A 72089-nucleotide genomic window follows, 5' to 3' on the forward strand; every position below is an offset into this window, starting at 1 on the left:
TGGGACGAACTCGATCAGGCTGTTCGCGTCATGGGTCCACAGCCGAGAAACCGAGCACCACTGGACACGCCTCTGGAGTTGGCATGGCTCCACATCCCTATCAGTACCCCGCACAATGACTCTCAATAACTCTTTTCCTGTGCAACTCACAGGGATCTGTGCTGCCAAAGACGGTCATTCAGGCGTGCAGATACATTAATGTGACTGCGCAGCGTACTACTACACCAACCACTTGTACTTTACCAATTGCACCACGCTGACCATCTGTATGAACTGTTATACCACGCTTTCTTCCACACACACCTTTATAACTGAGTGTAGAATAAGGCTCAAATCGTTTAACAGTCGTTTGAGGAGCACTCATGTTGATGTCTCAGCCATCTAATTCGTTTTATCTGAATGCATGTGGAATGTTATTGGAGTCAGCTCTGTAACGGAAGTTTTGCAGAATTGTGTAAATACGTGATGTCAGTTACCGGTGGGAAACTGGAAGGATCCGTTGTAGCATTGTTTTGCTAACATGTTTGATGTGCCAACAATCGCAAGACACAGTGTGATATCAAGAATCAAGAATCTTTATTCACCATAAATCATTTCACAATGATATGGGCTTCGTCAATCTGATACAACATAAAGTACACTCCTGGAAATGGAAAAAAGAACACATTGACACCGGTGTGTCAGACCCACCATACTTGCTCCGGACACTGCGAGACGGCTGTACAAGCAATGATCACACGCACGGCACAGCGGACACACCAGGAACCGCGGTGTTGGCCGTCGAATGGCGCTAGCTGCGCAGCATTTGTGCACCGCCGCCGTCAGTGTCAGCCAGTTTGCCGTGGCATAAGGAGCTCCATCGCAGTCTTTAACACTGGTAGCATGCCGCGACAGCGTGGACGTGAACCGTATGTGCAGTTGACGGACTTTGAGCGAGGGCGTATAGTGGGCATGCGGGAGGCCGGATGGACGTACCGTCGAATTGCTCAACACGTGGGGCGTGAGGTCTCCACAGTACATCGATGTTGTCGCCAGTGGTCGGCGGAAGGTGCACGTGCCCGTCGACCTGGGACCGGACCGCAGCGACGCACGGATGCACGCCAACACCGTAGGATCCTACGCAGTGCCGTAGGGGACCGCACCGCCACTTCCCAGCAAATTAGGGACACTGTTGCTCCTGGGGTATCGGCGAGGACCATTCGCAACCGTCTCCATGAAGCTGGGCTACGGTCCCGCACACCATTAGGCCGTCTTCCGCTCACGCTCTAACATCGTGCAGCCCGCCTCCAGTGGTGTCGCGACAGGCGTGAATGGAGGGACGAATGGAGACGTGTCGTCTTCAGCGATGAGAGTCGCTTCTGCCTTGGTGTCAATGATGGTCGTATGCGTGTTTGGCGCCGTGCAGGTGAGCGCCACAATCAGGATTGCATACGACCGAGGCACACAGGGCCAACACCCGGCATCATGGTGTGGGGAGCGATCTCCTACACTGGCCGTACACCTCTGGTGATCGTCGAGGGGACACTGAATAGTGCACGGTACATCCAAACCGTCATCGAACCCATCGTTCTACCATTCCTAGACCGGCAAGGGAACTTGCTGTTACAACAGGACAATGCACGTATGCATGTATCCCGTGCCACCCAACGTGCTCTAGAAGGTGTAAGTCAACTATCCTGGCCAGCAAGATCTCCGGATCTGTCCCCCATTGAGCATGTTTGGGGCTGGATGAAACGTCGTCTCACGCGGTCTGCACGTCCAGCACGAACGCTGGTCCAACTGAGGTGCCAGGTGGAAATGGCATGGCAAGCCGTTCCACAGGACTACATCCAGCATCTCTACGATCGTCTCCATGGGAGAATAGCAGCCTGCATTGCTGCGAAAGGTGGATATACACTGTACTAGTGCCGACATTGTGCATGCTCTGTTGCCTGTGTCTATGTGCCTGTGGTTCTGTCAGTGTGATCATGTGATCTATCTGACCCCAGAAATGTGTCAATAAATTTTCCCCTTCCTGGGACAATGAATTCACGGTGTTCTTATTTCAATTTCCAGGAGTGTATATACAACGCACAGTAGTACACTGTGTAGCATTAAGTATTAGTTCTACAATGTTTGTGGAGCACATAATAATACAATTTGAAGTAACAGTTTTTATAAGTTAATATAATGATGGTAAATCAAAGTACTCTTTAAAATTATAAAAAGGGTGGTCTGTTAACGAGTTGTACCACTTATGTTTAACACAAATTACTTCCATGGTCTGAGCAAAGACTGGTAACTTACTGAAAATTTTGAGTGGGTTTACTTTGTGAGAGATCTGCAGTGTAAGCCATAATAGCAGACTCTCACTGTAATGAGCATTCACAAGCTTGGTCAGACTTGCTGCTCTCATCGCAATCTCTACACTAGTGGGACTAAGTTTCCTACATTTTCAGAACACTTCGATCACGTTGCTCACTCACGTCTTTGGGTTCCTCACCTGCCTCCAAAGTCACTTGAATATTGTTCAAATCGTTCAAATCGCTCTAAGCTCTATGGAAATTAACATCTGAGGTCATCAGTCCCCTAAAACTTAGAACTACTTAAACCTAACTAACACCACACACACATCCAAACACGAGGCAGGATTCGAACCTGCGACCGTAGTGGTCGCGCGGTTCCAGACTGAAGCGCCTAGAACCGCTCGGTCACAACGACCGACTTGAAAATCGTAAAAAGTTAGTTTTTATACTGGCTGTTTATAGGAAATATTTCGTTAAAAGATGTAGAAACCATTCTACATTTATTGAGTGTCTGTTGAGGCAGCAAATATCGCATCGTATTAGATGAAGGACACTGCAGTTTGGACTGTCACAATACTTATTTCTTGTTTTTATTTCCGAGAAGCTTACACAGCAGAAACATTAAAACGCCATTGTTCCTTAGAATGTGGTTTGGAGTATATATGTAGATATTGTATCCAACCATCAAGTAAGCAAATTTCATTCGCTGCCAAGGCCTGCACTGAATAATATTTCACGAAAGGATTTCCGTGGCATATCATGGTGTATACATTCACAAAAGTAATAACACTATCGTACTTCTAGTGATCGCCTGCCATAAAGTCCTGATGTCGCCTTGCGATGTTGCTTGGGAAGGTAAACGTACCTCACCTGGTCTGGGCATTGACGCTGTGTGCTTGGCACTGCTCAAATTTGTAAACCGGACAACATGATGTGTTACTTCGCTCTGTGGGCAATGCTACATCGCACTATCCCTGTTAGCCGCCTGTAGATCATCTATTTGGGTGTAATCTCTGCATTCATCCACTAAATGAGGTTTCACTAAGTCGCTGATGATAGCAATGTCTTTTGTGTCGGAATGCTGCAAACAGCTAGATTACTGAAACTTCATGGCAGATTAAAACTGTGTGCCGAACCGAGACTCGAACTCGGAACCTTTGACATTCACGGGCAAGTGCTCTATCTTCCATCTGAGCTACCCAAGCCCGACTCACGTCCCGTCCTCACAGCCTTACCTGTGCCAGTACCTCGTGTCCTACCTTCCAAACTCAGATGGTAGAGCACTTGCCCGCATAAGGCAAAGGTCCCAAGTTCGAGTCTAGGTCTGGTTCACGGTTTTAATCTGCCAGGAAGTTTCATATCAGCGCACACTCCACTGCAGGGTGAAAATCTCATTCAGCTAGGTTACTGACTACTACTACCATAACATCATGTACTTTTTTTCATCATCTATATTTACAATGATTTAGAGAAGAATGATTCTACTTACAAATAAGTATAAACGTGTTTAGTTCTCAAATACTGTCGATGCACGGTGGATTCATATAAGTTTGTGTATTTTGGCTGATCTGAGGAAACTGGCCGTTGAGGAGACCTACTAGCTTTAATAGCTGCCACCCATCCCTAGAAATAATATTTTGCGGTGAGTTTTGTAAACATAGAAACCTAAAATTCTTCAAGGATGATGGGTGTGCATCCCCCTGCAGATCGTAGGTGTGGGCTATTGGCCATTTTAATTTCAGCTCAATTCTGAATATGCTGCCATTTTATTGACAGATTGGTAGATTGACAATCATGGTCTACACGTCACGTCATGTAACTGAGTTCCGCACATTCAATCTGACAGGAAAAGGTCATGTCTCCTCCCTTATTTTTTGTTTGACTGAACATGTATGATAGGAGTAAGATACAAATGGTTATAACATATAGAACGTTAACTCATGACTTTCAAAGTTAGGATGCCAATCATTCAACCTGTGGTATAAGATGGACTGGGGGAATTGTCTAAATTTAAGACATCTAGGCTACCACCACTTTCAACTTCACACTTGTAGTATGTAACATCGGGAGAAAACTCAAAGTTGGGTAAAATTTCTTGCCATTTTATAGTTGGCACAGGAGAACAGAAGAAATGTAGCCTGAGCCTCTATCCATCAGGTCCAACATATTGGATTTGACATCACAGGGCTGGGAAAACCCATTAAATCGGATAATTATGCAGGCTGTTCCTTTGTCCTAAAGTCTGCCACCTTGGATCGCCATCTTGTATTCTCAATTCAAACGTATATGCCCCTGTTACCAGGTCCGCAGTCTTGACACCTTGGATACAGGGCTGGCAGCACTGAAGTGACCCTCTTGGTATGTTTTTTGTTAAATAAAGGCACAAGTATTCCAATCCCATCCCATCAGCGGTAAAAACTGTTTAAACATGCAGGCTGTACGGTTTTAAACTGAGGGCAAGTGGACTCTGAACTGTAACACCATGTGAGTGGGGGAAATCAATGATTTTTTTTTAAATTCCTGACATGTTATAAACTTAACAAAAGAGATCTGTGACGTCAAAGGAAAACTCAGTGGTCACCTTAAATTTTGTACTTAGATCACATGAAATATGAAAACCGTACAGGCTGCACCAATATCCCTGGCTTCACCATATTGAGTTATGATGTCATAGGGCTGGGGAAAACCCAGAAAATTTGACAATGTCTAGTCTGTATCGATATTCTCAGGTCACCATCTTGGGTTCTGACAACACAGAATCTGTCTTCGGCTTTACCATCTTGGGTTTTACACTTAGTAGAATTGGGGTAGGTCCATCATATTGGATTTTTTTTTATTTCCCTCCAGTTTACACTTGGCAAAATTGGGCTATTTTGAATTTCCGACCTTTTTTTAATTTCACGTTATTTTATACATAGAATAATTGGCCTGTGTTGTCAAAGAGCTCGAGGTAAACCTGAAAAGCGTTGCTTGGCATTATCGATAACGTTATAGAGGACGTGAGCAATCTGGCAACAGTGCACACTGCACCCGGAAACTCACAGCTATACTGCTACCGTTTCTTCCGTTTGTTTATTTACTTTTAGCTTCGTACAGAGCAAAGTACTTCAGTGGTTAAGGTAGAGAGAACTCTGATTCCATAGCCAGGAATTTGATCTGTACTATTTTAGGCGTTTCATCAACGCTGAGGTACATCTATTAAACAAAGGATGTCAGATATAGGGATTACATCCTTTGTTTAATAGATGAACATCAGGCAAAAATTGACCAGTTGCATACATATATAAACACAATACACAGAAAGGTAAGATTCAGAATGTAAAAGGAACAGAACAACCAAAAAAACTTTTTAGATGCAGCCATTAAAGAAAAAACAGTCAACACAGCTTTGAAATCTACCGTGAACCTATAACAACAGACACAATCCTACATCAGACTTCTAACCACCCACAATCACAGAAACAATCAGCACTCATATACATGCTTCGTAGACTCAACACAGTACCACTCAGCACAGAAAATTACCAGAAAGAGCTTGAAATCATCACACAAATTACAACAAATATTGGGTACAATAGGGGTCCAGTCACCACATTAAACAAAAAACTTAGAAAAGAAATACAGTCAGTGAACAGAGTACATAAACACCCACAAACAACAGTACATCAAAACGCTACACAAACAGGCACAAACAGTGACAAAACAATAATGACACAAAGAATACAGGAACACAAGAAAGAACATGCAAGACGGTATCCAATGACAACCAAGCACAAACTCACACATAAAATAACAAACATTTTCAAAAGACAAGGGATAAACAAAGCAATCAAAACAGACAATTCAGTCCAAAGGAGCATTCCAAAAGTAACAAAAACAGGGATATCTATCAAAAAGCACTACAGTGCAACACATGTGATGGAAGGTATATAGGACAAACAAGCAGAACATTTGACACCTGGTACAAAGAACATATCAGAGCATGGAAATATGGAACGAGCCACTCAACTTTTCCAGAACATTTGAGAGAAAGTAAACCTACTACAATAGAAAATGATATGGAAATAATTAGAATAAATAATAAAAGACATCTCCTAACATTACAGGAAAATTATCATATATACAAAACGAAGGCTGAAAAGAGGCAGCTACTAAATAACCAAGTAAATACGACTGCCAACTCGCTGTTTACACTGATTGATCATATAATCCCAACAAATGATTACACATTTGATTACTCTCACAAGTATATACAGGAAAATATATTTAAAAAATCTCTCTCCCTCTCTAATACACACACACACACACACACACACACACACACACACACACACACACACACACACACATTCAAAAAAAATTGAAAGCAGAACAAATGAGAATGTTGGTAACACTCAGAAAAACAAATGAATCTCTGTATTAAAAAGATAGCAGTTACAGTGATTTGTAACGTAAATAGTGAACTGAAAGTGAGCTGTACGATGTCTACCTGTTTGCCAGATGAGAAGAAGCAGTTTGCTTAGATGCAGTAAATCTGAAGTTACCTGTAAGTACCTTTCCATTTCATAACAAACCGGTAAGAAACTGTTTTAGATCTATAACCTAGATGTGAAACCATAACCTATATGTAAAAATGAAAAAATCATACAATATTTCAGGACACCCGTTGAAAATGCCTTGTAAAAAGGCGAAACGCGCCTGGATGCATAAAAGATATAAAAATTTCGGTGTGCAGCATGCAAAAAAAGGCATTTTCTTTGAAACAGACGCAATTTATATACAGCTGCTGCGAAAATGGCTAGTATAAGAAACTTGTTTATACAGCACACATATTTCAATAAGGAAAGTACCTGTATGCATTTGTAGAAAAAAAAGTGAAATCTATGAATGAAAAGTTATGACTGTAGTGTTTATGACGTGATAGCAACAATTATCACATTACTTTATTAAAACATGACTCCGTACACTCTTCGTTATTAGATGACTTATTCAGCAACTTAATTAATTTTGACGTTATCAGTGTGTATTTTATATTAATTTGCGCATTGAATATGGTTGTTTGGTAGAGAATAGAGAACTAGTAATAGCAATAATAATAAAAAAGTAGATAATCTTAGTGTGTCTGTTTTGTTGTACCATGTTTGTGCGCCGTTTAATGATGGAAATGTTTGTTGATATCGACCTTCGGGGCCATTTTGATGCAAATCTTGTAAGTAATTTTATTGTCGATTAAAATTCATAATTTCAGTGCCATATTACGATAACAGGTGACAAATTACATTTTATTTGTAGCTAAATTAGGTTCAAAACGAACATCTACCTGCATTCCCTGATCGAAATTGTAATATAATCCAGTGATCCATCGAAAGATGAGGGGTATAAGACCTCGAAATGCATCCTGAAATAAAATGAAAGAGAATGATAGAGGTAACTTTTTAAATTGATATTTTATTTCACTGATGATGTTAAACTATAGAAGGCCTGTGATCAGTTATACGATTCTAAAGACATCTCCGTGTTTTCCTGCAAAGTAGCTTGTGCAGACACAGTGCGGCGGCGCGGTTCTTTCCGTCCCTTTACGACCTATCTGTGAACATTGTCTCAGCAGATCATCAGTAGGGAAGCCGAGTGAAACCTACTGTACATCGACATGAACCAGGCTGCAATTAAAGTTACTAATCTACGTTTCGGGAGAAACACGAAATGACAGGTTGGAAATTTTGTCCTCAATTAATATTTTCTGAAACTTAGGTGAACAAGTATCACTGCCAAGCCGGTGCTAGTCTTAACACAGTCACTCACAATCCCTTTCACTCACGTTAGGTAGTTTATGGTGTTTCATTTCCAGAAATCGTAAGAGCTACAAAAATACTGATTGTTTTTGATTGATAATGCTCGCCAAATATTAAGTCTGTCGGTACCAAATGCCGTCACAGTTTTTAGCCACCGACCTGCTCAATACGCCACGCGGGATGTATGTCTTTTCTCGTCACAAAATTCACTAAAAAATTCCGAAATATCTACACACACATCGGAATAATTATGCCGTCACCTTCCAACACTTTTGATGAACGGAGCACTACTAGATCCGGGAATTTATCATTACCATCGGAACTACTACTACACACGTCCGAGCTCCTTCACGGCTAGACTTCGACCCTTCTTTAGAATACTCTAAGACAGGGCTTCCCGACGTGTGGTTCGCGGACCCCTTAGGGGTCCGCCGGCTCTTTCTAGGGGATCCGCGGCCACCTTTTACCAAATCGTGTAAAATAACGAGTAAAATTATTGAACAAAAAAAGTGAAAAACAAATTCATCACTCCAGAATGAGATTTGCACTCTGCAGCGGAGTGTGCGCTGATATGAAACTTCCTGGCAGATTAAAACTGTGTGCCCGACCGTGACTCGAACTCGGGACCTTTGCCTTTCGCGTGCAAGGGCTCTACCAACTGAGCTACCGAAGCACGACTCACGCCCGGTACCCACAGCTTTACTTCCGCCAGTATCCGTCTCCTACCTTCCAAACTTTACAGAAGCTCTCCTGCGAAACTTGCAGAACTAGCACTTCTGAAAGAAAGGATATTGCGGAGACATGGCTTAGCCACAGCCTGGGGGAGGTTTCCAGAATGAGATTTTCACTCTGCAGCGGAGTGTGCGCTATATAAAACTTCCTGGAAGATTAAAACTGTGTGCCCGACCGAGACTCAAACTGGGGACCTTTGCCTTTCGCGGGCCCGAGTTCGAGTCTCGGTCGGGCACACAGTTTTAATCTGCCAGAAAGTTTCAAATTCATCACTATTTTTTTTTTTCGTGTGAAAAACATGTGTACTTTTACTTCAGGTCGTACTCCCAAGCAGCCTTTGTGGTTCCTAAGGGAGAACGCATACACAGTTTATTGCCGGAGAATGCGGCTTCTCCGATCGACTGTTTCGCCGGTTCATGGCGGTAGATGCACTGAAATCTTTTACGCATGTGCGGAGCGAGCTTTGTCGACCAATCACAGCCCTCGCTGGAACGTATGCGGCCCCAGGCATCATTAAATATTAAACTTGCTTTGTCAGTGCACTACCTATTTCATAAGTCAAGTTTTGACCTTCAAGTTCTTTTCATTCATCTGTAAACAAAAGGCTATTGATACTTCGGGGGGGAGGGGGGGGGGGGCATTGGGAACATGGAACTTGCCTTAACAAACTTTCAGTTCCCATGGGTTTCCCTCTGAAATTTAAAGTTGCTGTGCTCGTGACTGACTAGGGGTCCGCCATGGATTTCCGACTGAAGAAGGGGTCCACCTGCTGAAAAGGTTGGGAAGCCCTGCTCTAAGTCTTCTCTATCAGCAGAGAAAGGCGCGCGAAGAATATTGCTTTACCACTGGTCAGTTTACTCAACAGCCAATAGCAAAACAACAATCTCCCGCGTCAGTCCGCGCTTTTCATAAATAACCAATCGCAAAATAGTAAACCTAACGACTGCACTTTTTACCGACGTAGTTATCTAATATGCTGAAGTTTTGTTTATGCTTAAAGTTATTTACTATGGTTACGTATCCCTGAATTAACTTTCCTTTACCATAAACTTACTTTATAAATCTATTCTACAAAAATCCCCTTTGTTCATATCCATACTTCTTCGACATGTTCCCACACTAAATCCTACTACATAACTCGTTAAACAATTATCTTCATATTAACCTTAAACCACACTCACTCATCATTCATACTGCTGAAACACATTTATAACATTTAACATACACAAAAAGACATAATAACACTTAATGGAAATACCAGAACAGTTTATGAAAAACATTCTATTACTTTAGTGCTTTGTAGTGGGCACAATCCAAACTAAAATCGCAGTCACCCTATCCAATATTGTCCTCTGTCGGCTGATTCATAAACTACGTGCGCGGCCAGTCTCGCGTAACCATCTGTCACTATCCAGCTCTGAGACACATCTCCCACTTAACAGTCTGCAAGACAGGATCGTTACACGGCGCTACGCCTCAACAAGGTCTTTTAGAAACGAGCGAGAGAGTTGTTTGTTTCCATAGATAAATATATAATCGTTGACAGTAAAGTTCGAAAGAAGACGCGGCCTAATAGTGACAGAGGAACCAACCTAGGCGACCACGACGGTGACGTAGCGGGTGGCTGGGAAACGAAGCGTCCAGCGCTATCGGATGCCAGTGAGTGTGAAAAATAATACAGGCAGAGGAGAGGGCTGGGCCGTGGCTGTCAGTGGATTGTCTCCGGCCGCCTCGGGTTTCCACACAACACAGTAGCCAGCCAGCCGGCGCCACCTGAGCGCTGCCCGCTATCGGCCGCAGTCGGCTGCCCGCTCGACGTCCCGGCCTCCTTACCTTAACGCGGCGCCCTCCGTCCCCTCCCGGCGTACTGCGGAAGCCGCCGCGAGGGACAGGAATAAAGCCGTCCCTCTGCAGCGACGCGACACCTGGTCTCTCTCTTGCTACTGGACAGGGACCGCCGATAGGCGGCTCGATAAAACGATGGGAAAATCCTATTCCCATGTACGCCACTGACCTCTGATACTGCAACACCGGGAAAACCACCAGATGAAGCTGAAAATTAGCGGCCTAAAGCACTTTTCAGCTGGTGCTACAAACTTCTGGAACGGCTACTCCGCAACAGTCTCGGCCCACGAACCCTAGAAGTCATCCTACCACAGTAGGCAGGTTTCAGACCCAATAGGAGCAGGTTCTAACTCTAACGACATATATTGAAGCACGTTTTCAAAATCAAAAAAAGACTGCAGTAGCTTTCATAGACCTAACAGCTGCCTATGACACTGTATGGAAGGAAGGGCTTCTACACAAACTGATAAAATGTAGTCCCCTGCCGTATGACACTGAGACTCATCAACAACATGCTTTCGGATAGATACTTCCAGGTGATACAAGGTAATGACATAAGCAAACAGAGGAAACTGAACAATGGACTGCCTCAAGGGTCAGTTTTAGCACCAATGCTCTTTAATCTTTACATCTCTGACCTGCCTGAAACCATCTCAAGGAAGTTCAACTACGTTGATGATATGGTCCTAACTATCCAAAGCAAGCAGTTTGGAGACACTGAAAACATCCTGTTGTCTACATAGTTCCGCGTAGACAGCGCGTACACAACTTTCCCAATAGAGCGCGCCCCACTAAGCACAACAGCGCAGGCGCAGCGCTCGTCCGTCTCCGCAGTACGAGATGGCGCTGCCTTAGAGACGGACCAAATTCTGCTTCCGCCGATCCGCGTATTAACATGTAACGCAGTCAATGAGATCGCTGCTAACGTAGAACCTTTAGTCCTCGCAGATCACACCTGAACGCTCGAGGTATTATAACGAGTGTACAGACCTCCGATTACTCAGTCTGCATTAGTATGTACCAGTCTATAGTCAAGTTTTAGTCTGCGCCTAATAAGGTTATCATATTCCTGTACATAACCATGAAGAGAAATGTATAGACACTTTGTCAAGTATCAGAGATATGTGAGAATAAGATTAACATACCAAGAGCAAAGGAACTTCAGATTGTCAGTTGTAAACAGCATCCAGGATACCAAGTTACGTAATGTCCATATTTTTTTATTATTTTAATAAATGTTTGTGAAAATTAATCAAGTTCTGTTTACAGTTGTTCACTGTCAATCTGCTACTCTAAGCGTGCAAGTGGCATTTCTATCGTCTGACCTAACGGCAGAAGATAAACACGCCACGATAAGACCACGAGACATATTGCTCACACTCGCCTACTTCGTTAGAGCGACAAGTCAAATAATCTGATGGTGTGTGTACCGAAGGTCTTACAGCACGCACTCCACACATCCTCACAACTGACCTAAACAAAATGCATGAGTATTTCACCAAATGGAGGCTAATACCAAATCCCACCAAGACTGAAGTCAGCTGTTTTCATTTGAACAACAGAATGGCGTTATATGAGCTGCAGGTTCATATGAATAACAGTCAACTACGATATCAGCCACATCCAAAGTACCTGGGGGTCACTCTAGATAGGACATTATCCTTCAAAAGACACATGGAAGATGTATAAAATAAAATAAGCTCACGGAACAGCCTTATTCAGAGGCTCTGCAGCACTGGGGAGCAGCAGAAGACACACTGCGAACCTCTGCACTCGCCTTAGTATTCTCTGCAACCGAGTACTGTGCACCAGCGTGGTTAACAAGCAAGCATGTAAACAAGGTGGACACACAGCTCAACGCTGCTATGAGAACCATAACTGGATGCATAAGTCTACCGCACTATATTGGCTTCCAACACTTAGTCATATAGCTCCACCCTCCCTGCGAAGACAGGAAGCTCTGATGAATGAATACACAAAAATAATGCATAATCCCCTACTTCATATCCATGAAGATGTCCGAACTTTGGAAAGAATACGACTCCGCTCCAGAAACCCCCTTTAAGACTGGCCCAACAACTGTCAGCTGCCAACTTCAGCATGAATATTAAATGGCACGAGAGCTGGAGTGATAGTGCCTCCCCTGACAACTGTGGAGTTATTGGTCCATCAGAGAAACCTAAGGGCTTTGAACTTCCACGGCGGCTATGGAAAAGCCTAAACAGAATCCGAACAGGACACGGATTATGTGCACAAAATTTACACAAGTGGGGAAAGCTTCCCAGCCCTAGCTGTGACTCTGGGGCACCTAATAAAACAATACAGCACATCGCCCAGGACTGCGAATTAAGAGCCTACCAGAGTAGTCGGGCTGGCTTCTTCAACGCCACACCGCCCTGCCTCGAATGGACCGCCAATTTGGACGTCACAATTTGAAGACTTGTCTAACGCAAAAATATCTGATGTTCCATTTTATTGTTTTTATGTATTATATTTTATCTGAATATGTATCCATCACTTATGTATTTTATAGTGTATTTTACCATATAATTCCGTAATGTAGTAAGTGTAAACCACATGTGTAGCGCGATACGCTAAATAAATAAATACCGGGAAGGATAGTAAATATCGAAACTTTACTTGCTGTGACTATACGCTATTGCAAGAGCCAAACATAACCGAATCTACGGTCATTCGTGGTATACAGGGTGCGAAAATATGCACAGCTGCCACTATTAGCAAACGCGATATTGAGTACAGCTGCGTGACAGATACGACTGTGTTTATCCATGCTGGTTAAACTCTACGTCACTGCTATCAGTCGTAGCGACTGGTGGGTGGTGGGGTACCAGTCTCCAGCCGCTTTTATGGGCAAGAGATTTGTAGAATGTGCTCGCCAGAGCAACTGTCGAACAGCAAACGTCGAAGCCATCGTGGCTCCTTACGCCAACTCTTTCCCCCTTCCGATAGCATTTGTGGGGCGAGGCCTACCAGAAAGAAAGGTCGCGTCGCGTACGTCACGAAGGTTGTCCTGCGTTCGCTAGCTCGCTCAACTCAATAAGCAAACTGCGTTTCTGCACCTGCCAACTCGTGTCTAGGTATGTACGTACAAACGAGAATTGCATCTTCTACTGGAATCCGCTATTATAGAGTCTTACTATTATTACTCCTACAATGTTCGAAAATCCATAGGCCTATTTGTAATTATTTACGACTGCACTGGGGTACAATAAAATTAAAATCATGCCGAAATGATTACCAGTTCCATAAGGCACAACTTCTTGTATGAAATGAGGACTATTAAGCAGGAGAGACCAAATGCTATAAACAAGCCTTTCTAACATTTAAATATAAATGATCTTAAATCAAATTTTGTTGTAGTACTGTTAATCTGTACAGGTACTCCCTCCGTCTTCAGGCCGCTAGTGGCCTACCGGGACTATCCTACCGCCGTGTCATCCTCGGAGGAGGATGCGGATAGGAGGGGCGTGGGGTCAGCACACCACTCTTCCGGTCGTCATGATGGTATTCTTGGGCGAAGCCGCTACTATTCGGTCGAGTAGCTCCTCAATTGGCATCACGAGGCTGAGTGCACCACGAAAAATGGCAACAGCTAATGACGGCTGGATGGTCACCCATCCAAGTGCCGGCCACGCCCAAACGCGCTTAACATCGGTGATCTCACGGGTACCGGTGTATACACTACGCCAAGGCCATTGCCTACTGTCAGTCAGTAAGACTTCAAAATAACAGATTCCAGTCTAAGATGCAATTCTCGTTAGTATATACACGCCCATCTGCGAGTTAACAGGTTTAGAAACGCATTTTGCCTGCGGAGCTGAGCGAGCGAGCGCCTTCAGGGCTACTTTTGTGGCGTACGCGCCGCGGCCGGTCTTTCTCGTGGGCCTCGATCTGCGGGAAGTGAATTCAAGCCGATGTGTCCCTTGATACGAAAGACGTCATATTGGTTTCGACGTGTTTCTGATTTTCTGTCATAGCTCGCAGTACCCCATTTCGAGGGAATGGAGCACTGAAGATTAATCACACACTCGTCACCCTTCGCGCTGTTCCTTATGATTAAATGTCAGTTAATGACACATCAGCGGTAAAAGCCTTTTGGAGAATATAAGACGAACAATAATGTTGTTGATTGCACTTACTAAACGTAGCTAAATAGTTAGAGATATCAAGCCAGGAACTTGCTGTACGCGAAAATTTTGATTTCATCTTCGCCTTTTGCAACAGATTCACGGACGAACAATAACATTTGTATTCCTCGTTGTACTAAGCTAACATACAATATTTGGTGGATTCCATATTTTTATTTGCGAATTTAGAAAATACGCGTTATATTAAAAATATCTCCAAGACGTATTCATTTTCAGTACGGTTAGTACTCCTAAAATGTCGGGAAATCAGTGGAGATGGTGCTGTTAGGGACCCCCACTTTTTATTACATATTGGTGTAGTACGTAAAGAAATATGAATGTTCTTGTCGGACTACTTTTTCCGCTTTGAGATAGATGGTGCTGTAATAGTCACAAACATCTTGCTCACAATTTTAGACGAACAGTTGGAAACAGGTAGGTTTTTTAAATTAAAATACAGAACGTAGGTACGTTCGAACATTTTATTCCAGTTGTTCCAATGTGATACATGTACCTTTGTGAGCTTATCATTTCTGAGAAAGCATACTCTTACAGCGTGATTACCTGTAAATACCACACTAATACAATATATGCTCAAAATGCCCAACCTCAACGCATTTGGCAATATGTGTACCAACATTCCTCTCAACAGCGTGGTGGTGGTGGTGATTAGTGTTTAACGTCCCGTCGACAACGAGGTCATTAGAGACGGAGCGCAGCTCGGGTTATGGAAAGATTGGGAAGGAAATCGGCTGTGCCCTTTCAAAGGAACCATCCCGGCATTTGCCTGAAGCGATTTAGGGAAATCACGGAAAACCTAAATCAGGATGGCTGAAAACGGGAATGAACCGTCGTCCTCCAGAATGCGAGTCCAGTGTGCTAACCACTGCGTCACCTCTCTCGGTTCCCAACAGCAAGTAACTCGCCTTCCGTAATGTTCGAACATGCATTGACAATGCGCTGACGCATGTTGTCAAGCGTTGTCGGTAGCAAATATCCTTCAACTTTCCCCACAGAAAGAAATCAGGGGACGTCAGATCCGGTGAACGTGCGGGCCATGGTATGGTGTTTTGACGACCAATCCACCTGCCGTGAAATATGCTATTCAATAGCACTTCAACCGCACGCGAGCTATGTACCGGACAGCCATCATGTTGGAAGTACATCGCCATTCTGTCATTCAGTGAAATATCTTGTAGTAACATCGGTAGAACATTACGTAGGAAATCAGCATACATTGCACCAATTAGATTGCCATCGATAAAATTGGGGCCAATTATCCTTCCTCCCATAATGCCGCACCATACAATAACCCACCAAGGTCGCTGATGTTCCACTTGTCGCAGCCATCGTGGATTTTCCGTTGCCCTATAGTGCATATTATGCCGGTTTACGTTACCGCTGTTGGTGAATGACGCTTCGTCGCTAAATAGAACGCGTGGAAAAAAAATCTGTCATCGTCCCGTAATTTCTCTTGTGCCCAGTGGCAGAACTGTACACGACGTTCAAAGTCGTCGCCATGCAATTCCTTGCAATTCCTTGTGCATAGAGGTATCGATGTTGATGTAGCATTCTCAACACCGACGTTTTCGAGATTCCCGATTCTCGAGCAATTTGTCGACTACTGATGTGGGGATTAGCCCCGACAGCAGCTAAAACACCTACTTGGGCATCATTATTTGTTGCAGGTCGTGGTTGACGCTTCACACGTGGCTGAACACTTCTTGTTTCCTTAAATAACGTAAGTATCCGGCGAACGGTCCGGACACTTGGATGATGTCGTCCAGTATGCCGAGCAACATACATAGCACACGCCCTTTGGGCATTTTGATCACAATAGCCGTACATCAACACGATACCGACCTTTTACGGAATTGGTAAACGGTCCATTTTAACACGGTTAATGTATCACGAAGCAAATACCGTCCGCACTGGCGGAATGTTGCGTAACACCACGTACTTAGACGTTTGTGACTATTACAGCGCCATGTATCACAAAGCCAGAAAAGTGGTCCAACTAAAACATTCATATTTCTTTACGCACTACACGAATATGTAATAAATATGTAATATTTTAAAAAACGCAGCTGATATCCGTTTGGCCTATGGCAGCGCCATGTAGCGGGGCAACCATAGCGCCATTTGGTTTCCCCCTTCAAGCTACACGAGTTTCGTTCTTTGTAGTTTTCTCATTTGATGCTTAATTCGTGAAAGATTTGGCCCGGTCACTATCAGTGGACCACCCTGTAATAAAACTATTATTTGTCCCCAGATATCTGAATATTTGTCTAAGATTATTTCTCGGACTTAATTGTTATAAACTTATTTAATTTCTTGTCATTTTCTTTTTAAAAAAGGGAACGAATATACAGAAAGTTCAAGTGCTCAATTTTTCTTGTGTTTTACTGATATCAGGTTGCTAGTTCGCCATATTGTATGCTAACTCAGGTCCTGGTTGTCCGATCGGCCAACAAATTGTTCGGGTGTGCCTCACCAGCCAGCCGACCTGACGACTGGAGTGGATGTGGGCGCTGCTTTCAATGGAGGTCGGTGGTAGGGTCTCATTGGGACTTCTGTTCCTTGCCGAGTTGCGGTTGACGGTCGTCGGCCACTTAAGGTAAATTCTTACGCTCATCACGACGCTCTGACCCGGGGACCTTTTTAATTTTCAGTTCCTCGTTAAATTTACCTTTGCTTGCCTTCCCCTCCCGGAATCAGGACTTAGAATTGTGAAAATAGGAAGGTTTCAAGCGATCAGACAATTACTAAATGTCACCAAGTTAAACTCTATTGCAAGTTTAGTTCACCACATACATGTATACATGCATTTCAAACTGTTGCCGATTTGCCAAACGAATAAGCCCCTACAGGCCTGCTGGCTGTTGTTGTTTTCACATTTGTTGTGCCCTGATAGCCACCACCGTAGCCCCGATGTTTTGAAGCGGGAAAATTACTCTTTTAAATTGCTTTGTAAGAATTGTAAAATATCTTTATCTATTTCTGTTAAAGTGTTTTTTTTTTAATTTCTTTAAAGGGGACTATTTATAAGCCTTCTGGGGCTCTGTATTGATTTTGACCTTGCCGTAATACTTCAATGTTTGAAGGCAATTTCTAAGCCTTCTGGAGCTTGGTGATTACTAATTTTGGTCCCGTTGTGAATTTTTGGTAAGAGAGAACTTTAAAGTAAACTCTAAGCCTTCTTGTGCTCTGTGATTATTGATGATGACCTGTTGTAATTTTTTTTTTTAGAAAAAGGATAAATCTCAGTGGAAACTTTTATGCTCTTATAGCGCTATGTTATTTTTGGTTGTTGTTAATTGGCTCTTAGCTTCATTTCATTGTAAAGGAAAATTTTATATGTGATCACGAAATAAATCTTGATGTTGTCAACCGCAAGTGATGTTGAACGTAGGGCTTCGCCCTTCCATGAATTCCTACTACCACCAATGAAAACATTTCGCGGAACTTGCAATGTGCCGTCTTGCACTGTTAACGTCACGGTGACCTCGAAGATAAAGCACAGCCATGGGACTTAACACGCCAGAAATGTAGCACCTGTAGCCCAGATGTCAAGCTGGGTGAGCCAGAGGTGATTCTGTTGTACATCGCACTTCATCGCACCAGGTCCGAGACCCGTATGAATTTGACGAATGCAATCTCGCAAATTTTGCCTCCTCGAGACTCCACTCTTTGATTCGTCCACCGAGATACTACACGCAGGATTCGGACGTGCCTAAAAAAAAAAAAGAAAGAAAGAAAGAGCTTTGTACCATCCTTTGTTATCGTAGGTCGCACCACGATCTGTGCTACTCTCTCTGTTGCTGCATCAAAGGAAATCCAAAAATGGCCTCAGGACTGTCTGACCGTGGTGTTCCAGACGCTGTCTCACGGTCCGTATGGATATTTAAAATGCTGTAGGCCACATCATTTCCTGACTCAAGGTATGCTGCGAAGTGATTTTACTACCGTACACGGCCGAGCGAACAATATATCCTAGTCCCTCGACCCAGCTGAGATCTTGCATGGCATTGAGTGATACCCCTCTGAAGAGGACGATCCCTTATTCAGATAACAGTTGTGGGATCTAGACCAACTCGAGCTGCAGTATCACGGAACGGACACCTGCAGCCTCTTATAGGCCACGACGCTGCCGTTGTCGAATCCCGACAAGTGCTGGTAGACATCCCTCCTCCTTACAGGAGGCATGACACGACCTTCTCACAAACCACCATCATCTGAAAGTGATTTCTGAAGAAGAGACCCGCTGCGTAACATTTATACTTTCAGAATGTAGAAGGCATTACGCTTGACTACTTTCTGGGTTTCCGTTAAAATGCTGATCATTTGCGTATCCAAGCATGTAGGATGCATCGTGCCAGTTTGAGTTTTTTTTAAATTTTTTATGCCGCCTTCGTAGTGTTGCAATTTTAACTGCCAGTTGTGGAATTATATGTCACTTGACAGAACGGCGATTCTCTTATACGAGGGCAGTTGGGAAGATATAGTCCGATCGGTTGCGAAATGGAAACCACCGTGTAACTCAAAATGTTTTTTTTGAACAGGCTGCCTGCCCCCTTGCAGCTACTTCTCTACGAAGTCGCCGTTCCGACGCAGACATTTGTTGCAGCGCTATACCAGCTTTCCAATACCGTCGAATAGAGAAGGTACCGCCTGTGCTTTCCGCCACTTCTCTACGCTGAACAGCAATTCGTTGTCTGTGCTTGAAAGTGATCTTCATAGCCAGCAGTTCATGTGAGCAGAGATGCACAGGGAGGCATGACCGGGCTGTATGGTGGATGATCAAACACTTGCCTTCGAAAACGGTGCAGGGGTGCTCTCATTGCCCCTATAGAGTGCAGCCATGGACTGTCATGAAAAAGGAAATGCATAACAGGTTCGTTATGTGGGGTTGCATGAAATTAGGCGAAACGTCGCAGTGGACACCCATACTTGGCGGGAGACACTATTGTTCTATGTATCTTTACATGTTCACTGTGTGCTCAAAATTGAAAACAGCGACATGACACGATAGTCAAACATACTAGAAACCCTGTGCAACACATCTCTGCAAAACTTCATCGTATATTCACTGTCGTTTCCGTTTTGCTATCTGTCAGGTCTTACTTTCCGAACAGCCCTCGTATTTCATCGTTTTGACACTGTATCTACCTAGCAGACAGTGGCGTAAGAAGAGTATGGCATCCGAGAAGAGGAAGCATCCCCTGGGCGCCGTCTCGATTGCGCGCAGGAGGGGAGGGGGGGAAGGGGGGCGTAGTTTTGTGACAGGCGAAAAATATGAGGAAGGGCGAAAGCGAAGTGGGAAAGAAAGGGCGAAGGAGGAAGAAGAAGCAGGAAAATGAAGGAATTGGAGAACACTCAGCTTGATGGGTGGGAGCTGGAGGGAGGGGGTCGCGGAAATGGTGGGGAGATTCGGAATCCACTGTATTGAGGAACAGTTTCATAAGACCTAACTCTCTCCCTTTTGTGTTTGTTGCTTTGTTGACCAAAGTATTGCATGGTTAGGCAATTGATTGTTGGAAAAAAATCGTGGTACTGTTGCAGGCAGTGGCCTTATCGACTGTGGTTGTTTGCTGTGTTTGTTCCATATTTTAAGTTTATCATAACAGAAAAGATTTATCGAAAAGTCCGTGACTTAGTTATACCTAATTATTCAAGCAAGGTCTCGTTACATTATCGGAGCAACTTATAAGATTAGACGGTTCCGTTGTTTCGGAGTTTAAAACTGGAAGCTTTGCATTTTCTTGTTGAAAAGTTTATCCAAAAAGTTCCTGGCCTAAAATTTTTGATGATTGAAAAAGTTAACTTTTATTGAAAATCGCACGTACTGCGATTTTGCGTCACTGATGTCCGAGAATGTATCAAAACAATAACATGCAGCAATTTCGAGTGAATTTGGCGTATGTATTTAACTTGAGATAAATAAAATAGAGAAGGAAAGAAGCGAAAAGAAATAAAGGGAATCTTAAAAGTGGATTCCCTAGGCGGGATCTACATTACAGAGGTTTATATTAAGTCCCGCTGCTATTAAATATTTCCGGCAACAGTTGAAAAATGTTCTAAACAGTTAACATTTACCATTCGCAATAGTTACTAGTTCCAATTTCTAAATGAACAAGAATCCAGTATTTTAAAACCATTACTTATTCTTATTAGACATAGCTTGTTGAGTTAGACACACAGCAATAATTTCTGGAAACGTTTATTCACCACTGTTGCAGTTTTCCACATCCATAATGAATAACAGTTTTACAATATAGTTCTATAAAACTGTCTTCTAATTTTTGGTATACATAATTTCTTTGTATCTGACTTTTGGATTCCCTGATAAATCGGCGAAAATTCCCTGATAATTCGGCGAAAATGTCACCAAATCTTCAAAGCCAGAACTTTAATCTGCCAACATTAATCTCCTTCCTATGATATTCTGACAGGTTGGCGATACCCTCGATCAACGAAATGCAGACGCTACTGGCTTAAACCACATTGTGGAAGATAATAATGCAACTGCACTTTTTACCTCTATAGTGTAACGAAATGTGAAACAATTAATAAATTACATTCCGAGTAGTTGCTCTCTGACCTATGAACGAAGCTAAGACCAGCAGACGTCAGTCTTTATGAAACAGGCACATACTCAGAAACAGAGACAGTATATTGAAAATATCTGTAAAGATTTTCAGCACCTGAAAAAGCAAAGTGAGAGAAAAATGGAGACAAGATGCAAAAACTGACTGTCAGTTACTGTCAACTTTTTGCAAACATACTTCATGCGCGTTCGGTGGTGCTAAACATGAACGCCGTACCTTCGTAGTCTAACAATGAAGCGCTTGAATGCGATGTCGCAAGTTCAGTCTTTAGTAAGGCTCGTTTGAAAGCGCTGTGTTCACAGTAACGGTAGCGAAATGTTAGCTGCTGACGACTCACCATGTGTAACAGGAGGACGACAAAAAATGAGTGTCCGAGAGGTGGGGACATCAGCCTTATACGGGACGTATGTCTTACACTTCGCAAAATGGACACCGGCGACACTCAAAAAATTTTCAAAACAAACCATTAACTTGCACGATGAACACCTAATGAAAAATGGATTTCCACAGTGACCACAAGGTTCGCACCATCAAGATCTAAGACGAAGTCCTTGGTAGTTACAAGCCGTGCAGGACATTCAGCTGGGTATACCCTCTTAAAGAAAGCATGTAGAATCATATTGATGCATCGGGATGATGAGAACTGATGGGATGTGATGCTATGCAGCCGAATGCGAAACAGTTTGCCGTACAGCTTATCGTGAAACTGGCTATCCTGTAAGGCGTTGCTGCAGACAAAGCGAGCGTATTTTTCATAGGCACGAAGAAAACAAACACTCAGAGGCTGATCAAGCACAAACAAGTTATCTTAACCAGCTATTTGCCAAAAGCAATCCTAATACCATAGTTTATTGCGCTCATTTTCCTAGTCTTGTTTTCTATGACACAAATAGTCTCTGCTGCCGGTGCGAGACCACGCGCAAGAGACGAATTGACACTCCAGATTAACAGTCGGAATAATTGTATACGAGAGTGTCAAGACACTGACTTTAGTTGATCTTGATACAACTCTCTTGGTATGATACCTCTTATTTCCAGGGCTCCTTATATATGCGTTTTCTCTTCATATCCCGATTGGTCGGAGTTGAAAACAAATTACAACAAAACGATAGGATAAGTTTGTTATCTCAACCAGAAATTTTCGAGCCGATTGCGCAGTTCGCTGTGCATCGTCAAGTTGACGCTTTGTTTGAAATTTTGTTATCTTCCGTCTTCCAATTCTGTAGCACTGTTTGAAGTTATGTAAACATCTACTGCTTCCCTCGAGACCACTGTAATCAATGTCGCTTAACGTAGTAGGTCACTGTCCTGGACAACCTGTAAATTGTATCGAGCATCCTTGAAACGAGCAAGTTTCTATAACAAGTGCATCTTTTACTCCATTGAATATCCGCAGTATTTCTTATGCACAACACGGTTAACTTGCTGCGGACTTATTCTAAATCTGTACACAATTTTTTTCATTTTTTTTGCTATGTTGCGGATGATTTTCCATGTACGTAATTACGTATGGCAGAGACGCCTTTGACAACGACTGTCCTTCAGAACGCTTTCCTGTCCGACAAGGATGGTGGACTATATGGCCCGACACCTGTTTCACTACCAGTTTCACTTATTAAGCACGTATCGTTATCACTTTACTACTCATGTACAATGTCCGCAAAGTGGAGCGCATCTGACATCATATATTACATTGACTCATCTTACAGAAAAGCTAGTATTCCACCTGCCACTTCTTTCTCACTCTGCGAACTTCTTTGGGTTCCTTTCTGATGACATGTCAACTTCGGAAACTGTTGTAGTAAAAATAATGCAGTGTTTGTTTTGTCTATCGTTGCCATTTCCCTGAATTGTAACAACACCACTAGTACCGTAACACTGTTATGAGTAACTTGTCGACCAAGCAGTTGAACTAAGCTCTGTAGCCTCATGCTTTGCTCACCACCGGATACCTCCAATCCCGCCCCCTGTTGCCATCAGCAGTCAACTTTTTAGTTGCTTGGTTGACAATATGTGAGGCTTCGGACGCCGTAAACGTCGTAGGCCTTTTGCAGCCACGCACTCGAGGAGTTCCATGTAAGATTACAGCCCCTCAGCGGGTCCAGGCACACATTCACTTGATCCTAACCAAAATTTACGAGCGATCTAAACTGCTTTCCTCCACTAGGAAACATGTTACGTTGTATCCCCTTGCCCTATTGTTATCAATTGGGTATTAAATGAGCTATCTCAACTGTCTAAATACAGTCCTGGAAATGGAAAAAAGAACACATTGACACCGGTGTGTCAGACCCACCATACTTGCTCCGGACACTGCGAGAGGGCTGTACAAGCGATGAACACACGCACAGCACAGCGGACACACCAGGAACCGCGGTGTTGGCCGTCGAATGGCGCTAGCTGTGCAGCATTTGTGCACCGCCGCCGTCAGTGTCAGCCAGTTTGCCGTGGCATACGGAGCTCCATCGCAGTCTTTAACACTGGTAGCATGCCGCGACAGTGTGGACGTGAACCGTATGTACAGTTGACGGACTTTGAGCGAGGGCGTATAGTGGGCATGAGGGAGGCCGGGTGGACGTACCGCCGAATTGCTCAACACGTGGGGCGTGTGGTCTCCACAATACATCGATGTTGTCGCCAATGGTCGGCGGAAGGTGCACGTGCCCGTCGACCTGGGACCGGACCGCAGCGACGCACGGATGCACGCCAAGACCGTAGGATCCTACGCAGTGCCGTAGGGGACCGCACCGCCACTTCCCAGCAAATTAGGGACACTGTTGCTCCTGGGGTATCGGCGAGGACCATTCGCAACCGTCTCCATGAAGCTGGGCTACGGTCCCGCACACCGTTAGGCCGTCTTCCGCTCGCGCCCCAACATCGTGCAGCCCGCCTCCAGTGGTGTCGCGACAGGCGTGAATGGAGGGACGAATGGAGACGTGTCGTCTTCAGCGATGAGAGTCGCTTCTGCCTTGGTGCCAATGATGGTCGTATGCATGTTTGGCGCCGTGCAGGTGAGCGCCACAATCAGGACTGCATACGACCGAGGCACACAGGGCCAACACCCGGCATCATGGTGTGGGGAGCGATCTCCTACACTGGCCGTACGCCTCTGGTGATCGTCGAGGGGACACTGAATAGTGCACGGTACATCCAAACCGTCATCGAACCCATCGTTCTACAATTCCTAGACCGGCAAGGGAACTTGCTGTTCCAACAGGACAATGCACGTCCGCATGTATCCCGTGCCACCCAACGTGCTCTAGAAGGTGTAAGTCAACTACCCTGGCTAGCAAGATCTCCGGATCTGTCCTCCACTGAGCATGTTTGGGACTGGATGAAGCGTCGTTTCACGCGGTCTGCATGTCCAGCACGAACGCTGGTCCAACTGAGGCGCCAGATGGAAATGGCATGGCAAGCCGTTCCACAGGACTACATCCAGCATCTCTACGATCGTCTCCATGGGAGAATAGCAGCCTGCATTGCTGCGAAAGGTGGATATACACTGTACTAGTGCCGACATTGTGCATACTCTGTTGCCTGTGTCTATGTGCCTGTGGTTCTGTCAGTGTGATCATGTGATGTATCTGACCCCATGAATGTGTCAATAAAGTTTCCCCTTCCTGGGACAATGATTTCACAATGTTCTTATTTCAATTTCCAGGAGTGTACTACACGGCTTCTTAAAAAAGCAGGCTTTTCGCTCTGAAGCGCTGTTCCTCTGGTCATGTGGCCCTCCGCCGTTGATATAAATCATGGCAGTCAGCTGATGTCTACAAGAAAATCCATTGTGAGGAATCAGCGCAGTAAGACGGTCAACGTCAACACGTGACAGACTGTCAGAAAGGAACTGAAGTAGAAAAAATGTCCCGGGCCACACCTTGGCTCAAGCTGCCAGATTTGTTTATGTATCAAACATGGACTGTGCTACGTGTCTACAAGGAATGGTGTGCCTCTCGTGGTCAGCTAACTCGGGTTAAGGACAGTGGTCGCAGGAAGATCCTACTCGAAAAGGACCGTGATGAGTGTGACTCCTGCGGCGGGAACTACTGTTAGTGAATGAAAGGCCATGCCAACACATCTGCGAATGGACATTGAGAAGCAAGCTGTTGGCAATGGACACCTGAATTCGGTCATTTCTCAAAGGTCAACTCACAAAATTGTAAGTTTTGAATAGGAGCAAACGACACAGACACTGTACAGTACCTAACTAGAAGCATGTAGTGTGATCCACTGAGTCTCGAATTTGCGTCTTTTAAATGATGCATGGCGCCTAATGCACCAACGGCCCAATGAAGGTTTCAGTCTGCAGGGTATGGAGAGATTATTCCATGCTCCAGGTGGTTCTGTCCCATCTAATGGGGTATTTTTATTACCTAACTTGGTACCACTCATTCAGATTACCATAACGCGACAAACAGTCGTCGTTTCTTCTACAGCTACATAATGAGAGTGCTGTGGGCCCTGTCACCGTGAAAACGGACAACAGCAGTGTTTGACGAACGCTCTCGCACCCCAGCCCTCCGCGACTGATCTGCTAAACGGCCAGATATTAATTTCACTGAACATGTCTAGGACTTTTTGAAACAGCCGTTGAAACGTAGCAGACAAAATCGCCGAAGTATGGCAGCTCCTCGGGACCTAATCCTAAGTGAGTAGCTTCATCTAAATATGCCGTGCTTGAAGAATCTACTTCACCAAATTGAGACCACTACCTAGGCTACAGAGCTGCTTAAACGAAATGCATAGTGTTTTGAATAAAAAAAGGGTTATTAGATGAACAACAAAAAAATTAATAAAAGGGTAATGGAATGTAGCCGAATTAGATTGGGCGATGCTAAGAGAATTAGGGTAATAGGTCAGGTGTAATATTTGGGAGCACAAGTAAGTTACGACGGCTGAGGCAGAGAAAGTGCAAGATTCACACTAGCTACAGCGAGAAAAGCATTACCTCAAAACAGGAATTTGTTAACGTCTTATATAAATATAAGTCTTAGGAAGTCTTTCTCAAGGCATTCTCTGGAGGATAGCCTTGTCCGGACGTGAAACATGTAAGATAATCAGTTCACACAAGAATAGGATAACACTTTTCAAATTGTGGTGCTGCAGCAGAATACTGATCGACTGTCTAATGATGAAGAGGTATTGAAACGAATTTGGAAAAGAGAAATGTGTGCACAACTTGAGTAAACGGAGTAACACATGTTAAGGCATAAACGAATCGTCAATTTAGTGATGGGGGGAAGAGTAGGGGGGGTTAAAAATTGTAGAGGGTGACCAAAATATGAATTCATTAAGCAGGTTCAAATGAATATAAGTTGAAGTAGCTATTCGGAGATGAAGGGTCTTTCTCAGGGCAGATTGGAATGGAGAGCTACATCAGACCAATCTTCGGACTGAAGACCACAGCAGCAACAACAGTAGCCACCATGCACCAGGACCAGAAGAGACACCTATAAGATTCCACAAATATTGTGCCAAAGAACATATTCCGCCTCTAGCAGCAAGTTATCGAAGAGTGCTGGAGCAACGTAGGGTGCCTAGCGACTGGAAAAAAGTGCAGAATATTTTCATTCTCAAGATTGGTTGTAGGGCAGAAGCACATAATTATAAGCCTGACGTCAATATGTTGTAGAACTCTGGAACATGTTTTATGCTCAAGAGTTATGACGTTTTTCCAAAACGAAACTCTCCGTTACAAAAATTAACATGGACTCCGCAAACACATATCTCGCGATATTCGTCACTCTGTTCCTCAATGAAATCCGTAGCGCTGTAGACCAAGGCGCTCAGGTTGGTTCCGTTTTACTGGACTTCAAGAAACGTATTTGACACCGTCTGGACCTGCCATTTTGTGAAAAAACTAGCAGCTTACAGTGTATCTGACCGGATTTTCGACTAGATTAAAGACTTAATTTCATATAGAACTCAACACGTTGCTCTTAACGGAACTAGTTCGATGTAAGTAAATCTAATTTCCGGAGCAGCCCAAAGAAATGTGATAGGACCGTTGCTGTTTACAATGTATATTCACTGATGAGTACTATGGTTCAAAATGGTTCAAATGGCTCTGAGCACTATGGGACTTAACATCTGAGGTCGTCAGTCCCCTAGAACTTAGAACTACTTAAACCTAACTAACCTAAGGACATCACACACATCCATGCCCGAGGCAGGATTCGAACCTGCGACCGTAGTGGTCTCGCGGTTCCACACTGGAGCGCCTAGAACCCCTCGGCCACCCCGGCCGGCCTGACCACCCACTTAATATCTTGTCTGTTCATCTCTGGATTCTGCGTATCAGGGATCCGACAGTTTGTTGGTAGATTTGTGGAAGTATGTGACATTAGATGTGATGGCGCCCGATTGCTAACTACATAGGATTTCCACCAGGCGAATTGGGTCACAGAGATATCAACGTGACTTCAGTATAATGCTCCTAAGACCACTCAAGCGCGGTTCTGCTCCAGACACGAACAATTATTCTCTCGAAAGATGACACCGCCGTCAGGGAAATATCAATCATGAAGGGATGCAGGTGGTCCGCAGCTGTCAGCGTGTCTTCGATTACTACCACAGCTCCCATGAGAAACCAGGAGAATGTCTCCAACAGCATAATACTGCTTCCAGCAGCCTGCGTCCGTGTCACCCTGCACATTTGAAGCCTTCGTTAACTCGATGGCAGCGTTTGACGAGACAACCATTCACCTGGTGTAGCAAACACGTGATTCACCCACAGCGCTGACACGTTTCCTTTTATCGAAGGTCGAATCCTAATGGTCTCGTGTCCACGGCAGTCGTAACTGACGATGTTGTTCGGTCAAAATGTGAACACGTACGGGTGGTCTGCTGCGGAGCTCCATGTTCAACAACGTACGATGCACGGTGTGCTCCGAAACACCAGCATTGTCCCCTTTCGGCGCAGATCACCATCTATCCTACTTTACACAGCAGACAAGCCTCTGACACCCACCTTGTGTGAAGATTCGTCGACATCCACCCATTTAGACCCTAGTTGTAGTTCCACTATCCTTCTACCTCTTTTCGTAGATGCTTGCAACAGTAGCACGTGAACATTCGGCCACCTTCGCCGTTTTAGAGAAACTGAAAGGTTTCTGTTGGATTCCTTTCATTTTAATTCCTTAAAACTGTTGTCATTTACAGCATACATTCCACTTCTAAATTTACTGTGGTGTTTCTGACAGCAGTGGAACGTATTACTTTTACACATAAACAAGAACGATCTGTCACACTACTACACTTTAAAACACAGTTTATATGTAATTCATGTCACACAGTCTCATACGGAACCTACATCCGCTTTCTTTTATATACTGTATACGATAAGATACTGTCATCCCCCTTCCCTTCTGTGTGAGAGGATGGATGAGCAAATGTATTTCTAGTTGCATGCTTGATGGTAGCAGACAAGCCTGTCTGATAGGGAACAGTACGACTAACGTCGGAACAGGTAGCTACGCTTTCTAAAAGCAGAGAGGTTTCTATTCTTACTATGGTCCTGTACGTCCCTTTTCATGTTGGTATAGGTAACTGCCTCTTTGGTCACTTCCGTTTGTATGTGTCAAGCACCCTCTGTCCGCGGCGAGGACCTGAAGTGGTAAGATCTCCGGCTAAGCGCGTCTCTGATAAGTCCGTAGGACAATGGATTTCTTAAGTTCAGCCTAACTGAAAATTTAATCACTTTTATTTCAGGTTTAGATCTAAAATATCTAATGTTATCTTAAATTGCAATGCAGTGTAATTCGAGTGTGAAGTTCAGAATATCTTCCAGTATTTGCTTTGTCACTACTTTGTGTGTAAAGTAGAACCACGTGTGGATGATCCGTAACTCTAAGATCATCAATCTTAAATGCGAATGTGCGTGAGATTGTAACGTCTCGTCTTGACAATATTTTTCAATATAGAAACTTTTCTTAATGTTCAACCCACGAGGGGTGTACTTTGTGAGACCAGTACCACGTGCTTATATAATTGTTTGACCCATCAGGTTAACAGTAAGACTATAGTAACCAGTTCGAGGTTTTTCTTTTGTAATTTGTGTTTCGATGTAATTTATTTTAATTATCAAAATTATTGTGGAGTTACACTCTTTGTGTAAACCAAGTTACCACGTGAAGCATGTAGTGAAATCATCAAAGTAGCCCTCAGCTATTCTTTTCGGGAAGATTTCACAGAGAGTTAGTATGAATTTAGTATACCAGTGTTTGGTAATTTCATGACGGACAGGATTGCGCTACGAGCGTAGCTTTTTTGGGTGAAAATTAAATCGGTTGTTTGTGGTTAATTTCCTCTTGCATATGTTTCAACGTCTTTCCCGTGTTATTTTATGAATGCATTGTTGTATGCAGTCTCCCAATCTTGGCTCCATATTTGATGTGTTCCATAAGTTTACCAACTCACATTTTCTCAATCCTAAATAAGGCACCAATTTACTTATGAATCAAGTTTAATGTGCTGAAATTTTAACGGAACAGTGATGAAAGTTAAAATAAATGTCCAGATATAAACTGATTTATTTCTTGAAACAGTTGCTCAGTAATGCAAGGATAACTTCCCCATACAGCTCACGGCTTTTAACCCGCTTTTATTGTATGGAATATCAGCACCGCTTTCAGAACAAATTAAAGCATCAACATTACAATACTCTTTGACAGGCTCTCCGTAATGATAATTTTTACTTTGTCAGCGTCACTTGTCTCAATGGATTTCCCCATTTCCATATACTCGCAAAGGTGATCTCCGCCCGTGCCTGTCCTCTTACATAGTATTGTTACCACGTCAAATGTCTGCAAAGCCACTAGGAGGCTTCCAACGCCGCGCCGGACAGTGGTCGTAATGTTTTGGCTTATCAGTGTAAGTGATGTAGAAGGAAGCGTCGCAAGCTCTTAAAAAGTGTTCGCGTGAAACGCGGTTGTTTATAAGATGGTAGCAACGCCAGAAGATGCTGTACTACATCTGCCGAAAAACCTGCACAGGATTCTTGCAGGGTGCAGGGTCTGGCAGTTGGCCTCGAACGTCAGTAATTGCAACAAACTGCGCATACACAGGAAAGGAAATCCACTACTGTACTACTGCACTATTGACGACAAACTGCTGGAAACAGTATATGCCGTAAAATGTCTAGGACTAACTATCCAGTGCGACCTTAATTAAGCTGACCACAAAAAACCGCCTGCATCTCGTGGTCGTGCGGTAGCGTTCTCGCTTCCCACGCCCGGGTTCCCGGGTTCGATTCCCGGCGGTGTCAGGGATTTTCTCTGCCTCGTGATGGCTGGGTGTTGTGTAATGTCCTTAGGTTAGTTAGGTTTAAGTAGTTCTAAGTTCTAGGGGACTAATGACCTAAGATGTTAAGTCCCATAGTGCTCAGAGCCATTTGAACCATTTTGAACCACAAAAAACAGATAGCAGCAAAAGCAGCTGCCAGATTGAGATTAATAGGAAGAATATTAAGGAAAAGTAAGTGGCTTATACGGCACGTTTTCGACCAAGTCTTGAGTATTTTTCATGAATGTGGGATCCTTACTAGGTAGGACTGATAGAAGAGATAGAGAAGATCTAACGAAGAGCGCAATGTTTCGTCAAGGGATCGCTCGGACGGTGCGAAACCTTTAACGAGATGCTCAACAAACTCTAGTGGTAGGTGATACAAGGGAGGCGTTGTGCGTCACAGAAAGGTTTACTATTGAAATACTGAGTGAGCACTATTCGGTAAGAGTCGGGCAACGTATTACTTCCTACCACATACATCTCATGAAATGACAGCGACGGAAAAATTCGAATAAGAGTTAATACAGAGGTTGATTCTTCTCACGTGCCATTCGTGAGTGGAGCAGGGAAGGGGCGATCAGTGAGTGGTACCAAAAGTACCCTCCGTCTCACACCGTTAGGTAGCTCGTCTAATATGATGTTGATGCAGGTATTAGTGTGACCCTTCCTGGAGGTGACAAACTTTTTATCCACAGTGCTTATTACCTCATTTGGAAGGCGAGAAAAAGAAAGAAAAACATTAAATGGTGAACTGAGTGTGTTTAGCAGCCTTAACGGTGGAGCTTCGGCCGTGTAAACTCATCTGAGTAGTGTTAAAGAAGCACTTGAGAAGATCGCTTCAGAAACAGAGACGTAAGGAATGAATCATCAACATCATCATTTAAGACTGATTATGCCTTTCAGCGTTCAGTCTGGAGCATAGCCCCCTTATAAAATTCCTCCATGATCAGTGGTAACATTGGTGCCTCTTCTGATGTTAAACCAATTACTTTAAAATCATTCTTAACCCGACTCCTCCTACCCTCTACTGCTGAACCCATTAGTCTCTTGGGTAACCTTGCTTCTCCCATGCGTGTTACATGACCCCACCATCTAAGCCTGTTCGCCCTGACTGCTACATCTATAGAGTTCACTCCCAGTTTTTCTTTGATTTCCTCATTGTGGACTCCCTCCTGCCATTGTTCCCATCTACTAGTACCTGCAATCATCCTAGCTACTTTCATATCCGTAACCTCAACCTTGTTGACAAGGTAACCTGAATCCACCCAGCTTTCGCTCCCATACAGCAACGTTGGTCGAAAGATTGAACGGTTCACAGATAACTTAGTATTGGTACAGATTTCCTTCTTGCAGAAGGGAGTAGATTGTAGCTGAGCGCTCTCTGCATTGGCTTCGCTACACCTTGCTTCCAGTTCTTTCACTATGTTGCCATCCTGTGAGAATATGCATCCTAAGTACTTGAAACCATCCACGTGTTCTAAATTTGTTCCTCCTATTTGGCACTCAGTCCGTTTATATCTCTTTCCCACTGACATTACTTTCGTTTTGGAAATGCTAATCTTCATACCATAGTCCTCACATTTCTGATCTAGCTCTGAAGTATTACTTTGCAAACTTTCAATCGAATCTGCCATCACAACTAAGTCATCCGCATATGCAAGGCTGCTTATTTTGTGTTCACATATCTTAACCTCACCCAGCCAGTCTATTGTTTTCAACATATGACCCATAAATAATATGAACAACAGTGGAGACAGGTTGCAGCCTTGTCTTACCCCTGAAACTACTCTGAACCATGAACTCAATTTACCGTCAACTCTAACTGCTGCCTGACTATCCATGTAAAGACCTTCAATTGCTTGCAAAAGTTAGCCTCCTATTCCATAATCTCGCAGAACAGACAATAACTTCCTCCTAGGAAACCGGTCAATGCCTTTTCTAGATCTATAAAGCATAGATACAATTCCCTGTTCCACTCATAACACTTCTCCATTATTTGCCGCAAGCTGAAGATCTGGTCCTCACAACCTCTAAAAGGCCTAAACCCACACTGATTTTCATCCAATTGGTGCTCAACTAATACTCGCACTTTCCTTTCAAAAATACCTGAGAAGATTTTACCCACAACGCTGATTAAAGAGATACCTCTGTAGTTGTTACAATCTTTTCTGTTTCCATGTTTAAAGATTGGTGTGATTATTGCTTTTGTCCAGTCTGATGGAACCTGTCCCGACTCCCATGCCATTTCAGTTACCCTGTGCAAGGAATGAATTACAAACTACACTTCTGGAAATGGAAAAAAGAACACATTGACACCGGTGTGTCAGACCCACCATACTTGCTCCGGACACTGCGAGAGGGCTGTACAAGCAATGATCACACGCACGGCACAGCGGACACACCAGGAACCGCGGTGTTGGCCGTCGAATGGCGCTAGCTGCGCAGCATTTGTGCACCGCCGCCGTCAGTGTCAGCCAGTTTGCCGTGGCATACGGAGCTCCATTACAGTCTTTAACACTGGTAGCATGCCGCGACAGTGTGGACGTGAACCGTATGTACAGTTGACGGACTTTGAGCGAGGGCGTATAGTGGGCATGCGGGAGGCCGGGTGGACGTACCGCCGAATTGCTCAACACGTGGGGCGTGTGGTCTCCACAGTACATCGATGTTGTCGCCAGTGGTCGGCGGAAGGTGCACGTGCCCGTCGACTTGGGCCCGGACCGCAGCGACGCACGGATGCACGCCAAGACCGTAGGATCCTACGCAGTGCCGTAGGGGACCGCACCGCCACTTCCCAGCAAATTAGGGACACTGTTGCTCCTGGAGTATCGGCGAGGACCATTCGCAACCGTCTCCATCAAGCTGGGCTACGGTCCCGCACACCGTTAGGCCGTCTTCCGCTCACGCCCCAACATCGTGCAGCCCGCCTCCAGTGGTGTCGCGACAGGCGTGAATGGAGGGACGAATGGAGACGTGTCGTCTTCAGCGATGAGAGTCGCTTCTGCCTTGGTGCCAATGATGGTCGTATGCGTGTTTGGCGCCGTGCAGGTGAGCGCCACAATCAGGACTGCACACGACCGAGGCACACAGGGCCAACACCCGGCATCATGGTGTGGGGAGCGATCTCCTACACTGGCCGTACGCCTCTGGTGATCGTCGAGGGGACACTGAATAGTGCACGGTACATCCAAACCGTCATCGAACCCATCGTTCTACCATTCCTAGACCGGCAAGGGAACTTGCTGTTCCAACAGGACAATGCACGTCCGCATGTATCCCGTGCCACCCAACGTGCTCTAGAAGGTGTAAGTCAACTACCCTGGCCAGCAAGATCTCCGGATCTGTCCCCCATTGAGCATGTTTGGGACTGGATGAAGCGTCGTCTCACGCGGTCTGCACGTCCAGCACGAACGCTGGTCCAACTGAGGCGCCAGGTGGAAATGGCATGGCAAGCCGTTCCACAGGACTACATCCAGCATCTCTACGATCGTCTCCATGGGAGAATAGCAGCCTGCATTGCTGCGAAAGGTGGATATACACTGTACTAGTGCCGACATTGTGCATGCTCTTTGCCTGTGTCTATGTGCCTGTGGTTCTGTCAGTGTGATCATGTGATGTATCTGACCCCAGGAATGTGTCAATAAAGTTTCCCCTTCCTGGGACAATGAATTCACGGTGTTCTTATTTCAATTTCCAGGAGTGTAGTTCACTGCACAGAAAAATAGACCTAACATGAGCAGATGATGGAAAGGTGTAGACAGAATGCAGGAAAAATAGGCTTCCAAAAGAAATTATTGATGCAAACCTAGAGGGACACGACAGAAGGGAAACCACGGAAGAGATGGCTGGAAGAGCCACATACTTGATTACCGTAGACGAGTTCAGAGTGCAAAAAAGCTGTCCCGCGAAGGCAATGCCGTTGCAGCAGAAGCAGCGTCTTTTGCAGAATAAGCAAAATTACGACCGACGCGCACCAAGAAGTCTGCATACGGACCGCGCGTTGCGCTGCGGCAAGCCGACACCCCGGCTTACTTGCGACTTCTCTCCCCAAGGCTTAACGCGCTTTCTCTCTGTTCCTGCCTCTCTCTCTCTCTCTCTCTCTCTCTCTCGCCTACTCAAGCTTTCCCTTCGTTTCCTCACTCCTCTCTCCCATGTCCATCGCCTCTCTCTCTTCTCCCTCTTCGCGGCGCACTCACCCACGCCTGCACTTGCTCTGCCTGGAGTGGGGCGACGGTCCCAAATAATCCTCCAGTAACGCCAAGAAGGGGAGAGCGTCTCCGTCTTCATTCATCGTTCGATAACAACTCAACTTTTCGGAAGGCTTCTTTAGTCAGCTGCAGTCAGCACGTCCAAACGCGGAGCCGCGCGTTTAATGCAGCCTAACGAGGAGCGGGCCTCGTCAAGAGATTACCACAGTTTTTTTTATAGACTCTCGAGTCAAAAGGTGAATGATCACTGTCATGGTGTTCGAACTTTCCTGAGGCGTACAGCTACAGTGGAATGTCAACCAGCGAATGAACCGACGTTCTTACTAATAGTTGTTACCTAACACGTTTCTTGAGAATTTCACAAAAACCAGAAGCAACTGGGTACGGCACAGTCTGAGACTCCAGAACTCTACAAAAAAAACGTAATTTTCTCTTTAGCAGCATCAAAGGAGTCACACATATTGATAGTGGTAGAAAAAATATCTGTTGCTTCGAGGTCTCTTCTAGAGGTGCAGTGAATGTGGCACTTGACATTGCTTGCGTAAGTGAAGAGCTGTTTGTTACAGCTTATCAGTATGTGACTGCTTTTTCGAAATTAAGCTGAAATAAAAACGAAGGCGATAAACAATACAGACTAGAAGAGGAGAAATATGAAATACGGCGTGACTAAAGAATGCTCAACGGTAGGTAAATCGGATAAGTAATGACGAGCTGCTGAATCGAACTGAGGACAAAAGAAATTTACGACGCAAGGAACCTTTTGACAGGCGTCAAGGAATTGTCAGTTTTGTAGTGGAGGGAAGTATGGGTCGTAAGATTACGGAGGAAGACAGGGCTCGGGCTTGACCGCAGTATATAGATTCAGTCAGCTGTGGTTCGATATACTAAGAGTTATGCAGAGATGAAGGGATTTGTACACGAAAGATTAGCATGGGAACCAGACTGAAGACACATAAAAAAAGCACTCCGTCTTCAAGCCAGTAAAAGTTCACATGCACAAACACAGTAATATTCCTGATAATAAAGTACTCCGTCTTCAGGCCACGAATGGACTACCGGTACCATCCGACCGCCGTGTCATCCTGAGTGGAGGATGCGGATAGGAGGGGCGTGGGGTCAGCACACCGATCTCCAGGTCGTTATGATGGTATTATTGACCGAAGCCGCTACTATTCGGTCGAGTAGCTCCTCAGTCGGTGTCACGAGGCTGAGTGCACCCCGAAAAATGGCAACAGCGCATGACGGCCTGGATGGTCACCCATCCAAATGCCGACCACGCCCGACAGCGCTTAATTTCGGTGACCTCACGGGAAACAGTGTAGCCACTGCGACAAGGCCGTAGCCGAAGACACATAACAACAAAATTTATATTTATGAAGTACACGAATCTTTTTCTTTTTTTTTATTTGAGTCAGCCTTCTTCTGATTTGATTCGGCCCGCCACGAATTCTTCTCTTGCGCCATCCTCTTCCTCTCGGAGTAGCAGTTGCTCCCTATGACCTCAATTATTTGCTGGATGTATTCCAATCTCTGTCTTCCTCTACAGTTTTTGCCCTCTACAGCTCCCTATAGTACTACGGAAGTCATTCCCTCATGTCTTAACAGATATCCAAATCATCCTGTCCCTTCTCCCATCAGTGTTTTCCACATTTTCCTTTCCGATTCTGTGCAGCACCTCCTCATTCCATGTCAGTCCCACTTATTTTCAGAATTCTTCCGTAGTAGTACATCTCAAATGCTTCGATTCTCACCTGTTCCGATTCTCCCGCTCCCAGTGATTAACTACATGCAATGCTGTGCTCCAAACGTACATTCTCAGAAACGTATTCCTTATATGAAGTCCTACGTATGACTACAGTAGACTCCTGCTGACCAGGAATTCCCTCTGTTGTGCTTTATCCTCCTTGCTTTCTCCATCATGGGTTACTCTGCGCTTTGCTTCCAAGATAGCAGAGGTTCTTTATTTTATCTACTTCGTGACCATCAATTTTTCTGTTAAGTGTCTCGCTAGCCACATTTCTAATGCTTCTCAAAGCTCTTCTCTTTGTTCGTTTTACTCTCGGTCCATATTTTGTACTCATTACACTGTTCCATTCAACAGATCATGTAACTCATCTTCACTTTTACTGATAATAGCAACGTCACCACCCTGAATTTTAATAACATCCGTCGTTGCTTCTTCTATGTACAGGCTGAACACTTGGGGCGAAAGATTGCATCCCTGACTTGCAACCAGTTTAATACGAGCACTTGGTTCTTAGATGTAGGTATTGTACTTCATACCACTAGCTTTACTTGTAGCTTACTCCTACTTTTCTCAGGATTCTTAACATCTTACACCATTTCACACTATCGAACGCTGTTTCTAAGTCACCAAATCTTATCAACGTATCTTGATTTTTTCTCAGTCTTGCTTCCATTATGAAGCGCAAAGCTAGAGCCACCTCTCACGTCCCTTTACCACTGCTGAAACCAAACTGATCGCCATCTAATAGATCCTCAGGTTTTCTTTTCCATTCTTTTGTATATTCTCCTTGTTCAACAGCTTGGATGCTTAGGATAATAAACTGATTGAGCAGTAAAGTTTGCACCTGTCTGCTCTTGCTGTCTTCGCAATTTTGTGGATGATATTTTTGCGGGAGTACGATGGTACGTCGCTAGCCTTGTAGATTCTGCAAATCAACATCAATAGTCTTTTGGTTACCATTTCCCCAATGATTTAAGATATTCCGATGCTATTTTATCCATCCCTTCTGCTTTATTTGATCTCAAGTCTTCCAGAGCTCTTACAAATTCTGACTAATAATGGGTCTTCCTTATCGGCTGCAGTCTTCTATCAAGATATCGGACAAGTCCTCCCCATAATGGCGGCAGCGGTGGCCGAGCGGTTCTAGGTGCTTCAGTCCGGAACCGCGCGATTGCTACGGTCGCAGGTTCCAATCCTGCCTCGGGCATGGACGTGTGCGATGTCCTTCAGTCTACTCTTCATCATCACTAAATTACGATCCGAGTCCGTATCTGCAGCTGATTACGACTTACAATCCAATATCTGATTTCGAAGTTTCTGTCTGGCCATAACGTGATGCAGATCGAACCTTCCCGTGTGTCCCGAGCTTTCTCAAGTATACCTCCTTCTCTTCTTGAACGGAGTATTCGCTATTACCACCCCACATTTATTGCAGAACTCTATTAGTCTTCCTCCTCTCATTCCTATTGTCAAGCCAATGTTCTCCCGTAAACTTTCTTCTGTTCCTTCCCCTACAACTGCGTTCAAATCCCCCATGTCTATTAGATCTTCATCTCCCTTTACGTACTGAATATATCAATATCACCTTATATTCTCTCTGCTTCTCCGCCTGCTGCTTGCGTCGTTGGCATGTATACGTGAACAATCGTTGTCAGTGTTGGTTTGCTGTCGATCCTGACGAGAAAAACTCTAACTGAACTGCTCGCAGTAACTCACAGTCTCTGCCCTATCTTCCTTTTTATAACGAATCCTAACCCTGTTATACTATCTTCTACTGTTGTTGACATTATCCATATTCTCCTGACTCTAAATCGTTATCTTTCCATTTCACTTCACTGATTGATCCTCTGCATTTCCTTTCGAGATTTTCTAGCTTTACTGCTATGTTCAAATTTCTGACATACCACGCCCCAACTGGCAGAGCGTTATCCTTTCGTTGGTTACTCAATATTTTTCTCAATGTCACCTCCCCCACCCCTCCTGGAGATCCGAATGGCAGACTAATCCGAAATCTTGCGTTTCAAATATACGCGTCATGTCCTGTGGACTCACACTACATGTCTTTAATGCAGTGGTTCTCATTCCTTCTGTATTCTCATACAGTTTATCATGGCTTTTAGGGGCAGTTTCCCTCTGTGAGGTCAGGAGAGTGCCTGAACCTCAGTCCACTCTTCCGCCCTCTTTTACAACGCCGTTGCAGAATGAGGGTGACTTCTTACGTCGAAAGTCTACGGCCGCCGTTACTGAAGATTTTTACTGAAAATCTAAGCAGCCGCTGGTTCTGAACGCGAACACAGGACGTTTTGGTTAACCGTGAAAGCCGCAACCCCTAGCCGACAGTGTTATGTATATGCTGTTGTTGTTGTTGTTGTCTTCAGTCCTGAGACTGGTTTGATGCAGCTCTCCATGCTAATCTATCCTGTGAAAACGGCTTCATCTCCCAGTACTTACTGCAACCTATATCCTTCTGAATCTGCTTAGTGTATTCATCTCTTTTTCTCCCTGTACGATTTTTACCCTCCACGCTGCCCTCCCAATACTAAATTGGTGATCCCTCGATGTCTCACAACATGTCCTACCAATCGGTCCCTTCTTCTTGTCAAGTTGTGCCACAAACTCCACTTCTCCCCAATTCTATTCAATACCTCCTCAATACCAATCACAAATTTAGCGTTGGAGGGCAGCGTGGAGGGTAAAAATCGTAGAGGGAGACCGAGAGATGAGTACACTAAGCAGATTCAAAAGGATGTAGGTTGCAGTAGGTACTAGGAGATGAAGCAGCTTGCAGAGGATAGAGTAGCATGGAGAGCTGCATCAAACCAGTCCCAGGACTGAAGACAACAACAACAACAACAACCTCCTCATTAGTTATGTCATCTACCCATCTAATCTTCAGCATTCTTCTGTAGCACCACATTTCGAAAGCTTCTATTCTCTTCTTGTCCAAAGGTTCATAACCAATAGATTATGGTCAGAGTCCACATCTGCCCCTGGAAATGTCTTACAATTTAAAACCTGGTTCCTAAATCTCTGTCTCACCATTATATAATCTATCTGATACCTACCATCTGAACTACCGAAGCACGACTCACGCCCGGTACTCACAGCTTTACTTCTGGCAGTACCTCGTCTCCTACCTTCCAAACTTTACAGAAGCTCTCCTGCGAACCTTGCAGAACTAGCACTCCTGAAAGAAAGGATATTGCGGAGACATGGCTTAGCCACAGCCTGGGGGATGTTTCCAGAATGAGATTTTCACTCTGCAGCGGAGTGTGCGCTGATATGAAACTTCCTGGTAGATTAAAACTGTGTGCCCGACCGATATTCGAACTCGGGACCTTTGCCTTTCGCCGGCAAGTGCTCTACCATCTGAGCTACCGAAGCACGACTCACGCCCGGTACTCACAGCTTTACTTCTGCCAGTACCTCGTCTCATACCTTCCAAACTTCACAGGAGCTCTCCTGCGCACCTTGCAGAACTAGCACTCCTGAAAGAAAGGACATTGCGGAAACATGGCTTAGCCACAGCCTGGGGGATGTTTCCAGAATGAGATTTTCACTTTGCAGCGGAGTGTGCGCTGATATGAAACATCCCCCAGGCTGTGGCTAAGCCATGTCTCCACTATATCCTTTCTTTCAGGAGTGCTAGTTCTGCAAGGTTCGCAGGAGAGCTTCTGTAAAGTTTAGAAGGTAGGAGACGAGGTACTGGCAGAAGTAAAGCTGTGGGTACCGGGCGTGAGTCTTGCTTCGGTAGTTCAGATGGTAGAGCACTTGCCCGCGAAAGGCAAAGGTCCCGAGTTCGAGTCTCGGTCGGGCACACAGTTTTAATCTGCCAGGATGTTTCATATCAGCGCACACTCCGCCGCAGAGTGAAAATCTCATTCTATCTGACACCTTCTAGTATCTCCAGGATACTTTCATGTATACAATCTTCTTTTATGATTCTTGAACCAAGTGTTAGCTATGGTTAAGTTGAGCTCTGTGCAAAATTCTACCGGATGGCTTCCTCTTTCATTTCTCTCCCCCAATCCACTATGTTTCCTTCTCTCCCTTTTCCTACTCTCGAATTCCAGTCGCCCATGACTATTAAATTTTCGTCTCCCTTCACTACGTGAATAATTTCTTTTATCTCATCACACATTTCATTATTTTCTTCATCATCTGCAGAGCTAGTTGGCATATAAACTTGTACTACTGTGGTAGGCATGGGCTTCGTGTCTATCTTGGCCACAATAATGCGTTCACTATGCTGTTGGTAGTAGCTTACCCGCACTCCTATTTTTTTTTATTCATTATTAAACCTACTCCTGCATGACCCCTATTTGATTTTGTATTTATAACCCTGTATTTACCTGAGCAAAAGTCTTGTTCCTCCTGTCACCGAACGGGTAAGCTACTACCAACAGCATAGTGAACGCATTATTGTGGCTAAGATAGACACGAAGCCCATGACTACTACAGTAGTACAAGTTTATATGCTAACTAGATCTGCAGACGATGAAGAAATTATCACTATATCTAACTTCAACCTATCCATTTCCCTTTCTTAAATTTTCTAACCTACCTGCGCGATTATGTATATACGAACTACAAAAATTATTAATTGTGGTGGTGGTGGGGGGGGGGGGGGGGGGGGGAGGCATGGGTTCTGAATGTCTCAGCTGTATCTGACACCTAGACGTGGTCTCCAGTTTAACATACGAAATCGAGTTTTGAAGTGCTCTGTGTTATCGGTATTGCCGTGGGAGAAAGCAATACGTTTTGAACTGCCGGTACAGGTTACTAAGAGGTTTTTGACCGAACACTCGTACAACATTCTATTATTCTACAGAACTAAGAACAACTTTCAGGTTCATTACTTTCTCTTGGCGCGTTTACAGTCTAAGTTTGTTACCTGGCGGCTATTCAGAGGAGCTGCCAACGGCCTTACCGCAGTGGTAACTCCGGTTCCCGTCAGATCACCGAAGTTAAGCGCTGTCGAGCTGGGCCAGCACTTGGATGGGTGACCATCCGCTCAGTCGAACGTTCTTGGTAAGCGGGGTGCACTCAACCCTTGTGAGGCAAACTGAGGAGCTACTTGATTGAGAAGTGGCAGCTCCGGTCTCGTAAACTGACGTACGGCCGGGAGAACGGTGTGCTGACCACATTCCCCTCCATATCCGCATCCAGCGACGCCTATGGGCTGAGGATGATACGGCGGCCGGTCGGTGCCGTTGGGCCTTCATAGCCTGTTCGGAAGGCGTTTAGTTTAGTTTAATTAGAGGAGTTATTAATCACTTTAAGCAAATCTAACAGCTAATTTACAGTGTAGCGTCACAGCGAGAAGCGCATTTCTACCTGCAATGTGACTGACGAATATCGTAATCAAATATGTCCTTCTTCTTCTAATCCCTCCACGGATTAGGCGATCTACCTGCTCCGGTTAACAATGTCAAGTCACCTCTACCGTGGTTTTCCCTTCTGTCTTGTCCCTCTACGTTTGCATCAATAATTTGTTTTGGAAGTCAGTTTTCCAGCATTCAGTCTACACGTTCCTATCCATAATTCGTTCCTGGTTAGATCTATTTTTCTATGCGTTGAATCAACTTGTAATTATTTTTTTCTCTCTAGTGCACTCTTTAATACTATGAAGAAATTTCATTTCCGTGTCTCTTGCTAATATGTTTTCGCGTGGGAAACCAGCTTTCACATCCCTAGAGCGTAGCTGGTTATGTCACGACACCATAAAACTTCATATGTGTCTCTTTCGTGCTCCGTTTTTGTAGTGAATTGAAATTGTTTCACAGCTTGCATTAAATTCTACGATCTTGTTATGAACTTTATTATCGAAATTTCAATTTGTGCCAGAGCCGAGATAATGAACGTGGGTTGTCTGATACAGTATTGCATTACTTATTACAATTTTAGAAAACTTAGGCGATTTTCTATTGAATTCCATAACCTTTGTTTTATCAGAGGAGATGCTGATGTCATATTTGGAAACTAACAAAGTAAGATGAATCAGTTATCCTTAAAGATTATTTTCATTTTCTTAAATTGTTATTTCATCATTTACGCGTGGTAGAGTATTAAAACACTTCTGGCCATTGATCTTTGGATGCGCGTGTAATGGAGAGAAATGAAATAAAGTTAAATGTTGCCCTTACTGCCTGTAACTTTTCGTGTTGCTAGTGGCCATGCTCGGAAAGAATCGTCCGCAACCCATGGTGTCGCGGTCCGGTTCTCGCTTCCCGAGCACGGGGTCCGGGTTCGATTCCCGGCGGGGTTAGGGATTTTCACCTGCCTCGAGATGACTAATGTTGCCCTTGTCGTTTCGTCATCATTCATAGCCCCACAAACGAAACTTCGTCAGAAACGGTCGGTTGATGCGATTCCCGACTGCCACCACTGTGTCCTCGCTTGTCTTGTGCCTTTACCTGGCCAATTCCAGGAGTGTACACGAACCTCGCAGACTTCCATTAGAAGCTGATCCAAGGTCTACTAGCTTTTACAAGTGGAGTGGTCACCCCTTACAGCATTCTAGTCCAACAGATATGTTGGATTAAGGGCTCAAATTACGAGATGTTTCTTTCTTTCTCATTGAGCAGATTTACTTTGCTGCATGAATGTTTTTCTGTACATTATTTCCTTGTTGCGCTGTGTACTGTATGTGCACACTACCACCCGTTCTGAGAAAACTGGACTGGAGGCTTCTTTACTTAATTTATGATTTATTCTAAATGGCCAGCTGAAGATGAAATTATTATACTCGAAACCCTTCGACGGTAATGAGATCCTTACGTGCAATAACTAACTGTTTTACAACAAAATGTTGCAGAGTAACTTTCTAAAGCTTGCTGGTAGCATGAATGTGGATTAAAACTAACAGCTCTTTCTTATGAAACATTGTAAGTAGACGGTATTCAGCATGTGTATTGTTTCCGTGCAGGCTTTTTCATTACTAATGTTTACATCTGTTCAAAATCTGAATTCACAATCGAGTGTCTTTTACGGCCTGTATTTGATAAAGAAATGTGCAAGTGGCTGCCTTCATCACATGCGCTCAAGGAAATCTCAGCTAGCGACAAGAACCGTCTTCACCGACGTGCAAAAAGGTTATATATTATCGTAGTTATAAAAGGACGCCTAGGAAGCAGAAAAGGTACCAGAAATATGGAAATCTCTACTAATACACACTCTCCACAAGAAAGAAGGCAAAACAGACCCTAATAACTACATAGGGATTTCAGTACTGCCCGTGACATACAAAAGTCTGTCCAAAGCCCTAGAGCATCACATAGAGCCACAGACAGGAGAATACGAAGAAGGGTTCAGAAAGGGATGATTATGCAGTGAACATATCTGGTGCTGACAACAAAGAAGTCCAGGAACACCTAAATAACATTCATCGACTTCAAGAACGCCTACGGCTCCATAGACAGAGAAACACACTTTAACACACTGGAAGAAATTAAAGTGGACAACAAGGCCGCAAAGCTAATCCCAGGTACATTAATAGATACAACATCCAGAGTGAAGTTGATGGGAGAGATCTTCGGAACCATTTGAAATCAAGAGTGAGACAGGGAGATGGCCTGTCACCCATTCTATATAACTCGGTTCTGGAGAAAAATAATCAGGACATGGGAGAAAGGAGCCAATGGAGAAACGATGGGGAGACACGAGGATAGAACAGTCAACATAAAATGTCCGGCCTTTACTGATGATACAGCCGTCATAATGAGTAACAGTAAAGAAGCCAAAGGATGTCTAGAGACACTACAGGAAATATCAGCCAAAAGAGGACTACAAATCTCATATAATGAAACTCAATTTATGTACGTAAAATCCACTGACGGGCACCCACTGGTAACGGAGTGTGGAAACACAAGTAAGTTTCAAATACCTGGGAGAGATTATACAGAAAACTGGACTGAACTTCACAGCCAATGAAGAAAGGCAGAGCTACAAAAAGCATACAGAGTTACATGGAACCATTACAACAAAAGAATTACATCCATCAACGCCAGATTAAAACACTGCAGCACAGTGGTGTTGCCAGAGACCCTGTATACCTCACAAACAACAGTAACCGAGGGAAAAACGAACATCAAGGAGATAGAAAAACAAGAGAGGAAAATACTGAGAAAGATCTATTGGCCGGTTCAGAGAGAGGGGGTCTGTATGAAGAGACCGACAAAAAAACTGTACAAAAAGAGAGAGGATTACAAACAATGTCAGGAAAAAAGGACAAAGTTCTTGGGACACATACAGAGGGTTAAAGAAAACAGACTGTCCAAGGAGTTATTTAACTAAGTGACAAGTAATACAGCGAAAACCAATTTGCTAAAGAAAATCTTGGGAGATCTCACGAAACTGAACAGCTTCACAAGAAACACAGGGAAACGTAGAGAGAAAAAATCAGAAAACATAAATTTCAACAAACTTCCAAAGACAAAAAAAAAATCGGGAAAAGAACGGACAGAAGAGAGGAAGAAGAAATACAGTGAATATATGAGAGGTTTTGGCAAGAAAAAGGAAACAGACCGAAAAAAATGGAATGAAGATTGATCGTGTTATAGCGCTCTCCTTGAGAAGAAATTAACGACAGCAATAATAATAATAATAATGACACACAAAGCGGTATACACCGCGTGTCCGATTTCTAATCAGAAAGTGTTCTGAGTGAAACCGAATAAAATAAATATGTGACATGCTTAAACAGAATCATGTAGTAAAAAAACCAAGCGGCTCAAAATAAGCAAAACAAAACTATAGCATGTCGATTGCGGAGGAAGGAGGAAGACCACAGCTGAAGTTGAGTCATTACTTGCTGGTGCTAAGCATGGTGATGCTGTAATTTGTAAGAAAAATTATGCAGTTAATAGTAGGCGCAATTTAGCGATAACTGTGTTATTAGCAGTAAAAGGCGGTAGGAAATCGTAGTGGTCAAAATAAATAAAAATTAAGGTCGCATTAGTCACGCTCTGCGTTACCCGTAAGTCTGTAAAGAAACGCGTAACTAATCAGAGAAACGGTTCTTAAGACGCTGGCGTTTCACGTCTGCAGAGCAGGAAATAGCGTGCCGACTTTCTTCCCGTCGTTCCTTTTCGCCGGCAACGCAGCTGCCATGGCGCAGCGCCGAAAGAAATCCGGCGCGGGGAGTAATTTCGGAGCATTCGTTACTTCATTACCGCTGATTATCCGCCTCCTAGCGGACCCAGTCGGACGCCGTCCGCCTGCGCAATTTGCATATTCTTATTCGCCCGCGCTCTTTCTGCCTGTTTATCGCGCTCATTTCCTGTTCTCCTCCTCCTTCTCCGCCTCCTCTTCCTCCTCATATTCCTTAAGCCGAGCCAGCTTTCTCCGAGGAGGTCGTATCTTTTACTTGGCCCTAATCCGGTCATGGACCTGCCCCTCTACACCGCGATTTCTCGGCTGCCACACACGTTTAATTAAACGCAAAATAATATTTCATCCGCCGGCGCTTTACGCCCGTTCGTAGGGCGTTCTTGCCGCGAGGGCGTGGGAATGTCTTCTATTGGACTCGGCCGAATGTCTTGATTGTTTACGAGACTTGCCTTCGTATAGTGCACAAATGACAGCTCCCGGTCAAGCGATTCAGCAGAACACAAAGGAATGTTTGAAGTATCCAAGAAAGTTGCCTGAACTGCAACATGAAGAAGTGGTCAATTGTCTTTCTGCATCTACATCTACGACACTATTCCGCAATTAAGTGCCTGGCAGAGGATCAATGGAATCACTTTCAAGCAATTTCTCTTTCGTTCCACTCTCGAACAGCGCGCTGGAAAAACGAACTCTTACATCTTTCCGTGCGAACTCTGATTGCTCCTATTTTATTACAATGATCATTTCTTCATCTGTAAGTGGGCTCCAACAAAATATTTTCAAGCTCTGTGAAGAAAGCTGGTGTTCGAAATTTCATGAGAAGCTCCTGCCGCAATTCGCGTATCGTTTTTGTGACACTCTCTCCCTGTTTTGCAATAATACGATACGAACTTCCCTTCTTTGAACTTTTCGACGTCCTCTGTCAGTTTTATCTGAAGCAGATCCCACACTGCGCAGCAGTACCCATGAAGAGGACGGACAAATACAGTGTGGCCAGAGTAGATGTGCTGAATCTTGTATGAGTGCTGCCAATAAACCGCAGTCTTTGGTTCGCTTTTCTCACAACATTATCTATGTGACCGTTCCAATTTCAGTTATTCCTAACTGTAATTTCTAAGTATTTAATGGAACTGCCGTCCTCCAGATATGTATGTTTTATCGTATAGCCTGAATTTAGTGGATTCCCTTCCTTAGTCATGTGGATTTCTTCATATTTTTCATTAATTAAACTCATTTGAAACTTTCCGCACCTTACAAATAACTTTTATAAATCATTATGAAATTGGTTTTTCCGTTCTGTTTACTCGAGATTAACAGCTAATTACTACGAATTGTGAACCTATCTGACATGAAATCACATATACGGTTACACAACTCAGACGATGTTCAGTGGGATCGCAATTTGATTAGAAGTCTTTTGTGACTAACGGTGTCGAAAGCCTTTTGGATATCCGAAAATACGCGGGCAATTAGAGGTCCTCTATACTTTCACAAGTGATGTCCAGCAATCTGGTCCGATAAGGAGCTCCACATGTAACGTGAGTCTGGGAAGCTAGTCGACTCTACAACTTGGCTCTCTTATTCCTGAGTCCGTCTGTATTCCTCTGCTGAGCTGTATGGGTAGGACGGAATCTGCGTGGCTATACCACTCGCATTACTAAAGAACTTCCGTCTGTTCGCAAGGAAGAGGTAAGTCTTTGCTGCTCATTCATTTTACAAAGTCCGTCTCTGCAAGTGAAACGGAACTGTTGTAGAGAATCACCATAGCAAAATCACAACACGCTCCCTCGAATTTTACGGCTGACGGATCTTCATTAGAAATGTATTGTCCCTAGTCTCTACCCGTATAGTCTCTTCAACTGTTGTTATCAACAGCTAGAACTTTCAGCTTTCTTTGTTGCGAGCTAATAGAAAATTAACTAGCTCTATGGAGGCTTTGATGACAGGTTGTCACATCTGTTGGTTGTATGATCGTAGTCCATGACATTTTTTTCCTCCTAACGTTTCGTCAAGATCTACGTCGGACGCCTTCAGATGCGCTACTGGCTCCGCTGACTGTGCGTCCTGCCGGCTGAAGGATCGGGCGTCGGGGAGCGACATGAACACAGTGAAAGAGGGACTTGGTACAAGTTTACACGTGATCGGCAGAGCCATGAAACTTTGTGATATATGGACAATAGCTCTACAGAATTGATAGGTAAGGTGCTTCTTTGACGAAACTCAGTTCGTTAGTCCAGTTAGACCTCTGAGAGCATTATCTTTGCAGATCACATGTAAACTTCAATGACGCTCCTTTTTCATAGTATTCATGCGAAGTCCGACCCATTAGTCGGCAAGACTCAGCTGAATAAAAACGTGCCTGAAGATGTCTAACGTAGCTCTCTACAAAACGTCAGGAACGAAATAATGTCATGGCCCATGACCATGCAACCGAAGGTTCAGCAGTAGCTAGAACTAGCTCAGTTACATCAGATACATCACATGTATCGCCGATAAGTCTTAATATTTGCTTGTAATATAAACTTAATTAAGTACTGAGAAAATGAAACAAAAGAGGAACAGATTACCATTAAGATTCAAGTAAACGTGACTTTATATGTGACGGTCCCATTGCTGTCAAGAAAGGGGACTATAATAAATAGGTACAATAAATTTGAAAAAGAAAATACGCTCTTTCGTTACTCTGGAGAGGAAGGAAACGTTTAAGAAAGAGAGAAGGAAACGGGGAAGGGTTAAGAGGGTGAGAAGCTAAATGTTTTGGAGTGTAAACAGCTGATGCGGAACGGGTAGGTACTTCATTGCCTTACCTTTCTCTAGGTACCCTTCACTAATCCGAAAGTCATGTAAAGATGGTCAAGAACCAGAATTTGTCTCCTGTGACCAAAGGATAAAAATTCAACCCTATATTTTCATTCAACTTGAGCCAGTAATTCATTAAAGTGGTTTATGGAGTAACAGTCAGTTCTTTCGTATTGATCTCTACATTAATAAAATAGTGATTTAGTAGGGCTAGGTCATCAGTTACTGTGTACCGCTAATGTGCAACATTCTTATAACAGAATGCATTGATTAAGAGCTATTTCTGATATAGCCGTCGCAGAATGTGCTATGTATGGGAATGGATTGTACTCCCAATAACATTGATGAGCGGACAAGCTATGCACTGATTTACCTACAAAACTTGTACAGCAAAATACCGGGAAAGACATTTAGCGTCCGCTTGTTTTGCTTTCATGCAAAAATACATTGTGTCGAGGAGAACATCGTGTTCACTTCTTGTGTCAACAGAATACTTGTTATCCGTCAGGGTGAGAACTGCATTTTTTTAAGCATTTATCCATTGCTTTTGACGTAACAACCGTCTCCAGTCTTTCCACTACTACTGTTATGACTTATGAACTCACTTCATAAGCATATCCTATGTTGTGTTATTACAAAATAGTTAAGGGTACCATGCGATACATGTTGTAATGGACGATCTGAAATCACTGTTAAATAGCGAAACCGATAACAAAGTAACCGTTCTGGTCGATAAGGCTGCTAAATAAGCTGTTGATTTCCTTTTTCTTTAGGGGAGATGAATCGGTACTGCAGATAACTGGAAAACCAGAATCAATGTTGAGCAGCTGAAGCTATAATTACGAAAGAATGTACTTTTCTCACAGTTGCGTTTTATTTCTTCGAATTCAAGGCCATAACAACAGAAGGCAATGGACCTCTCGTCTCCCCTTTGGAAAGAGTTATAGAAAATAGTATTTTCCTAGAAAAAGCTGCAGAGGCGATTTGTAGTACTTCACGTTATCGTCGAAGGAAAATAATTTGTGGAAACTACTAATAGTGTAAATCCAATAAGAATACAATAAGAGTCAACTGAAAACAGTAAGCGTATGAAGGAAAAGAAAGTAGAACATATGTTAGACCATTCCAGCAAAGTAGTTAGCACAGTAACTGTCAGCAGAGAGGTAACTGTGAGAGAATTCAAAGATATATTTTAATGTTTTTATAGATCAAGAGAGGAACCAGTATCACGGATAGTTAATTATGATGGTAAAGATATTCCAGAGGTAAATGTATTTTTTTATAAAGCCAACCGAGGTGGCTTGAACGAAAAGCCGCAGGTCGATAACTCTCGACAGAGACGATTAAATCCGGAGGAAAAATTATGCAAAAAGTGCCTGCGGAGGAGGGCAATTCCGCAAAAGTGAAACAATGGTGGTGTTATTCTGCTTCACACACTATCTAAAAGAATGTATAGTATTGTTGTCTCCCATCCTTGATATACAAAACATCAGCTGAAACTTTTAACAACACATAAAATTTTAATCAGGAAAAGGAAGAAGCTGGATTTTGAAATAGACATAGAACAATCAATGCAGCAATTACAGAACAAAGCAGTAAGTATGAATAATTATTTTCCATCGAATTCAAATTTTGAGGAAGTTTAAGACTTAGTTCCAATAGCATATGTGTCAACAGAACATGAGAAAACAAGCACTGTTTGACGTTCGGTGACTTTACTGAGGCATATAAACTCCTCCGTCAGTGTCATAGCTGTCATTACGACTCATAAGAATAGTGGGAAATTCACAACTGAAAGGTCAGGTAACAATATTCCATTTAACTATTACTAGTAGTTGAAGAACAAGTTTTCAGATCACTAAACTGAAAAACCAACAGAAAACAGAAGTTAATAGAACACATGTGCATGTGGTTGTGTGTGTCTAGAGAAGATAACTTTAAACAACAGGCAAGAACATAATGGAACAATTTTTACTGTAGGCCCGAGTATCATTTGCAGTAGGTTTACAGTGAATATATTGAAAATAAAGTAGCATGAATTGCCAATTAAGTTGCACAACCTATTGATGAATTTTTGTATTAAGGACAGCCGAAACTAATGACTGGATGACCTGCAAATGAGCTACACAAATGAGCAAGAAACCGCCTGCAACAATTTTGGCGAACTGAATAGGGTTTTAAAAGTAAGCTTCCGATGTGCTGGAAAAGGGATGCTTACTGTCGGTTTGAATTGCCTGTTCTGACTTAACACTACTAGATATGGTATTTTCATCCGAATGTTAATGAAAAAGATAAAGCTAAGGGCTGCTTATAGAGCAACGGGAGATTTACGTTGGTGATCACTAGGGGAAACAGAAAAACAAAGAATTGAATCAGGGCACGAACTGTATGAAAAACATGATTTTGACTGTAATGAAATGAAATGGAAGTTGGTTGGACATGTGCACAGACGAACGGATGATAGTGACGTCAGAAGTTCTTTGTCAGATTCCAAGCGAGAACAAAAGACCGAGACGTCTACCAAGTGGACAACAGGTGGGACGACTTTGGAAAACATGATTGAGAACAGCTGAGGGCAGTATTCAATGGATAATTTCAGAGAAGGCCTTTATCAGAATGTGGGTGTCACACGACTAACGTTGCTGTCGAGCTACTGGGTAAATTTAATTGCTAAATTTCTCATTATTTTTCAGATTCCAAGCGATAACAAAATACTCGTTATTATTTCAAAGTAGCAGTACTGTACGTCTACTGTGAATATTTCATACCTAGGTCACCAAAGCCGAGAAATAACTACCTCTATGCGAAAGTTTCCCTAGAAATAGTGATAACGGAAATCTTTTCGTAGTCGAATAGGTCGGTTCCTGTATATGTGGTACACCTTGGTATACCTTTCAACGATTCAATCGTTAGAGCAATGGAACAACAGGCATAAATAAGACATCAATGATGCGCTTCTGTTTCAGTACACCTTGGTATACCGTCAACGATTCAATCGTTAGAGCAATGGAACAACGGGCATAAATAAGACATCAATGATGCGCTTCAGTTTCAGTTTCTCATGTGCTTGAGCAAATGCGTAATTGTCAGGAACGTATTCCGTGTCAAATAGCTTGTGAAGGAATGAAGTGCTATAATTCATACGAGTGAAACGCCATTCTGGAACGCGGAACCCGGAAACCAGGTACCAGTTGTAGGACAGGGGTAACAAAAATCCAATTTTCAGTACTTCATGTAGTTACTGGCCGAATCTAAAAATTTTAGATGTTGTCATAATCTAACCATTGAGAGATATAAACTTATGCTAAAAGTTTAACACAGGATGACAAGTACCGTAGTTACAGTGTGCCTGTCTTGAGGGAGTAACCGACTGCCCGCAGATAACGGGACTTCATTCACCCAGTATTTGAGAAGGAGAGCACTTGGCGGCTTTCAACAAACTTCACACATAATTTCAAACCTTCACGACAATTTTATCGCAAACAATCTCCGCAAAATGATGAAAGGAAAAATTTTATCTTTTACTACATTTTCGTTGTTCATGGAGCAAAATTTGAGCATCAGGCATGACGTTTTAATTTACTACAGCTTAACTAACTCTATTCACCCCACAATTTGCAGGTGGTGTTCACATATGCTACTGAACATACATGAAAAATTGTATCATTATACGGTAAATAGTTCACGAGATATGGCGTTATGAACAGTGAGATTTGAGAAAAACTAGCTTTTGTTTTGACATGGAGCGCAAATTAATCATCTTATATTCATCCACTGTTTCATAATGAGCGCACTTAGCGACTTCGAAAAAAATTTAAGCATAAATTCGCACTAAAAGAAATTTTTTCCCACACACTTGCTTAAAGGCAGAACACAGTAACTCTTATGTTAAATAATCAGACGTTTGAAGCTCTTTTAGTCATGGCAGTTCATTTTTGTATAAATATGTGGGGTTTACTGGTGTGCTCTAAGTCGCTACATTTTTGTCTACAGTTAGAGTAAATATGTGAAGCAGTGAAGAACAGTGCTGTGCTCCAAGGAGGGATAGAGGAGAGGTCACTTTTTAGTCGTGACACCGATGAGTAAGCTTAAAGTTTAATGATTATGAGCCTCTACTTCTAGTGCTCTCTTTTCCACGGAAATGTCACAGTTACATCCTGAAGATGTAGCGATAAAGTAATGTTAGCTGACTTTCATACGGAAAGTTTCCAAGTTTTCACCAGCGTCCGTCCCTTATCACCTCCAAGAGGACATGCTCGTACTTTTCTTATCATTTTAGATGTGTAAGGTTCGAATCTACTCTTGCCAGTTGAAGCAAGATCCAGCTCATAAAAGAAATTGAAACGGATCACGCTTTTTATTTTATGTAGCTATACAGTCACAGTTATCTTATGTATTCTTATGCATAACTACACAGTTACCTTACGTATTAAATATAATTTAAAAATGCTATTCACGCCAAAGAAATAAAGAAAGAGGACTGCTAACGCTAAGGGTCACTATAAATACATCTATGGTAATAAATAATAGCCGTTACCAAATGACACAGGACACTGAGGCAAAAGATACATGCAAATAAAAAAATATACCAAATACGTTCAAACCCCAGTCTGCCTCATCTTAATTAACGCTTTCGCTGATTCCGCATATTACGTCGAGAGTACATGAATTCGACTTAGTTGCAGCCCATTTCATTTTCTTATTCGATTTGAAAAACTCATTTATTTCTATGTCTAATTAACTGAATGGTAATAATAGGATCATAACCGAAGTTTTCGATTCTATTAGAAAACGACAACGTGTGGAAAACGAAAAGACAAAGAAACATGATTTGGGATGATTCACAGTGATAAAAATTTCTGAGATTGGAGCAGATGCTGTCTCGGATTCTTTCAGGTCCCTGTTCTAACTGAAGCAGCAACTTAGCTGGTTCCGGAGGCTGACGGGAGCAGGGGAAAAAAAGCTGCCGAAGATTCCGTTTCCTGGTCAGAAAAATTGCGAAGCAAAATTGTGCTACGTAGCTGAGGCCGCTGGCGCTGTTTCCCATGCATTACCGCGTGGAAATGGGGCTGTGTAGAGTTCTTTTGTCCGCACCTTGGTGTTATCTTTTATTTACTTCATGCAAATATACTTATTTTTAAAGAAAAATACACGAATTTGGAAGTAGTAAATTAAAAACTTATGGTACAATTTATATATTTGTGTTGTCAAGAAAGAGTGCTGTGCGCTGTACGCACAGAGACACGGGAACTAAGCAAATGTACTTGTTTGATTTGTACATATTTTTTATGTTGCCAGAAAAATTCATTTATTTATTTATTTTTTTACACGTCAAGTTCCATAGGACAAAATCGAGGAGCAAATCTCCAAGGTCATGGAACGCGTCAGTACATGCAATTACTAAAGAGAAGTAATAACAGAAAAAAATAAAATATTTATTAACCAGTGAAAAGTCAGTCCATAAGTTTAAGTAAACGCAATCAACAACACAACAACAATCGGCTTATTTTTTTCAAGGAGCTCCACGTCAGAATAGATGGAGTGATCCACTAGGAAACTCTTCAGTTTCAATTTGAATGCGCATGTAGTAGTGTTAAGATTTTTTAATTAGAGTGGTAGCTTATTGATAATGGATGCAGCACTATACTGCACACCTTTCTGCGCGAGAGTTAAAGAAGTCCCATCCAATTGCAGGTTTGATTTCTGCCGAGTGTTAACTGAGTGAAAGCTGCTTATTCTTGGGAATAAGCCAAAATTGCTAACAAAAATGACAGTAAGGAATGTAATGTTGAGAGGCCAATGTCAAAATACCCATACTTGCGAACAGGAGTCTATAAGAGATTCGTGACCTTACACCACTTATTGCTCGAACCACCCGTTTCTGAGCCAATAATATCCTTTTATAATGGGAAGAGTTACCCCAAACTATAATAGCATACGACATAAGCGAATGAAAATAAGCAGTGTAGACTAATTTTCGTGTCGAGCGATCACTCACTTCTGATACCGTTCGAATAGTAAAAATGGCAGCATTAAGTCTTTGAACAAGGTCCTGTAAGTGGTCTTTCCACGACAGTTTACTATCTATCTGAGCACCTAGAAATTTGAACTGTTCAGTTTCACTAATCATATGCTCATTTTGTGAAATTAAAACGTCATGTTATGTTGAATTGTTTGTTAGAAGCTGTAAAAAGTGAGTATTACTGTGATTTAGCATTAGTTTATTTTCTATAAGCCATGAACTAAGGTCATGAACTGCAGTATTTGAAACCGAGCCAATGTTGCTCACAATGTCCTTTACTACCAAGCTAGTGTCATCAGCAAACATAAATATTTTAGAGTTACTCGTAATACTAGAGGGCATATCATTTGTATAAATAAGGAACAGAAGTGGCCCTATCTGTTATCCCTGGGGCGCCCCCTCCCACAGCACTTGACTGTACCCGACTCAGACCCCACATCACAGTCGTTATCAACATTGTGAATAACGACCTTTTGCTGTCTGTTGCTAATGTAAGAGGTGAACCAATTGTGAGCTACTTTCCGTATCCCGTAATGGTCCAGCTTCTGGAGCAATATTTTGTCATCAACACAATCAAACGCCTTAGTTAAATAATAAAAATGACTAGCGTTCGAAACCCTATGTTTAACCCACCCAGTAACTCACAGAGAAAAGAGAATATAGCATTTTCAGTTGTTAAACGACCTCTAAAGTAGATCTGTACATTTGACAGCAAATTTATAAAATGATCAATTAAAGTTACATACACAGCCTTTTCAATTACTTTAGCAAACATTAATGGCATAGAAATAGGTCTAAAATTATCTACATTGTCCCTTTCTCTCTTTTTATAAACCGGCTTTATTACTGAGTACTTTAACAGTTCAGAAAACTGACCATTCCTAAAGGGAAAATTACAAATATGGCTAAATACAGGGCTAATATGTACAGCACAGTACTTTATATCATAACCATTAGAGTCCTTAGTTTTCAGTGATTTAATTATTGATTCAGTCTCCTCCTTGTCTGTATCACGGAGGAGTATTTCAGACAGCAATCTCGGAAAGGCATTTACCAAGAAAGTTATATGATTTCCTGTATAAACTAAATTTTTATTTAATTCACTGGCAATGCTCAGAAAATGATTGTTAAATACTGTACATATATCTCATTTATCAGTAACAGAATTATTTTTACTAAGAACTGACTTTATATCGTCGATCTTGTGCTGCAGACCAAACACCTCCTTCACAACTGAACATACGGGTTTAATTTTATCCTGTGAATTAGCTATTCTATTTGCATACCACATACTCTTTGCCTTCCTAATAACATTTTAAGCACCTTATAGTACTGTTTGTAATGGGCTACTGTAGCTTGATTGTGACCACTTCTAACATATTTATGTAATTCCCGCTTTGTTCTACATTATATCCTTATTCCACTAGTCAGCTTCTCAGGCTGCCTTTTATTGATCGTGTTTAGAACGTTCTAATGGAAAGCAGCTCTCAAAGAGCATCATAAATGTGTTAAGCAAAGCATTATATTTATCATCTACGTTATCGGCACTACAAAGATCCTGCCACCCTTGTTCGTTGACAAGGTTTAAAAAACTCTCTACTGCTTCTGGATTAACTTTCCAACATAGTTTGTAATAACAAGTGACATCTGTTTCAGTGCAAAATTCTTTTAGTGTTAAAATTTGTGGATCACGGTTTGAAAGGCCATTCACCCTTTTAGTAATGAAGAATGAATAAAAATATTGTCTATGGGTGTGCAACTGTTCCCCTGCACCCTAGCTGCATCAGATCATACGAATTTAGATCTATCAACATCCTGTTTCTAACACCATCATACACAAAAATTTATATTGAAGTCACCACATATAACTAATTTCTGGTACTTCCTACGAAGTGAATGAAGAACCATCTCTAGCTTGAGCAGAAATGCTTTGAAGTCAGGGTTAGGGAACCTATGCAACAGTTATTCCGACTGTCATTTGAGTATTTAAGGAGTGACACATATTCAATACCGTGAAATTGATTTCTTGTACAATAATAATGTAATGGTAATCATGATTAGACATGTATGGATATGCAGGTAAGTACGACGGTATAGGAAAGCCGAAGTCTGGAGGTGAAATGAAGAACAACACGTTCATCCAGAAGCACCATATGGTGATTTATTACAAACCACGCCCTCTATTTACACAAGTTACTCCACAAGTCACTGTGAAGTGACGACAGAGCATAATTTTCGTTGAACCATAGGTGAGGTTTCCTTCCCGTTCCTTTCGGGAATGTAGAGCGGAGATAGTGGCTAGTTAAAAGCCCTGTGTGAGATGTAATTTGACTTATTTTGTCTCCATGGTCTCCGCGGCAGTGATGGAGTGATGCAATAGATGACTGTAGTTTATTGCTACATACTTCACTTAATGTTGGTTCGTAAAACTTTCTTGACGACTTTCTCAAGCGTCTGCCGTTTCAGGTTTTACAATAATTCTTGACGCTCTCCTTTGAGTCACAAAACATGAGACCATTCGTGTACCGCTTCTTTGTATACATCTGAGCCCCATTAGTATCAATTACGCACGCTACCCACACACTTTTATGGTGAGTCACACGAGTCTTACGCTAAGCAGTGTACTTTGTACACATTCCTTTTTCCCAATATCCTACCAATGAAACGAAATCCACCAACTGCCTTGCCTACGACTGAGCCCATGGGATCATTGCATTTCATATCCGCACAAATTGTTATTGTTATTTTTTAAGTTAACTGATTCCAGTTGGAGCGATATTGTACCCTTAAAGTGCTAAGTTCTTGCATTTTTTTAAAGTAAACACATATAAATTTCTCAGTGTTGAAATCAAGTTGCCAACCTCAGCACAACTTCAAACTCTTGTCAAGATCTGACTGGATATTTGTGCAATTATGTGAGTGGTGGTTTATTATAGCTGATAATTGTTTCTTCTGTAAAAAGTCTGAGGCTGGAGGAAGGGGAGGAGCAGATAAATGTTTAACGTCCCGTCGACAACGAGGTCATTCGAGACGGAGCACAAGCTGGATTAGGGAACGATGGGGAAGGAAAGTGGCCGTGCCCTTTCGAAAGAACCATCCCGGCATTTTCCTCAAGCGTTTTAGCGGAATCAATGAAAACCTAAATCAGGATGGCCGGACGCGGGTTTGAACCGTCGTCCTCCCGAATGCGAGTCCATTGTGCTAACCACTACGCTGAGGCTGCAATGAATATTAACACGTTAAGGAAAACTTATTAATGAATTTCGTTCAGTGTCATTATAAGATTTTTAATATGCCGAGCTAAATTTCGAAGTCACATCAGAGGTTTCTTTTGTTATGTAAGAATCTTCAGTCCGATGTCACCACGGCAGAAACGCATATCTGGGAATTTCCAAAATTTCTGTCGCCTATCAGCAAAATTCGCAGATGACACCAGTAATGTTTCTGATGAGAGTGGGCCTAATCACGGCCTTAGGGAGTTCTTTCAAACAATAAGACGAAGTAAATATTCCAGAAGTCGAACCAAGAATAGTTGCAAACATGAATAACTTAGAAGTACATATCCTCGCTGTAGTTGGTTCAAATGGCTCTGAGCACCATGGGACTTAACATCTGAGGTCATCAGTTCCCTAGAACTTAGAAGTACTTAAACCTAACTAACCTAAGGACATCACACACACCCATGCCCGAGGCAGGATTCGAACCTGCGACCCTAGCGGTCGCTCGGTTCCAGACTGTAGCGCCTAGAACCGCTCGGCCACCCCGGCCGGCCTCGCTGTAGTGAAAGAACCTAAAACATCTAATAAAGATAAGTTTCCTGGTTCAGGCTGTATACCAATTAGATTTCTTTTAGAGTATTCTGAAATAATAGCTTCATACTTAGCAACCATAGAAAGCACACAAGTCACATCAGTGTATACGGAAGGAAGGTTACAATGGTCACACAAGTATTCAAGGAAGGCAACAGGAGTAATCCACTAAATTACACACCCATACCGTTAACGTCGGTACGATGTAAAATTTTGGAACATATACTGTGTTCGACCATTGTCAGTTACCTCGAGGAAAACGATCTGCTATATCGTTCTTGTAAAACACATCTAGCTCTTTATACACGCGAAGTGATCACTGCTGTCGGCAGGGGATCTGAAATTGATTCCATATTTCTGTATTTCCAGAATTCTTTTAACTCCGTTCCTCACAAGCGGCTTCTAATGAAATTGCGAGACGACGGAGAAACGTGTCAATTGTGCGACTACATACGTGTTTTCGTGTCAGAGAGGTTACAGTTCGTACTAAGTGACTTCCAGGAAGTGTTGGAGGCGCTCTGCTGTAAAAATGGTTCAAATGGCTCTGAGCAGTATGGGACTTAACATCTATGGTCATCAGTCCCAGGACATCACATAACACCCAGTCATCACGAGGCAGAGAAAATCCCTGACCCCGCGGGGAAGCGAACCCGGGAACCCGTGCGTGGGAAGCGAGAACGCTACCGCACGACCACGAGCTGCGGACGCACTCTGCTACACCTAATTGATATAAACTACCTAGCAAGGAATATGAGCAGCCCTTTCAAATTGTTCGCTGATGATGTTGTCTGATTACCGTCATCAGAGGGTCGAAGCTAATTGCAAAATGATTTAGACAATATATCTGCATGGTGCGAAAAGTGGCGATGGACCCTAAACAATAAAATTGATACTAAAAGGATCTGTTTAATTTCTCTTATAGGACGAATCATATAAATCGGAAGGGTGTCACACCACTTAAATACCTACGGCTCACAATTACAAAATACGTAGGTGAAACGATCGCATAGAAAATGTTGTGGGGATAGGGAACCAAAGACAGCATTTTATTGGCAGAAGATGCAACAGATCCACTAAGCAGCCTGCCTACGGTAGGCTTGTTCGTTCTCTGGAGGGTACTGCTGTGCGGTATGGGATCCTTACCAGATACGAGTGACGGAGAACATGGGAAAAGTTTAAAGAAGGGCAGCTCGTTTTGTACAATCACGAAACAGGGGAGACAGTGTCACGGATATGATCCGTGAGTCGGGGTGGTTATCATTAAAACAAAGACGTTTAGTATTGCGACGAGATCTTTCTGAGAACGTACCGGTAGAGAATACTTTGCAGCGCAGAGGGCTCATCGCAGATCAGTCACGTAGGTATAGATGTGTACCTGTTTCTGTTGTGCTGACATCGTAATGAATGTTGCTACATAACATTCGGAAGCCCTGTCGATGAGACTGTGAATTAGAAACGTACAATTGTATAATAAAAGTTCTATGAAGACAGCAGACAGATTTTATTATTAAGCTTTCGATTTATTTCACTGTCTCGGTTTGGTAAGAATAACCACTATGACTACACAAAATTATTACTCGCAGATACGGCTAAATGTCTCGCGGTGCAGTCGACAGTTTATTCATCAACAGTTCCGCGGTTTAGAAACGGGATAGCCTGCGAGTGGCTTCCCCCGCACCTGAGGAATGCCGTGTGTAGGTTAGGCCTGCAACCACAAGGAGCCGGTCGGGCCCGGCGTGTCCTTGACAACCGGTGGAGGCGGCGGTGGGGGGGGTGGGGGGGGGGGGGAGGGGGCGAGGACGCAGCACCCCCTCCCCGCCCCCGCCACCATAGCCGCTGACACACTTCCTGCCGGCCGCCACCGCACTTATTCATCCTCCTCGTGCCTGCGACCGTTCACATTACGCCTCACTAGACTGAATAGGCCTTGTTAATTTCGAGGAAGGCTCTGTGGCTCAGAGCCCGTTTCCAAAGGAGACAAGCAAGGCACATTAAAGGGAGAAGGCGTACTCTCGCGATGTCTTTACCGAAAACTGAAGTGTGAATGTGATACAATGCACCTAATTATTTATAAATTGAGATTATTTTCTGTTATTGTGACGTAATTGCCTGAAAGGTTATATCCATACGTACATGACGACTATTGTCACCACGAAGGAGTCTTCATCCTGCTAATGTACGAACATACGATTGTATAATCAGTGCAATATGTAAATTGTTTTATGTAACAGTTATTTTATGCTTGACTTGCTATTGTTCTCATGTGTATGCAATATTGTCCTGTGACATGATGCGATAAATATGGTCAAGATTCAGTGAAATTTGCTGCAAAAGATCTGATGATGGCAGCTTAGTTTGCTGAAACCATTTATCACAACAAATGCTGTACATTAGCGATCTTAGCTGTTGGAAGTTATACTTCTGTTTCTGTTCCAGTGTGAGTTGTACGTAATTCTAATACCTAGGTATTTAGCTGAGTTGGCAGCTTTTAAATTCCTATAATTTATCGTGTGACCGAAATTTAACTGATTCCTTTTAGTACTCCTGTGGCAGACCACCAACTTTTTGTTGTCAAGGGTCAGATGCTACTCTTCGCACCATGCAGATATCTTGTCTAAGTTATTCTGCAAAGTGTTTTGATCTACTCATATCTTTCCTAGACTGTGGAGGACCGCATCATCTGCGAACTGTCTAAAAGGGCTGCTCTCTTAATTCTGTCACAAACGTTAACAACAGCGACGGGCCTATAACATTTCCTTGGGACATATAAGAAATATAATTTTGTAAAAAATAGTAGTAATAATAAAAAGCGATTGTCCTTCGCGTTGACGACACCTCTACTTAATCCCACTTCCCTTAAGAATAACACTTTTTGTCAGCTTTCTTCTACTGCAGATGTGTTGATACACAATTGATGAACTCCAGTTAAGACATTTCAACGCATTCACAATTGTGACTGTTCACAAAAATCACGAAAAAGAATAGCAATTTCACGCTAGGGCACCGTGTCTAACTGTATCTTGTACAAAATATTACGGAACATCCGAGCAGTAACGATATGCCCATGGGAGTGCGGAAGAGAATTTATGGAAAAAAGGGCAACAGTAGATAGAGGACAAGCAAAGCCATGTCTTTCAGGAATGGGAAAGTAGACACGTAACAATCGCATTACATAGAGTTGAGACTCAAAGTTCATAATCACTGAAGAGTGTGGAAACGACGTTACGCGGGAATCGGGATTGTCAGTCTGCCCGTAGAATTAAGGAAGTGAAAAATTACTTTCGAAAAACCAGATTATGACAGTGAAGAAATTTGCTCAGACGGAGAAAATGGTAGGACCCGTAGCAATCATGACAGGTTTATAACAGAAGCGAAGATAATGGCAATGACCAAATATTATAATTTGCGCCCACTCGTCCAGTAGTTACATTTTATGAAAACAGTCGAGAATGTCCGGACCAAAGTATGGACTCCTTAAAGAGTATTTAGTGTAGTTAAGGAATTAATATCACTGATGTAATTCCACTTTATATTAAGCAACATAGGACCCTCTCAGTATACCACCTCTGTTTACTTCCCAGTTTTTTTCTGCATGTTTTGGGGTTTGAGAATACAGAACCTAAGGTAAGTATTGCAAGAAGAAGAAACCGTCATTTCTTCACACGATGGATGACACGATTATCAGTTTATAAGCAAATTTCAGAACTTGATGTATTTCACACCGTTAATGAGCCCGTGTGTTCGCGAGCCCTGGGGAGAATATGAGTATTCCATTTCGCTATACTGAGGAAAGCCATACAAGTTAGTCTCGTGAGTTGTAGTTTCAATTTTACGTCTGGACTGTGGCGATCATAGCCTACGTTGTAGTTTTGTGTTGTATCGTTATGACTGAGCACCGTATGAAGGAAGATCATTGGATTCTGAGCGTGAGCCCGCTTTTGAGAAAGACAGGGAAAAAAACTGTGTTTTCTGTTTTTCAAATGGACCATGCGAAATTTGGTTAAAATCATTTAGGGCAAGTACGGAAACTGAAACCAGTTGATAGGACTTCCTTTTCTCTGTCTAACGTTGATACCCTCGATTTGTCTTTTTGCTTTATTTATCCTGTATTTCCAGTTTTCTATTATCGTTTTCCTGTTTCCCGAAGTAAACGCTATAAAACTTGTTTTTCATCGTTGATTTGTTATTACAACGTATCCGCAAATAAACAATTTTCCCTTTGATTCGTTAGAACAAAATTGCTTTACACTTGCACATATTTCTCAGATCCAGACACAGCAGGTTCAATGTAACAGGTTGCAAATTCCCTCACTTAAAAATTGAAAGTGATCATTCGTGGTGATGAACAGTAGTGATCTTATGACATTGTATTAATGTAGCACCGATTTCTCTAAGATCTCTACCAATAAAGGCCAGTTGACAGCTTTCTTCTGGGTTCGTGTTATCTGAGTCGATAGTGCAGAACTTTTTTCTCCTTCTCATTTGAAACCTCCAAATCGTATTTTTCTTTGTTATTTCAAGATCTTCCTGCCATGTTAAGATTTTGCCACTCCTGTTCATATTCTACCATATTTTCTTTTGTATGTCAGACTTGGCTCTAAATTTAATATTTTATTCGTGAGAGGTTTTCTTATACTTATTTCTTATTCTGTATGTTTTCATATGTTATTTGGTTTCTGTGTTTCAAGTGGGTGATTGTTGTGTAGTTATTTTTCTTCACTAAAACCATCAGCACTCACTACAAAATTCCCCTGATATTCCTCAGTTTTCGGAAATTTTCAGTTTTCTTTAACATAAAAGAGTCAAATATCCTTTACTATTGATACTTTTCACCTCTGGAACAAGGTACACTGTACAGTTTTGTGCTTAAAAGTGAATCACCTTCTTTCATCAATCTCCAACTTCTCCCTGATAAATTAATATATTGGGCCACTTTCGATTTGTCAAAGAATAAAGAAAAATTAACATTTTTCTCGCAATAACGTGCCTTGGTGTTTTCCTTATTTCTTTGAACCCCTTGTAGTTATGTGTCTTTTACTATTATTTTTTATTCTCTGCGTCACTCTTTGTCTCATGTCCATTACTGGTGGTGCTCTCAGCTAGAATCTAATGACTGTATTGTTAATCTGATCTTCTACTTTTCAGCTACTACATTTCAAAATTGTTTTCCTTTCAATTACTTATAAATTTCTGTCTCGTTTTAATCACATAAATTCTTATAATACTTATGTCATAATGCACATGATGTAAAATATGTATAATACGTTGTTATATGCAAGAGAGTACCTGAATACTTTAATATTAGAAGAGTAACTAAAGTTAAAAAATAATAAAATAATTTAAAAGTAGTATTTCGGTCAACATTCTTTCCAATTATTATTCATTAGTAACAATTCAAATAATATGAACGTTCTATTAGCATTGCACCTAACTATTGTGTTCCTAATACATTTTTTTACTGTAGATGAGGTTAGTTAACCTGGATGTCCTCTAAATCCTGAAAAGCCCATCTACTTTCTTGTGTAGTTTGGACAAAATATTCAGTTATGTTCGTTTTAATGTTTTATTGTCTTTTCTAGCATATATTTTTATGTGTTTTTATGCTTGTCATAAATTGTTTTTTGAACGAATATTCTGATATCAGTCCTGTCCTGTAGTCTTTGCAAACAGTTTTGATTTTTGTCCTGCATTTAAAGTATTTATGTCTTCAGTCTTTCTCCTTTTCTGTTTGTAACTTATGATCCTGAGCAGCGATTTTTGGTTACTCATCGTGCTAATGTCTTCATTCCCTTTTGTTCTGTTTTCATGAAACTTACTTCCTAATTTATATCCCTCCTAATTTATATTTCTCCAATTTATTTCTAATGTCACGACTTTCAATTCCGTCTGCTTAGGTACGTTCTTTAACTAATCCGAAACGTCTGATTTGTTGCAAGAATTCTACTCTCTCGCTGTTAGTATGTGGCCGACGCTTCACTACCGTACAGCAAAGTAGTAACAGCCGTGATCTTATTACATTTTGATCGTTTCTCTTTTTGTGTGCCTATTTCCAGGAAATCGACAAAAATCACACCTTTCTGTCCCAAAAGACAGTTATTACGTGGTTGAAGGCGCAGGCGGCCGAATTTTACGACGAAGGAATTTCCAAGCTCGTCCATCGCTACGATAAGTGCTTAATTTAAATGGCAACTAGTATTTAAGTGTGGCTTTCATCTGTATATAATAACAAAAATTCCAATATTTTATTTATTTTTAATTCCAAAACGTAATGTACTTTGTGTATAGCCCTCGTATCTGTCTTAGATGATGTAATTCATTTGTGTCATCTGCTAACAAAAATATTTCGTGATGGATGCGAAAATAACACTTTTTTTATATTTGCAACAATACTGAGATCGCTACACTCCAGTGGCGCTGTCGTCATTTCTTTCAGTTTATTTGAATTTGTTTGTTTAATCAATTTTTTGTGCCTGTGGACCAGGAGTACAGTGCTTATAACCCGCTGTAAGGGTTCGGTATTCTCTGTAGCGTGTACAGGCACGGTAGGTAGCGTTCAGGCCCGTGCAGCTTAGGTTTCCTGGAAGGGTGAGACGGCGCGCGCTTCGCGGCGCAGCAGTGCGTGGTTGGCGCGCTGGCTCTGCCGGGCTGCGAGGGGTCGCCAGCGGCTTGCGGGCCCTGGCGCGCGCCGCAGCCTCAGCCGCTGCAGTTGCCGCTGCACCGCTGCTCGGCGTCCTTGCAGCGAGCCCGTCGCAGGCGCGGCCTCCTCTGCCTTCCGTCGCGTTCGGCAAATTCTTTCGTCTCCGGTACTAATCATGGGCAGCGCGGACAAAATTGCTAATGTATCGCACGGAACGAAGAACGCAACGCGGAGTGGGAGAGGAAATATCGAAACGGGGAGGGGCACCTCGTTCGGCAGGCTGTCAAAGCATCGGCAGCCAGATATGATTTTTTTCTCCCTCTTCCTTCCCTCATTTGGAGCGAAACCCGCAACCGGGCAGCGCGCTCTCATTACGAGCAGCCAGCGCACCCGTCGATGAAGAATCTATGTAACACGCGACTCGCTGCCGAATCCCATCGCGGGAGGGAAAAAAGAGGGCAAAAAAATATATGATAATCGATATTAATTTTGTCTCATTTTTTTTATTTCCGTATTATTATTGTTATTTTGTTTTGGGAGTTTTCTGGCCTTTTTTTCCCGCCCCGGTCAGCATGGCCGGCGGGTTGTATTTTGGCAGGCAGGCTCGCAGCCCCTGACAACATGGTTTCGCGCACTGACTCCGCCCTCCCCGGCGCGAGGGGCGGAGCCTAAAGCCCGCGGGGGTTGCGCCAACATGGCGCGCGGGGTGGCTACCCCCCTACCCCCACCTGCGGGCCCGGCGCGGCGCGTGCACGCCCAGGTGTTTCGATAGATCAAGAAAATTCGGCGCGGCCGGCGCGTTTAAAATACACTTTTCTGTCTCGTTTGGGACGCCTCCTCCCCCTCCCCCCCCCCCCTCCCTCCATCCGCAGGCCGGCAGCGTGTCAGTCGCGACGGCTCTTTCCTTGTCGCGACTTCCCGCCTTCCGCAAACAGCGGCGCGCGTCCCCAAATAAAATAACACAAATATAACTAACCAGGATATATGAAGAGGAAACGAGTTGACGTATCAAACCAAAAATCCATTCATCACCAGAAATAACATGCGCTCTCCGGCTACATTACGCGGCTCACTCCCGTCTTTTTTTTGTGCTTCGTAGTTTTATTCTAGAATTATTGTTTGTGTCTGTAAACAAATTTCGCCTAAATAACTTCACATTACATTACAGCTGCGGTGCAAACTCTTATGGTCAGCCGCAGGCTGAGGAAAGAAACCACTGCAGTTTTACTTCCAAACTTAAGGACTTTCTAAAGACTTGGTAAACTGAGCACGCGCATGCGGGCTGATGAGCGAGATTTGCAAAGCAATTTTGAAAATCTAAAAACAAACAAGAATATTCTTCATGAAAGTACACTAATAGAATAACGGCGAAAGAAAAAGCAGCGTGTAGTCTTGCAAACCCCATACGAAAGGCAGCGAATCAACAGGAAACAACGAAAAGATTTCTTCAACAGTTCCTTCCGTGTAGCTTGTTTTAGGAAAAGGTGGGCCAGCGTAACTGAGACTTCGTGCAATTGATACCTTAAAAGCTTTCGACAACCATCACCCAAAATGTAAACTTGACTCTTGTCTAAAGAAGACACCTTTGTCACTTTCGACTGTTGAAATCGTTTCTTTTTAAAACGCACTGTAACAATTTCAGCCTTTCGGCACGTTCAAGAGAAACACTAAGATAATTGGTTGCTTCATACATATCAAAAAGTTAAATATATCATATCCCTGTTCATGACACAGTCACAGGGGCAACCTTCATTGGCTAGAAATATAATGTTACCATTTTTGGCATCGTTTCTACAAACAAGAGATGCCAAAAAAAGGTAACAATGTACTTTCAGCCAATGTAGATGACCACTGTCAAGCTGACACGTTTACATGTCTTAAAGAGTTAAGTTTTAAAGTATACAAATGATGCTATTTTGTCCTTCGAAGTGGGTAAAACACTCAAATGTAATTGCCCATATTATAAGCAAATAATTTCAACAGTTGGAGGTAGCAGCGATGCCTTTCACAAAGTTTCACATTAATGTTAACACTGTGAAGCCCAACAACAAATAAATAAATAAAATAGATAATTTAAAAAATTTTGAAAAATGTTTTAAAACTTAAAAACCATTCAAAAGCCAAGCTCCAATACTTTTTTTCCTTAAAACAAACGGTTTCAGCAGCCTTAGCTGTCATCTTCAGGTCTTAAACTTTCTCTTGTTTTCTTTTTCTAGCGAAACACATTCATTTCACGCTGAGCTCATGCACAAGATGTGAAGTGGATAAAACTCCACTTGAAAGTTGATTTGAACTGTTTAGTGTGTGTCCAGCATAAGTAAATACAGGTGATACTGGGCACCGTATTTGTAACATCCAAGAACTATCTGTGTGCATTATGTACATGGTCATGGCATTTTGGTCAATATGATACGTCATTTCAAATATTATAGCGATGACAAAAGTTTATAATGTACTAAGTTTTATCCACATGACATCTTATGCATGAGGTCAGCGTAAAATAAATTTGTTTGACAAAAAAAAAGTTTGAGATCTGAAGATGACAGCTACGACTGTGGAAACCGGTTCTCTTGAATAATTAAAAAAATATGCCATTTTTGCTTTTGAATAGTTTTTAACAATTAAAACAAATCGCGCTTCAGTACCCTCATAATCAGAATATTCAATTTCACTGTTTTGTTTGGGCTCAAAGAAAGTATCCTTGTAAAGTCTACGGCGGTATCTGCAGAGAATCTATCCGAACTGTAAAGCATATTGACGTCATGTCAATACGGAAAATCAATTGTCAGATGTGGCAAAAGAAGTAAAGTTAATGTTCCTACACTAAATTTGGATCGTAGTCAACTGCCTGAAAAATTTAGTACCATTTTTGCAGTCATCAACTGCAAATGCAAAAGCGTTTATCTGAAAACGAAGGGATTATAATAGAGTATCTGATGGCAATCATCATCGATTTAGACGCTCCTATATTAAATTAAATCGCCACGTTTCTGGGATTAAACACTTATCTTCTTGCAGTCATGTTTCCGTCTACTTAGACCAAGTTAATACGGCGCAGTCTTGATGGGAGCTATTTTCTAATGAGCAGCGAAAGGTAATAAACTGATGCCAACTTTAATACCTGCCGGCGGCGATGGCCGTGCAGTTCTAGGCGCTGCTCCTAGGGTCGCAGGTTCGAATCCTGCCTCGGGCATGGATGTGTGTGATGTCCTTAGGTTAGTTAGGTTTAAGTAGTTCTAAGTTCTAGGGGACTGATGACCTTAGATGTTAAGTCCTATAGTGCTCAGAGCCATTTGAACCTTTAATACCTGTAATCTGTTCACATGTTTCTAAACACTGCACACTAGACTCTAGACTAATACAGTGGTACTATCTGACCACAATATTACTGACGTTGCAGTAAACAAGTACAGTGGTGACTAAGAAAAACGCATCGCTCTGTGAATGATTTCAAGGCAGCTGTGGATATGCTACAAGTGGTTTAGTGTGTCCTCGTGAAATACCGCTATAAAAAGTCACAATAAGCTGACCGAAGTGTCCTTAATAACAGGTGAAATAATATTTTGGTCTACTGATGCTATCAGTGTGCGTAGTCATGAGAAGTTTCGATTTCGTATTTCTCCTCTTAAGATTATTCTTAGCACGTCGGCAACCACCTGTCTCCACTTGAGGTTCGGTACCACTCCACAAAGTTCAGGGTTGGGGGGAGGAGTGTAACTCCGGGTAGACAACGACACTAGAGTCCTCGAAGTTCAAATTTTCGCAAGTACTGCCTTTACTGAGATGGAAGGTATACGAGCATAACAGTAGTAAATACCGGTAATCTAGGGCAGAGATACCATGTTTTTAGTTTTTAGAGGTTTTTCACACTTACGGAGCCGCGGCAGGAAAGTCAAAATAAGTCACTTTTATCTCTCCAGCTAGTCACTTTCGACTCCACTTTTAATTTCCATATCACCACAACACTTTTCGCTTCGAACAATTCGTCTCATCTTTTCAGAATCAATCTTTCACAATGCAGCGGACTGAGTGCTCTTTTGAAACTTTCTAAGTGCGACTACTACGAGCGCAGGTTCGAATCCTGCCCCAGGCATGAACGTGTGTGATGTCCTGAGGTTAGTTAGGTTTATGTAGTTCTAAGTCTAGGGGACTGATGACCTCAGATGTTAAGTCCCATAGTGCTTAGAGCCATTTGAACCATTTCTGAAACTTTCTATCGAACTAAAATTGTGCGCCGGACCTGGAGTTGAAACAGGAACCTTAACCTACGCGGGACATCCTCTTAGGGACAGCGCTCCCAGCTTTTAATACCGCCAGTACCTCTCCCCTGCGAGGATGGTCGGGGGTCGTGCCTAGGTATGTCTGTCGCTAGGACTACGTCCCGCGAAATTAGATCGTGTTCCGGTTCGGCTCACATTTTTAATCTGCCTGAAACTGCTCCTGTATTCTTTGCTATAGTGCAGTGTATCGTAGATTAAAATTTAACATTCGAAACGATTGCAGAGGTAATATTAGACCTGGATGATTGTGAACTAGAGCTCAGAGTTCTGCAGAAAGCGACTTTGGTGACTATGTTGTGATTCTGTGTACAGTCTGTAAAACTATGCAGTTCGTTACATTTCACAAGAACGGACGTGTGTAACAAGTGGAGCTTTCGTGTACGCTTGCAGCAGTATTCTCGGTATCGAAAATGAAATTCATACTAGTGATCAGTCGAAAATCTCTTGCACCATTGAAGGTGTTTTTTATTTGTGAAAGAAAGACGGTGTTGTGAGGGAAGGAACTGACGGTGAAGGGGAATATTTGGCGTGCAAAGTAAATAAGCAGTCGCGCCGTAGCTATCAACTCGCCGCTGTGGGAAGGTTCCCACTGAATTATGCTCTGTGTGGAACAGGTTCTTTCGGTCGAACTGGATATTCAACGCTATAAAGAATATATAGCTGTATTACATGACCGAGCTGCTCATAGTTGGTATGTCTCACTCTGATTTGGGTTTCTCATATTTACCTTAGCTCTCCATGCAAATAATGCGACGTCTCCTATTAACAGAATCACCTTCCCTAGCAGCTTTCACTCAGTTAATACTCGGCAGAAATCAAACCTGCATTTGGACCCGACTTCCTTAACTCTTGTGCAGAAAGCTGTGCAGTATACTGCTGCTTCCATTTTCAATTACCTACCACTCGAAATCAAAAACCTTAGCAGTAATCCACGCGCTTTCAAATCGAAACTGAAAAGTGTCCTCATGCGTCACTCCTATTCTGTCGAGGAGTTCTTTGAAAAATTAAGCTGATCTTTATTGTATTGTTGACTGCGTTTAATTAAGTTTATGGCTTGACTTTTTTGGGTTCATAAATATTTTATTTTTATTTCTCATTACTTTTATGTTGTAATTTCATGTACCGACACGTTCCATGACCTTGGAGATTTGCTCCTCGGTTTGGTCCTACGGAACCTGACGTGTAAATAAATAAATAAATAAATATGTTTCCTACTGCTAAAAATTTGAAAAATAAAGTATATTCTTACTCAGTATGATTTCCGATGCTATTATAGTTTTCATTTTTAATTTGTCTATCACATTTCAAAGTTAAAAGTTTTATTCTTCGAATTTTTCTTGATATTCAATGCCATTGATAACAATGTCAAAAATGACAAAAATAAAGCAAAACAAAGACAACCGACAGAGCAATGTTCAGTAATAGCCCAGATCATCCATACATTTTTTTCGTTTAAGCTGGACGTCTACATTCTGTGCAGCTTTTTACGCGAGTTCACCAGATGTTCCCTTGAGTTTTATGAACTGCGTTATCTGGAAGGACATGGACAAACTCATCGAAACATACAGTCAGTAATAATGCAAGGAAATATCGGTCAGTCGTCCATCAAGCATTGCTCAGCAGCAGAAAGAATTACATATTGGCATTAGCATAGACAGGGTCACTTGAAATTCAAAACGTAGCGTTGGAAGGCGTAAACAAACATCTACGGATGATGACATAACCATAGTGTTCGAATTTAAGCAATGAATCACAATGATCCCACAAGCAGTTCGCGCTTGTCAATCATTCTGCCTGAAAATATTTACACCGAAGCTTAAGTCTGTTTTAGTAGAGGCACTGTGTTCCTCGTAAAGCAACGTTCTAGCCGAAGTTCTGTATTCGCACGGGGTCACTTCCATGTTTATCTCCTATCTGATCCAGCTTAAAAAGGTATTTTCTACCTGTCTCAGATGAGCGGGCTTTCAGAAGATGTACCAATGTGTGGCAGATGAGTGTCTTCATTTACTGGGACGTATCCAATGATGAGCACATTTCCACCTTTGTAGTTCGTGTTACACCTTCTATTTTTTGACCAACAGCTACCCGCTGCTCTGTTGGTCCACAAACTACAAATTTGTATTCAAACCAGTGACAAAATTTATGTTATATTTATAGTGGAGTACATGAAGTATTTGAGAAAGTGTATGTTTCTCTCTCCTAGAATATCTGCCCTATTCTGCAACACTAATCCTAGTTTGATTTCAATATCTACTGAGATGAGTCTCATAATAGCAAAAAATGTTCTCGATGTCTGAACGGTTTTAAGGAAAATATCGCTGGTTGGCTGAAAGAAACGTCTAGCCAGAAAAGAAGAGATTATATGCTACTGGAAACGAAGACACCGATCTCTTTACAATGAACAAGAAACCAAATCCCTGTGTGAGATTACGAATCTGTAGCAGTACCAAGGAACTGTATTCATTTTTTAAGACGTAGAAATAACTTATCGAAGTGTTTCTTTTGTTATACAGTCGCAATACTTGAACTTTGTTCTAACTGTGATCTGAATGAAAATGTACTTCCGGTCAGTTTCCTTCTGGGAGACGGAGAATACGATACAGAGCTTCAAGCATTTGGTGAAAACTGGACAAAATTCAGTTGTGTGAAATGTACACTGTCTTAAATGATGGAACTAGGATGCTGAAGTACTGTATTTTCACGACTACTGTGGCCCGACTACCTTTGACTGACACAATGAGCTCAGTCAACCTAGAGTTGGCGAGTGAACTGCACTAATCAGCT

The sequence above is a fragment of the Schistocerca gregaria genome, chromosome 2, assembly GCF_023897955.1.
Source record: "Schistocerca gregaria isolate iqSchGreg1 chromosome 2, iqSchGreg1.2, whole genome shotgun sequence".
Classification (NCBI taxonomy): domain Eukaryota; kingdom Metazoa; phylum Arthropoda; class Insecta; order Orthoptera; family Acrididae; genus Schistocerca; species Schistocerca gregaria.